Genomic DNA, 72,089 nt, shown 5'->3' on the forward strand with positions numbered 1-72,089 from the left:
CTCGAATTAAACGGGGCCTTATTGTCAGGTGTCTCACGAGCGGTTTCAAGTGTCCCTTTTCCTTCGGTGCCTTACTTTAAGTAAACCTCAAAAACTTACAACTGCATATGTTAAAAAATCTGTAACTTGTGATATTATTAAAAACTACAATTATTTTCATATATGTTATAAATAACTATAATTTTTACCGTATGCTCAGACCTATCATCCTCTGATAATAGACAGATATACGGTTAATTCTTCTGTTAGGATAATAAATAGGCTCACGATGAGAAATTTATAGTTTTTTATAACATATGTTAAAATAGTTGTATATTTTTTAAATAGATATAAAAAATTATAGTTTTTTAACATAGGTTAAAATAGTAGTAGATTTTTAAATTTTACTCAACTTTTTAAGGTGTGTATATTGTTCTTCTAGCACGCACGTTGTACCCACCATCCCATGCAATGAGCCCGCATGATTTTGCCGTAAAATAATTGCGCACCTGGCTACTTTTCACAAACTGTAATCACTCATCAGGAAAGCAAATTTGTAAGATCTTATTTAGAAAGACTCTCGTGAGATCTCAATCATAATATTTATCTTGTGATCTAATGACTAGGCTGAAGAGAAAAGAGTGAATATATATCATCCATTCCTTGATCCCATCCCGCAGCGGCTTCCTCTCCTCTAACACCGTTGTCCCAGCCCCTACTTCCATACCCTGACCATCGGATTTGCGAGCTCCACCGCAAAACCACCAGATTCGAAGGAGATGACACCAACAACCTTATCTCCCACCTCCACACCAACATATTCGAAAGAGATAGTAGCCGACGACCAAGCCCTCCTCGCATCATCCTCCAAGCCACCGAGGGAGACGGTAATGTCTCATCCAGGTAGGGTGACATTAGTTGAGGAGTCGATTTGGCAGCGTGAATGGCCTTGACCTCACTACTATAAAAAAAACCACTTCAATGTTGGCCCAAAAAGGTTTTCACTGTCGATTTTGGAGCCAGCAGTGGGCAACTGACACTCCGCAATCATTGCCGGTCCGGGGACCGACAGTAAAGGGGTTATCACTGCTGGCTGAAGGTTTCAGCCGGTAGTGATAGTCGGACGCCGAATCAATTTTTTGGGGTAGAAAAATTGAAAAAAATATATATTTTGCATACGGGAAAGTCATAAGTCACACGATTTTTCACGCGAAATACGCACACGTACGGTTCGTGGTACTCGAACTCGGAACCTCTCAGCTCGCGCGATACGTTATTACCATCCCATCACAAAAGTACTGGTGATACCATTAGCATATGCAATCCTTTTGACATCTTTTGTCTAAAAATTCAAACGATTATTTGGATATCTAAATGATACCAAATGAAAAGGTTCTCAACTACAAAGTTGTAGATCTCGTCGAGGGCTATAATTTTGATATAAAGTTTGTCGCCATCCAACTTCGTATGAAAAAATTATAAATTTTTTAAAATAAACTATCATTCATTATCACTGTCGACTCTAACCACGAGCCGATAATGATAGTGAATTTTCACTATTAGTTTTTTAAATGATCTTTTAGTGTCAGTCCATAATACGAACCGATAGTGATATTTCATCACTGCTGACTCGTAAGAGGCCGACAATAGTTGGCCAATATATAAATTTATTTCTATACTATGCCTTCACGCATGTGGATTTGAAGGAAGTGTGAACGGGGAATCCCGTGCTTGGGATCCATCTGCGCCTCTCCGACGCGTGGCTCCCATCAGCAGTAACCTCATCCTCCTCGTCAAGCTATTCCTTGCCTCCTACTTCACATCGTCAAGCCAAGGGAATCCATGATGGCAGTTCCACCTGCCGACTTGCTGCAGGAGCAGGTTGTTAGGCTCCGGCAAGTATATGCAAGAATTTGCTTATCCGATTATATGGATTTGCTTATGAGACCGCATCAAGTTGCTTGTAGTATTTCAACCGATTTGCTTTCTAATTTAGAATTTTGGCAAAACTTGTTCTTGAAAGTATACAAATTTTAAAACTTATTCTTGAAAGTATACAATTTTTTTTGCTATTTTGAATCAATTTGTTTTTCTGAAATTTTTTTGCAGCAAAATTGCTCCTGAGTATGAAACAATTTATTATTCCAAACAGTACATGTTTGTTTGCACATAGGAATATAATTGTCACTTAAATTTTTAAATGATTAATATTTTTCTTTGAGATTTGGTTTTCAAAATTTATTTATATTTTTATTAAAATAATGTAGCAGCAAGATGTGATATTACCTTTTGAATTATTCTAATTAGTTCGCAAATTATGTTGAACACCCGATTTGAATTGTCTTAACCTGTTTCTTAAATTACTCATGAATTCATTCTAATTTGCTTCCGATTTTTCGTAAAGTTGCATACATAACTGCATTTAAGTGGATGATGAATATATGTATTTTTTATCACATGCTTTCTCTATTTTTTGTCACGTGTTGAAATAGATCACATATATGTGTTATAAGTATAGATGTAAAAAAGTCTAAAAGTAGAATAAAATACTCATATTTAATTTTTTTCTACTAATATGTATACGTACCATAAGTCTAAAACATATAGATACAGTTTTCAGATATGTCCATATATATTTCCCAATCACAACCTCTTTTCCCCGACGCAGTAGGACGTGCACTATGCGTTCGTGGGCACGGACGGATATCAGCCGCTCGATCCGTATGGCACAAGGTGTCGTTCTATATCCGACCACGCGAATTCGTTCGCACGTAGTGGTCCGGTCTACCAGTTGCTCGTGGCCCAGAACTAACGGCTGTCTGCATGTCTAATCGATCACGTAGAGTCCTCGTGCACGCCAAAGCTGTTTGACACAAAACATGCATGATCAACATTAACTATCATTTGCAGTTATGATAACTATAATTAGCGGTTATCATGTATATTAGAGACATCCATTCAACAATATTAATTGTACCTGATATATATATACTAGTTTGTACTATCAGAGTACATAGTCCCTACTATAATATACCACATAAATAAACTGGATATACTTCTTTATCACTATAAGTATACTTATATCCTCATTATAAGATACTTTGATATGAACTACATGAAAAAAAAAATTAAAAAAAATCCATCAATTTTAGTAAATTTTGATAATAACTTTATATTTGTACATAAAATGTAATATACTAAAAAAAAAAATGCAAACCATTAAAAAATATACATACTACTTGGATGATCTTATATACTCGTATACTCCATATACATATCATTTATCACATAAGATATTCCCTATATTATGAGATACTCCCTATGAGAATACATACTCTGGAAGTACCAAACACGCTTCCCCCCCCTCTCTCTCTATTCTTAGCGCTGCGCTAAGAATACTAATTTAGCACCCAGGCCTTCCCCCGCCCCGATCGTAGCATCGCACTGGAGATCACCACGAAACCGTAAAAAGTAATCTCCGCAACCAGAAAAATTGTTTCAGCAACCGTAGAAAGAAAATTCGTGGTCCAGATTAGACACCTACAACCGTAAAACACGGTGTGAATAGTCCAGAACCGTATAAATAGTGTCCATAACAGTAAGATTGTTATCGGCAACCGTAAAACGAAGATGTTGGGTAAAATAATAAAAAATATAACGTCCAACCGTAAAATAAGAAAAAGATATACGGTTGCTGAAACAATTGAATTACGGTTGATTCGACACTTGCAACCGTAAAACACAGTTTGGAAAAATAAGAATTAGTGTCTTCTCGATTATATTATATGGTGATGAATCACCCTGCCATAAAAAAGAATCAATTATAACCGTAAAATGCTGTGAATAATACGGTATGGTGGTTCAGCCATTGCGGAGTGCGATGCGGGGTGGATCAAAAAAGGGCGCCATTCACGGAGTAACGAGTACGTGGTGCGGGAGGAGGTTATAGAAAATAGGAAGGCCTCAGGAAAAACCGGCCAAATCAAAGGGAATACTCACGGAATAGTGAAATAGAATTAGGGTTGGAGCGATCCTTCGTGCGGTGGATATGGGCCGCCACCATGAAAACAGTGTTTTACGTAAGCCGCGTCGGAGAGAGGCGATTTCTATGCAAAGCACTCTACTGACGTGCCCATCGCATGTTACGTCGCAGCAGTTTGTGAGAGCAGGGGAGGATCGCAGTGATTTCTGTGCTTGTACTGCGTCTGCATCACAACCAACACCAGAGAGGAGGATCAACCTAACAGTTCCATGCGAGGGTCATGTAGTGACTCCATTCTCATTATCTTCGCATGCATCGGATACAAGAACACCTCCATCAACATTAACGGCGGAGGAGATGGCAACGCCTGATGAGGGACTAACTTTTACTCACGTAAGTTCAGTGGATTTACGGCATTGTATTTCCTATGTCTGTCACATAATTTCCTAGGTATCTGTTAGATGAGATATTTCATATGTCTGTCACATTTTGATCGGAAAATCTTATCACCGACACCGTATAATCTTCTTACTATGATGGTCACAAAACCACGATAGTAAGATCACTCCGAACACTGTGAAAAACAATATTAGTTATTGATGTATATTACTATTGTGATATCTCATTGTAATTCTGTATACATAACCATGCCGTAAAAGATTCTATTAATTACTAGTTGACAAAAATTAGTGTACGATTATGCTAGATGGAATATATTGATATAATTACATTGTTGTTACTGTTTGATAATGAAGGGAGACAATGTGGATGAGTCCATCGTACCAAAGGTGGGCATGTTCTTTCTAGCAGAAGAGGAGGCATATGAGTTCTACAAACGGTATGCTAAGGAGGCTGGATTTGGAATAAGGTGGGACAGGAGCAAGAAAACAACTAGGGAAATATTATGCTCATTGGCAAGGAAGTGGGAGTAATTCAAGCCAGGGGAAACAAGGAAGAGGAACAAGTTCTCTAAAAAGACAGGGTGCAAAGCATACATGAAGCTGAAGGATGTGGAAAATGAGGGTGGAGAGTATGATGGCAAGGTTATGGTGGAAAATATAAGGCCGTTACACAACCATCCACTAGCGAAGACACCAACAGTAACAAACCAGATGGAGTATCACAAGCATAAGGATGAGACGGTGATGGAGCTTGTAGATGAACTAAATACAAGCAATGTGCCGATCAACTGTATGAGAAATGTGCTGAGCAAGATGCATGGGGGAGAGCAGAACGTCCCACTGACAGCACGGGACATAGGAAATAGGTAATAAATCGTTTTAATGTATTGGTTATGGTAACATGATATCAATATATACGGCTGTGTTTATTGAAAAATATTGTTTGAATGTAGGAAAGCAGCTAAGACGCGTGAGGAGAATGAGGATAACATAGTGAAATTGATTGATTTTTTTCGTTACTGTCATGAACAAAATCAACAGTTTTAATGGGACATTGATTGTGATAAAGATGGATACATCAAGAACATGTTTTGGAGCCATGCAAGCATGCAGGGGGACTACACGGACTTTGGTGTCAATGACGCAACGACCTTTGACACAACATATAAGACAAACTCATATGACATGCCTCTTGCAATATTTGTTGGATCGAACCATCACAACCAGAATGCTATATTCGGGTGCACACTTCTGCGACACGAAACAATTGATGCCTTCATATGGTTGTTTGGGACATTCAGGAGGTGCATGGGAGGGAAAACACCAAGATGCATCCTAACATGTATTTCTTATGAATCTGGCAACAAAATAAATATTATTTAAAAACTTTTATTCAATTTTTCACGAAATTTAACCGTAGATCATTTTGAAAAAATGCAGGTGAAGACCCATCAATGAAGGTGGCTATACCTGAGGTGTTCTCAGGGATAATACATCGGCTATGCAGATGGCATGTGATAAATAAGGTGCAGACTAAACTCAATGAACTGTACGAGCTGCATAAAGAACTCAAATATGTGCTCAATTCAACCATAAACCATCCTCTGACGCCAATAGAGTTTGAGAGTGCGTGGGCAGAGATGTTGTCAAAATTCAAACTACACGATGACCCAAAATTGAGAAGCCTGTACGATATACGGGAAAGGTGGGTAAAGGCACTCTTCAAGTAGAAATACTGTGGAAGGATGGCATCAACACAACGGAGAGAGAGCACAAACATGATGGTTAAAAACAACTTTGTGAACCACACAATGGTGCTCCACAAATTTGCCAAGCAGATGCTGAAGGTTATCCAAAGGCGGAGGGCAGCCGAGGCAGTAGAGGAATACGGTGGCATGGTGAGTGTGGGAGCAAATAGAAGTACTATCATGGTTACACAAAAAAAATTCTAACATTTTTTATTAATAAATTCAGTGCAGAACAGATGAGTGTGGCTGGGAATTTGTAGATTAGCTAAGACGGGTGTATACAAGGAGTGTGTTCGAGCAGGTAGAGAGAACAGTGACTGCAGCAACAAGATACCGAATTGATGATGACCATGTCGAGGGAAAAAACCACTACATGGTATCACACACTAGACGAACAAACAAAATAACATGGGGTCAACATCAATTCAAGGTGTGTGTCGATATTGAATGTCAGCAGTCTCGATATTGAATGTCAGCAGTTCACGTGCGAGTGTAGGACATGGGAACACACATGTAACATCAATTTCTGTTAGGATGGTAAAAGTAATGACTGATTACTACATCATTCCTCTTGATTTTGGGAATATACGTGAACATGATAGCTTTTACACATGTTTATTCTGCGAACATCTGCTTTGAGCATTCATGCAAGCACAGGTGGAGAGTGTACTAGGGAGTTTTATTCTTAGGAGGTACACCACAAATGCAAGGATGGAACTTCCATTTGACCGTCATGACGAGAGATTGGTTGGACCAGATGGGACAACACAGAAATACCGGCAAACAACGCTGCTCGTGGTAGCAATGTCAATTGTTCGTGCAGGAAGCATGTCCAGACCAGCATATGACAAGGCAATGAAAGATCTGAAGATTCTAAGAGGACAGATTGAGAACCTACCGGCAGACATTGGACATTCACAAGGAGATTCCAGTACAATAAACAAGACACTGGCCTGGGAGCAACCAGATAGTAGCCAGGCAGCAGATGACATAAACACAGAACAAAATCGAGAGGAAAACTTTGACAATACAACCGTAAATGGAATGATGGAGACAAGAGCACCACATATAATCAATATGGTCAACCGTGCTCCACCTCCAAAGGCCAAAACCAAGGGACGTAGGGTGGAGGAGGGAGAGAAGCGAACACTAGACGCAAGAGGGCCCAAGAAATGTAACTGAGCTTGCAAGATTTGTGGAATCGCAAATGGACATAACAGAGGCACCTGTCCAGAAAACCCGAAGAACAAGGAGAGGATTGCCAAGCTAAATCAAGGTCCAAGAAAGAGGGGGAGGCCAAAGGGTAGCAGGAAGTCAATGGTGTCAGGCAATAAAAGTAAGGTTCGCCGGTCACTGGATGAAGATCTGCATGTTCTTAGAGATGCTGAGAACTATTCTGAAGAAGAATATTCAGGTGGGGATGAGGAATATGCAACTATGATGGATGAAGAGACAGAATGAATTAAATTACTGTTAGCTTGATTACATTGTAATGGTTAGGAAAAGATTGTATTTACTGTTGTGACTGTTTCCTTTATGCACTTTAAAACTTGAAGTAATTAAATTATTTAAGATGGTACAAACATACATGAGAACTTAAATGTATGCTTCAATCATCGCATGATATAGATATTATTAGGGCAATAACATCAGAGTGTAATTAAGATTTTACGGGTGCAAGGTTAGGAGTTTACGGGTACAAGGGTAGGTTTATACGGTCAAAACTTGAACCAGAAAATAAGAGTCCATGACCGTAGAAGTAGTAACACTATTTTGGTTGGGTGGATAGGATTTTACGTCTAAAACTTGACTGTGATAGGAACTTAAAGGAATTTTGGTTTTACGGTTGTGTGGATAGGTTATTTTCATCAAAAAATATGACTGGGACATAATCAAATTGAGAACTAGCGAAGCTGTTGAAATGTTGATGAGATAAAAATGGAAACAATTTTATACTGTTTGATGCATACAGTAAGTACAACTGAGATACAATTGCACCGTACCAGAAGAACAAAGGTACTTGGATGCACATTCCTGGCAATATACATATAAGGATATAACCGTGATGGTAGTATGTCGCTAAGTGCATCGTCTATGCGATGCAACAACCTGATATCGCGAGTTAAGTTATGTACAAACAAAAAATTGGACATATTTCAAAGATGGGACTTAATACTAAATAATAATCAAGAGTTCGAACTAAAACGGAATTCTAGATAGACGAAACCGCTCAATCTCATGTGGGAATTTTTTTTTATCTCGTTAAGAGGGTGGAACAGTAGGTAATGGAGCATCTCTGACCGAAGCTCACCAGACTTCTCCTGCGTCAACAATATAAAAATAGTAAGAAACCAATGTAAACATAGGAAACCAATGCCCATCACAACAGAAAGGAAAATGTGCATATAATACTAACGGGCACAATTGTAGTACGAAGTGAAGACTCCTCTCCATCAAAGAACTCTATGAACTTCATAGAGAAGAAGGCATAGTCATTCTTGTTAACCATAACAGGAGCTTCAATGAAAGGGACTCGCCTCATATTTGCAAAAACCTTGAAATCTTTCTTAGAAATCCTCTGAAAAGAGTCACTCAGACGCTGCATCATGAGATCACAAAATTCCTTGTTGTGATGGGCATCCCATGCTGTTCCCACGGATTTGTAGTCAAGGGAGTCGAGTATATCAATACGAGTGTGATGGAAGTTTATGCAATAAACAGAGATGTGCTCACGGTGGCACATCGAGAGGAAAACCTATACGTACAAACGTTAAAAATATTGTAATTAAAAATGTTGTACGGTTTAGTGTGCATTGCAGTTACATAAAGTAATTAACAATTATTATGTCCAATAAACTCACCAGTTTTGCCTTTGCCCAATCGGTGGGAGGAAGGTTCTCCCTAACTAAATTGTCTAGCACGGTAGGGTCAAACACTTTAAGACTGCCTTGGTTGAGTTCCTCAGGATTCAGTACACACTACAGGGGAAGCAAATATCAATTAGGTAAAAAATGTTAACGAGTGGCAAGCAAAGATGACAAATGAGATACGGTACGCACACAAACTAAAGGCGGCATAAAAACCCTATAACCGTACGATTCTGTCCGGTGCAACCTGTCGTCTTCAGCCAAGCAGTGAACAAAATAATCGATTAAAAAGTAATCGGTCATGCGTCCATCTGAGAATGAGTCAGCAATATCCGAACCTATCCATGAAAATTGGCGGAATTGCATCAAGTAATCCCTGCAAGGAAAGAAATTAGTAAACAACATAAAGGATACATGTATAGGAATCAAATATTTATTACACGTTTGTAAATAATTGAATTGGAATAGATGTTACCTTTTGTATGGGGAATCTGGGGAGCATAAAGTGTCTCGTAGTGCCATTACACGCACAACTGCAGGGACAATCCTGCTCCTTTCTGCCTTGAATGGCGATGAGTATATGGAAGGTTTTCGTACAGCTCTCTTGACATGAGGAGGCAGCACATTGTCGGCTAACAAACTGGACATTTTCGTCCTGTGAGCTAGTGGTGGCAATGGGTTCACCTTAAACTTCTGATTTGGGTGCTTTTCCTGGAACATTACCTCAAGACACGATATATTTTCCTCCCTTGCAAAAACGTGCTGGGTTGGTGGCTGCTAGGGTCACAATAGCAACCAAAGCATAAAAAACTGTAAATTAGGTTATGCATATGTGTCCACCAGATCATAATTGGTTGTGTCCAGCCATTAATAAGAGTACGGTTGATTAGTGAATGGGTATACGGTCAACAAATGCTAGTGGAAAAAGAAAAATTCAAGATGTGCAAAATTACGCTAGTTTGTAAGTTTTATATGACCACAGAGAATGTTTGTGACCAATTCCTTACCAGAGAAGGTTGGCCTGTCTCGTCGTTCAAGTATGCATTGAAGTTGTCATGTAGTTGCAGTTTTGAAATAATATTGTCAACAACATCTACATTGCCATGCTTGCCTGTAGAAAAACAGAAATGGTATACAGTCCAGTCAATTAGTGATAATTGTTGTAATACATAAAAAATTGAGACAAAAAGTTGGAAATGATTGAAAACCTTCATCAGAGGCCGCTAATCGGGGATTTTCTGAGGTATTGGCATGGACCTCCTGGTTTGGTATAGTTGAAAGAAACCCCGCACGTTCGGATCCTGCAAATTTGGTGCGCATGTATTAAAAAAGTAAATTAAAAAAGGTTGCAGTATAAAATAAATGTGCTGGAAAATGAGAGAGCAACCTTGTTGAGGTGTGGATTTGTCTGCCAAATTTGATTGTTGCTGGGGTGGGGTTGGATCATTAAGAAAACTGAAAGCGCCATTAGGGTCAAAAGTATCTTCATTAACAATGGCCTCCAAGTGATCAGAATCAGGTGATGGAGATGTATGTGCATGGACATTGGGGACGACTTGAGGTGAGGAATCATTTGCTCCCGGTGATGAGTTAGCACCTGCTAGTGGTAACTGCTGCTCCTCAACAGCAGTAAAATGTACATGTCCCACGATGCCTCCGGTGACTACACAGTTAACATATGGTTTGGACGAATAAAATATTTATTATATGGTTATCAAGCATGCCAAATACATTATGTGAAGGTGTGTGGGGTTATTCTACATACCTAGGTCAGACTCTTTAGAAAGGTTAGGATTAACAATGGTGGATGTCGGATGGATGGCAGCTTCAACATTGCCTTCAGCTAGGACATTATGAGACAACTGATGACAATGATGTGGAGGTGGATGGGATTGCTGGCCCCCTACAGTCTCAGGAGGTTATGTAACGGTTCGGCCATCTGTGAAAAAAAAAGGAAAAATGCAAATGTTATGAATAAAATATTGGAAGTGTTCATGCAAATCAGAAAAGGAACATTATGGTCTCGACCTTCAAAAAGGCGACGCAATTCATCTGCTAAATGACGCTGACGAGACGCTATGTCCTGGTGAGCATCATCAATAACACACATCTGTTCGCTTATTTTGTGCTTAGCATTCGATACAATGGCCAACTTTGCGTTGATGTATGAGTCAAGTGAGGCAACCAGCATGGCAATTGTTTTTGCTCTGCGCCCAGTAAAATTAGAGGTGAGAGCAGACAGTAAATCACTCAGAGGTGGGACATCTGTAAACTCCTCTGATGTGCTGCGGTGGCTAGGGCCAGCCAAGAGAGCTGGATGCTGCAATTGGTAGCACGATCCCACTTGACTCTTGAACTGTGTAGAAAAATAAAAAGAGGAAGGTAGCTGTGAGGTTAAAAATAAGAAGAGGAAGGATGCCGTGAGATTACTCGGAAAATAAATTGTGCGATAATTAGGATTAAACTGGTAAAAGAGTACCTCAGTAGCACCATAGACCATTTTTCCATTTCTGTCGGTGAATCTATCATGCATTGTAAGGTGCTCAACCTTGTGTTTGTCGAATAATGTTGCACGAGGGATTGAAATCCTATCACCTTGGTTCAGCTCATGATTGAGATTATCCAAATAATATATCTATTACGCAAAGGACCAGCAATTAGATATAAAGCAGTAAACAAGAATGAAATAAATATTATGGAGTATTTTGAACTATGATTTTAGTATGGCTAAAGGGTTCAGAGGCTCACCAAAAGATATGGGGAACACCCAGATCTGGTTGGGTTAATAACCTTACTACCACGACGCTGCCATTGAGCAGCTGTTGCTCTAATGTCCTCAATAACAAGCTTGCACCAATCAACTTCACCAATCTTACTCAGATCCATATTAAGTCTGACATCATTGTTCGAAATATCATATGATGATGTCGGGAACAAAATCCTATTAAACACAATCATGAAGAAACACTTCAAGGACAACTCATCAGCACGGCCCTTGGAAACTTCAAGCTTGAGCCTTTCGATTGACAATTTTACACCAGAAACTCCAAGCAGATCAAACATTTTTTTTTTTTTTGCATTTGTAACCTCCTTGGTCTTGGTAAAGGGGAGTTCTCCACCACCAATTGGTAAACCAAGGACAATGTGGACTAATTGGGTAGATATTGGAAGTATTTTATCATGAGATAAATTCAGATTCATGTCAACTATATCAATATGATCCATAAGAAAGCAGTAAAGCTCGCGACTCTCGACAACATCAATTTGGATTTCCAAAAATTTATCCCATCCATGACGACGGATCTCTGCCTCTTGCTAACGAGAAAGTGATCTGATGGCTTCCAAGACATCTTTTGGATTGCATCTAGACATGAGCTTACCCTTTTTACCATCTTTCCCCTAATGTATGCACGACAACAGAATGAATAATGCCATTCAAATTTGGAACTGTATGGAATATGCGTGAATGGAAAACAAGTGCGAATGGATCATAAAAAATACCTCATGCACTGTGAGGTCATGCTGGAGGCGTCAGTTCACATTCCGTCGTGGTGAAGATGGTTCAGAAGACCTTTTCCTAGCCGGGGCCTTGATGGTGCATGAGTCATCAGGTACCTGTAATGGAAAGAATATTGTGACAGTAATTGTATGGTCACATGAAGAAAATATTGGAAAGAATATTGTGACAGTAATTGTATGGTCACGTGAAGGAAATAGTGGAAAGAATATTGTGAAAGTAACTTTCTTACATTGTTGTCCTGTGTCTCAGGACGGGCTAAACATGGTGAATGACGAGTCGCAGAAGCCATCTTCTTCTTCGTAGGGATTACTGGGGATGATTCAGAATCCTCAGCGCGACGATTGCGTGATATCGTTGCCTTACTGATAGTTGTCCTCTTTCTGGGTATTGGGTTTACAAAGTCGTCATCATCATCTGGTGGTCCCTGATCAGTATTGTGGGCGGTGCCAGTTTGGTCACGACCTGAACCAGCTTGATCAGATGGTCCAGATGTTCGTTCATGGGGTTGTTGCCCGCCAACAGGCATGTCGTAATAAACCTGGCTGTTCATGAAAGCGACGCGGGTTGTGCGTTCCGGTATGTGGTCAATGCGACGCATCTACGATTAAAAATAAATGAGATGTCAACCTGTAGCAAGTGGGTATTAAAGAAATACCATATGAAAAATATAAAATAGATAATTAATCCTGATGAAATGCTGCACATTGCATCGAATAGTTTAAAGTATGACTTCTGAGTACGAACACTGGTTGCAAAACAATGATGGGGTGGAGTAAAACTACCTAATTGGATAAAAAATAGTTGACAAGGAATGAAAATCCCGCAAAATTAATATCTCAATAAAACCCTAGATCTAAAAGTAGAGGCGGGTCAGGGTTCGATTTACCTGTGATGGATGATTGAAGAGAGACCCAGTGGGCGAACTGGGGCACCGCTTGGCGGAGGAGAAACAAGGTGAACGCCAGAGTCGGTGGCCTCAAATCCACAATAACACCTCACATGGAGCTCAAATTGCCGGAGGGAAATTTCTGCCGGAACCCTACGCCGGCAACTTGGAACTACCAACGGTGAAAGCACATTGACTAAAAAAAAATTAATAGTAACCGTATTGTGGAAATCCACCCCACAACGCATGCCACAAATGGTGCAGTTTCCAAAAAAAATCGAGAATCAATAACAATCCAAAAAATTAAGCTAATAATTAAAAAATATGCAATCACGTCCCATTCTGAGTAAAAGTTTTATGTTTAAAACATGTTTGATAAAAAAACGACAGGGCAACATTTTTTTTAAAAATGTTTTTGTCATAATATAATTACGGTCACAATAAACGAGCTTTAACCTGTAGAATTCGATGATCGTAATGCTAACATCCAGTCATAAAAAAATGCACATATATACGGTTACAATAACTAATACATTGCGGTTATACGGTCACAATAACTAATGGTGGGAATGTTACATATGTACGGTCGTAGTGATACGGACGATGCAATTAATGGTGAGATCTTGCCGTGTAAAAATAACATATATACGGTTACAATACCTAGTGTAATACGGTTATGTGTCGGGCTGGGGAGCAACATGACCGATGGAGGTAGGTCACATATGTATGGTCATAATAAATAATAATTTACTTATAGTAGACGATTCGATTAATGGTAACATCTAACTGTAAAATAAGAACATATATATGATTACAATAACTAATGCATTACGGTTAATGTGACTGTACGTAGAGCAACATGAATGATGATGGGAGGTTACATATGCACGGTTATAATGAATAAAAATCTACTTATGATTGTTCGAAATATCATATGATGATGTCGACGATGCGATAAATGGTAGCGACCAATCGTAAAATATGAAAAGATATACGATTGCAATAACAATTAAATTATGGTTGCGGGCTGGGTGCCTGATTGGCGGGGTGGTTCGGGGCTGGTCTGGGTCGGAGGGGCGGTGCGGCCGGTGTGTTGAATAACTATTTTTAGCGCAGGGAGTGTATATATATATATATATATATATATATGAAGCATATTTAGTACTTTCAAGAGCATGTACTTTAACATACGTATCTCATAACATAGGGAGTATCTTATGTGATAAATAGTATGTATACGGAGCATGTGAGTATATAAGATTATCAAAGTGGTATGTATACTTTTTTAGGTGGTTGTACATATTTTTTTAGTAGATTATATTTGATGTACAAATATAAATGTATTATCAAAATCTATAAAAATCGATGGACTTCTTTTCAATTTTTTCATGTAATTCACGTTAGAGTATCTTAGAATGAGTATATAAGTATACTCATAGTGATAAAGGAGTATATACAGTTTATTTATATGATATATTATAGTAGAGAGTATGTATTCCTGGAATTACAGACTAGTTTTACTCTCTCTCTATATATATCCACTTTGAATTTTTTAATTTTTTACTTCTATCATATAGCGAGCGGTAGGAGGCCAGTAGAAGATTTGGGCCTTGACCAGTGATGCCCAAAAATAAATGAACTAAAATGAATCATATTTGGGTTTGATTAGGCCCTGGATCTTTTAGACCCAGCACGGATCACGGCGTGACCCGACGAGGTTTGAATGGCTCTAGAGACGCCCTAATAAAATGAGGAGCTATGAGGCCCATACAGATTTGGGCCTGGTCTCATAAGACTGACAATTGAATAGGCCGAATACAGGCTCTATTTCATTATAAGAAATATAAAAGTATTGTAAAAAAAACTCATAAACAATCAGACCACTGAGCCACACGATAACACCCAAAATTTACATGCGAAATAACTTCACCTGATGGTCTCTTTGCTACTCGTTTGTTATGACGAAGTTAGGAAGACAAATGAGGCACAAAGCACTAGCGAAAAGACTATAATTGGTACCAAACAGGGCGAAGATATAGTAGTCCACTGAGTACGCTGGCATCAGTGAAAAAAAAAAATCTCAATTATTAGTAATTTAATATTAGCTCTTGTGCACCATGTAATTTTAAACATGTGCACTATATTGAAACGTGTACTAAGATCTTTAGAGCTGTAACTTCGTCTCTGGTACCAAACGTTGTTAATCATTGGTACTAGCATAGGTATTTAGGAGATAAACGTGAGCAGATCATGGCATAAAAATGAGCTGAAGCTTTTGCCAAACTTCTGCTATTCTCAGAAAAGCGTAGACATTTTAGTAAACTACCAATAGCACGCTGAAATAATTTTGCATATTTTTGGTTTTAAAAAAATGGCATATTTTCCCTCTGGTTCTCTGAACACTATAAAAAAACCACTAGAAGGATTTGAGAAAGGGCAGAGTAGCTTTTACGCTACAACAACATGAAACAAATAAAAACGAACATTTTTTTAGATAATGCTAAAGATATCGAAACAAATAAAAAAGAATACTTTGTCACTACTAAACTAAAAGTTAAAAAAGTTGGAAGTAGTAATATATAGGATAGACATCTATACAAGATGCTGGGGGAAAGGCAAAAACATTTCACCTTTGCTGTAGCTGCAAGCTGCTTTCTTCGAAAATAGGAATGGTATAACTTGCAATCTTGCATTGTACCTAACTTGCATTGCTGCAGAGTGCAGTTTTCTTCTGCCTTACGGATGAACTGCTTTAAGGTTGTTCATTCCTTTGATCGCATGCATTATATATCCTTCTCTTAATCAACTGAAAGTGCGATCTAACTTTTGCTGTCGTCTTGTTTGTGTCCTCTGGTAAACTGAATGGATGCATGATTGTACGTAACAGCTCTCTGCTAGAGACAGAACAATGTTTTTGGTGTTTGATGGTCAGGGGACTTGAATGTATATGACGGATGACTTCGGGCACACATTATATATATAACTACTCGATCGCGGGCCAATCATTGACGGTGCTGTTTGTTCAGAAAGACCAAAATGGATTTGGCGAGTCAGCTGCAATAGCATGACTTCACGAGGGACAGCGATCCTCCGCGGTGGATAAGCCAATATTTTTACTGTAGCAGATGAAATAGTAAAATATAAGTAGAGAAACAGTGATTTGCAGTGGTACTATAGACAAAATACTGTTGCTACAGTATTCTGTTATAATGTAGCGACGGTTTCCGCTGTTCATCGGTCACTGTAGTATTTGATCTGATCCGTTGCTTTTTATCTGATTGCTGAGAAAGGGTCCTAATGCATTTTACTATAGCCCTCTGCAGTTGCTAGTTGCAACTGCAGAGGATCCCGATCGCTGCACGAGGGCAGTGTCGACTGAGTAGGCATGCAACTAATGTTGGAGGACTAGAGATGGTTAAATAGGAGTCTTATCAATTTTTTAATATTCTATCTTAATCTTTCATCTGATGCTTCTCAAAATAAAATTATGGAAGCTAAATAAAATGAGAGAAACAAGTCACAATAAAATTCTTCAAAGAAAACATAGCTCATATGGATGGAATTGAACCTTAGGTTATATAGAACATCATTCAAAGAGACATCATGAGACTTGCAACTAGAATTGAAAACAAATCACGATACCTGATGAAGAGATTCTCCAAATTAATAGATCTAAAGATAAGAGATGATTCAAAATTAACTTGTATGAGATTCTTATGTCTCTACCAACAAGAAGAATAACTTCAACACAGTGAAATTTTTTAGCTCATCAACAAAAACGAAAAATCACAATAAAACCAAAGAACTCGTAAACAAAGTAAAGGAACTAATAGAAAGAAACTATAAGGAGATGAACACAAGCATAAGAGTAAACGACATTTTCATTACTTGTAGAGGAACACCCTAATTTTGACCGATTATAAAATATTTTGCTCACAATGCTCTCACCTAATACATAGGCTAAGCTCTTATATCTCTCACTTCTAAAACCCTAACATACACTCTCAAATGGCTGACTTAAAAGGGCTCAACCAGCCCTCAACTCTATTTATAGCCTAAGTTTCTTGACCCCTAAGTTCCCTACATTGTTTCTAAAATACCCCTCTCTTCCAATACACTTCTACCTACCACCGAGAGTATTTTCGTCCATCCTTTTCCTCCTCTATCGAATGGTTGTGGTACCTTCATGACTTAGCTTCATCTCGACATAAGTTTCACGATCATGTCACGTGTACTTCACACTTTCCTACGGTTTTAAGGTGTGAGTCACTGCCACTTGCTCACACCTTTAGCAAGCCACCTAATGTCGACATGTGTACTCCGTCTTTCGATCTTGACCGTCGGCAAGTCTCTTCCGCTCCTAATCCTTCGGACTGTAATGTCACTTGCACTGACACCCCTTTCGCTTGACTTTATCAACACACTGTCTTCATCCGTTTTTTCATACTTTGCTTGATCTCCACATGTGCAGCTAGGATCACCCTTGACTCCATCCGGCCTCCTTGATCATCTAGCACCAAGTACCTCACATAGTCCCCATCATCCCGCTGTCAACTGCCAAGTTACATCCATCATCTGCACAACATGAGACAAGAACACACGTTTCTCCAATTCTATCTCCAGTTAGTCAAACTCACAAATCTCTGTTAAAAATCTTATGCCAGAAAAATCATGAACACCGGGTGATCCGGTGTACACTCTTTTTTAGCACCGGACCATCCGGTGTATGTAATCCCATCTTCCGTTGTACAAATGCAAAAACTCTAGAAAACACTCCGGTGCAGCCTCCGGTGCACACACCAGACTATCCAGTGTGTACAAAAACTCTTTGTCCACTGAGCCGAGGGAAAATTTCTGGTAATGCTCTGGTGAAGCCTCCGGTATGCACACCAAACCATCTGGCGTGTACAAAAACCCTTTCTCCACTAAGCCGAGGGAAAACTTCTAAAAAATACTTCGGTGAAGCATCTGATGTACATAACTGCTCATCACTGGACCATCTAGCGTTCAATTTCATTCTGACACCAAGAAATACATCTCCTGGAAAATGGTTCGATGTTCACACCTCTTAAACACCGGACCCTTCGGTGAGGCCATCAATTTTCTATTCCGAGTCAAAATTCTCCGACGTGATTTTCTTTTGAACACCGGATCATAAAATGTGTACAATTTCTCCAACACAGGGTCATCCAGTATGTACATTTTTTCTTTCTCGAAAATAGAAAACGTCAACTCCCCTTTCTCTTCAAAACCTATTAGTCATAATTATAATCATGTATTATAATACATATACATGCTCATGAAAACCAAACTCAACTCAACGTAAACATTGTCAATGACTCATCGTAAGTAAACCAAGGCATATTTCTACTTGTTTTCTCAATCTTCACCTTGATAAGTCCATTGAAAATATACATGAAAACCAAGAAAAGAGTTGAAGCATAAAAGCCAATTGACATATCTAAGTGATAAAAAACTAAAGACAAACAAGAACAAAATCACTTAGCATAAGAATAATTTACAAAATCCTTAAGCCGAAGCCAAATTAACCGAAGCCAAATAAAAAAATCACTCTTCTCTCCCCTTGTGGCAATAGAGTCATCAACCATTTAAAATATACATTATATATATATATATATATATATATATATATATATATATATATATTATACTACTTAAAAAAAAGACGCAGAGTATCGTCGTTCCCGCTTGCACTACGTTTCGCTCCCGGTTTTTCCGTCGCTCCTCTCCCGTGTGCCCGCACTGATAGTGAGCACATAGGTCGATGGCAAAGTGGATGTTGAGTCTTGTTGCCGTCAGGTACAAGAGCAAGCCAATCATGCTCATGTGCTCTTCCTGGTCTACCACCTCACCATCTTCATCCGGATCAAGTGAAGTCGAGTTAGCCATTAGTGTCACCAAATGCTTCGCATCGCTCATGTTAAACTTCTTCAGCAGATCCTTTGTGTACTTCATCTGATGGACGAAAGTACCTTGCTTTCATTGCTTAATTGGAGCCAAGTAAAAAATTGAGCTCACCCATCATTGACATATCAAATTCTCTGCTCATAGTTTCTACAAACTTGACCACAAGAGCATGAGAGGAGCCATAAAAAATGATAACATCCACGTAAATCTGAACAAGTCAAAAATTATTGCCATGCTTGAAAGTGAATAAGGTTTTATCCACGAACCCTATCACATACCCATGCTTTAGCATGAAAGACTTAAGTCTATCATACCAAGCCCTAAACGTCTTCTTAAATCTATACAAAGCATTGTGAAGCTTGTATACTCTATGTGAGTATTTGGGGTGCTCAAAATCAAGGGGTTATTTGACATAGACCTCTTCACGTATAAACCCATTTATGAAGACACTTTTGACATCCATTTGATACAACTTAAAATCTTTAGATGCTGAAAATGTATGAAGGATCCTAATGGCTTCTAATCTAGCTTATGGTGCAAAGGTCTCTTTAAAATCTATCCCCTCTATCTAAGTAAAACCCTGGGCCGCGAGACGTGCTTTGTTTCTTACTACATAACCATCCTCCCCCTGCTTGTTTTTGACAATCAATTTTGTGCCTATTGTATGAATATTTGGAGGTGGATCTACAAGAACCTAAACTTAGTTTCTCTCAATGTTCTCAAGTTTTTAATTCATGTCATTGGCCCAATTTGAATCAGAAAGATCATGTCTAAAATCACGTGGCTCAAAAGAAGCAACAAATGCAGAATTGTTACCCTTTCATTGAGATCACTGATCATCATCTGTGGAGGGTGTCTCCGCTGAATGTATTGAGGGGCCTCTCGTTGTGAGTATATCTCCTTCTCAAACACTACTGGTGTAGACTCGAAAGCTGTTGAAGTAGAAGTAGAGGTTGTAGGACCTTCTGCTGGTGTCGTAGAAGCAGGAGCTAGCTCAGGAGCAGGTGTGATAGCATAAAGTAGTGGATCATCCTTATCACCACATAGAGCCGGAAGGTCGTCATCTATAAAGATGCTTTCACTCATTTCTTGATCACCTACACACACAAACATAGGGCTATCACAAGGAGTTGGTTCATCAAAGATCACATCACAGAAATCTATAATGGTGTTAGTGTCTAGATTATAAACTATGTAAGTATGACCATAAAGAGAATACCTTAAGAAAATCTCATCGAAAGAACGCGATTCGAACTTATCAAGGTTATCACACTTTACGATGAAGCAACGACAACGAAAGACTTTCAGATGAGAAACCTTAGGCTTCCTCCCAAAGCGCAACTCATAAGAAGTCAAATTCAAAATAGAGCGCAAGAAAATCTAGATATAACAAGTTGTGTTAATAGCCTCTGTCCAAAACTTACTATGAGTCCGATGCTCATCAAGCATCGTCCTAACCATATCAACCAAAGTTCTATGTTTTCCTTTCAACCATGTCATTCTGCTGAGGAACACGTGGAGCAGAAAATTGATGCTCAATGCCATGTTCAAGACAGAAAGTATCAAAGAGATAGTTCTTAAATTTGATACCATTATCACTGCGAATTGCCTTCAATGCACCAGGAAGTTCCTTGAACAATCTCAAAGCTAAGCTCCGAAAGTGTGAAAACATCTCATCCTTGCTCATAAGAAAGAACATCAAAGAATAGCGAGAATAGTCATGAACAATAACAAGTACTTACCACTTCCCACCCGTCGAACGAACTCGGGAAGGGCCAGCAGTGTCCATATAGAGAAGTTCCTCCGGTCATTCAGTCATCACCAGATTAACTGGTGGATGAGAGGCGGCAACCATCTTGTCATGCCGACAAGGAGCGCAAACAAGGTTCTTCTCAAACTTGAGCTTGGTCAATCCTCGAAAGCCAAGAGCACTCAAACACGAGAGCAAATCAAAATTTATGTGTCCTATCCTCTTATGACACATCCAAAGCTCAGAAGAAGTTTGAGCAATTAAATACCGAGAAAAACCATAAAACTTAGAAAAATGAGTTCTAAAAACTCTCCCAACTCGAGAAATCCGACAAACCAAAGCGTCCGAGGAATTAAGAACTCAAGAAACATTGCACTTGAAGTGCACTTCCAATTCCTCATCCACCAACTGAGATACAGAAAGCAAGTTGTATCCTAGATGCTCCACCAAAACTACATCTTTGAGAGTAAAACTCTCACTCACCTTTACCATACCCTTGACCTTCACTCTTCCCTTTCTGTCATCTCTGAATATGATGTACTTATGCCGATTCGTCGGGGTGAGGCTGGAGAACCATGATGCATCTCCGGTCATATAGCGCGAACAACCAGAGTCGATGAACCACTTGTTCTCTAGGCCTCTGCCTGCCACCTACACAAAGTAAGAAGAACCCGAGTACTTAGTACTGGGTAAGACAAAAACTTTGTGAGAATCCAGCACTGAGTTACTCGAGAAGGAGTGAAAGCAGGTGTGTGTAAATCCGACCTAGCACGCTGAGGACGAGAACCACGATGAGAAAAATGTGGGACGCCATAGCACTGTGACTCAATGCCTTTGACACGTGGATCAAAGTCATATGAGTCATGGTATGATCTATGCCAGACACCACCTCTAGAAGAGAACTGAAAGGAGTCAGAAACTCATGAGCGAGAGCGATGAAAAGACTCATGTACACCAAAAGAGGGGCGGTGCATGTCTCGAGTGTTCTACTCCCACTCACATCGTTCATCTCTCCGACGACGAAAACATAACTCAACTAGGTGACCCACTCTCTGCCAGTAGGTGCACACGTAGCGTCTCTCAAGAACTGGCCTGTTCGTCACTCTAGATTTTGTCGTAAGAGCTTTCATCTTAGGCTGAGGAGCTCTTGGGTTGTGTCTTTGATGCTGTCTCTTCTCAATTTGTGGTGTATGATTTTTGTTTTCTGGCACAAGCTGTGTGGCATTGATCTTGAATTTTTTAAACTTTAGGGTAGTGGATGTGATGAACACAGTCTTACTTGACCCATTATAAGCTACTCTCTCAAAACCCAACCCTAGAGCTAATCCTGCATTATCCGCACACATTTTTATCTTGAATAAGATCAAATCTATTTTACCCTTACCTTCTGAGCACTTCTGCATAAGAGGAAGGATATACTGATTCTCAGCCATGAGCTTCTGAACTTGTCCTCTAGCCCAGCTGAGTTTGTCCTTAAGGACGATGTAGGTGGAACAGTTTGGCTGCACATCCTTATAACTCTTAGCACTCTTCAATCTATATCTAGCTCCTTAAAAGAAATGATTACCGAGGACGCCCCATGGGATTTCATTAAGAGGATGCTGAGCCTCGAACCCAAACTGACTTAGTGAAACCATATTCTAGCTCCTTAATGCGCTCAACTTTCACTTCAACATCCTTTGTGAGCAAAACATAATTCTTGCAAGCACGTAAGAAAGTAAATCTAGACTCCTCCTCAAGGAGCTTTTTCTCAGCAGTCTCAAGCCGACAGACGACTTGAGCATTCAAAGTCTGAATGCTCAACAAGCTCACTCATACCATAATGCAACTATCACATTCCTCATCCTTGGCCCTAGACATAAGCAACTCAAGCTCAGATAAAAAATATTCTAGCCTAGACTTGAGTTCCCTAACCTCATAAATCGCTTTTTTGAGTAATCTATCCTGGCTAACAAGAGCATTATTCAAGTTATCAACTAGCAGAAAGCTAGTCATAGGAAGGTGATATCTCATTAGGATCAAGCTCGAGGTCGCTGTCGTCCACTATGGGGGGACCGTCCAAATAATATTCTAGTTAATCACCAAGTTGTAACACCCTAATCCTAGGTGGAAAACTTACTTTATAAATTAAATAATTAACTTAGGCTATATTAAAAGTTTGATGCATTCATGCTGGAGTAGATGCATTAGAGTTTTATTGTGTGAAAAATGATTTTTAAAAACCTCGAGGTGTGCCGTTTGATTTTTGGAAGAATTTGAAATGGATTTGCAAAAGAAAAATCAATTCCCTTCACCTTGGGCCTAATCTTTCCTGTCATTTCTTTTTCTCCTTTTTCTTTTGGCCCATTATCTTTTTTTTCCACCCGACCTAGCCCATTTCGCCCCTCCTTCTCCTCCCCGCCTAGGCCGTCGCTCGGCAGCCCTTCTCTGCGCCCGCCTCCCACCTGGGCCGACCGAAGGCTAGGCCCGGGAATCCCACGTCGTCGCTGCGTGAAGGCGCCCTGTTAAATCCCACCTCCTCCTCGCACGTCGCCACCAGGTGGGCCCGCGTGCGCCGTCTTCTTCCTCACGCCGCACCACCCGAGTCTGAGCCGGACACGAGACGACCGCGCCACCTCCTCACCCGAGCCCAAATCTCAGCAAAACTCACTGAATCCGTGCCGATCTCCGCGTTTATGTGTTCCTCGCCTATATAAGTCCGCACCCCCTCCTTTGATTTGTTTTTCCTCGAACCGAGCCACCTCTAGCTCCAGCCGTTGCTGCCATTGTTGTTGTCGCGCCAAGCTCCACCATCCGTCACGCTCACCGCTTCTCCACCCTAACTGAGCACAACTTCGGGACCGCGTGCTCGCGAGGAACCGATTTCGCCGCTCCCCTTCACGTCTCGATCACCAGAGCTCCTTCCCCAACGCATCCAGTGCACTGCCGCCTCCTCCACTGCCGTTGACTACCTTCCCAAACCGCGCCGTCCAAGGTAAGTCGTCAAACGGGTTTGCTGTTCACTCCTCTCTCTCCTCCGCCACTCGCCGTCGTCCCTTGTGCCCGGCGATGAGGTTTTCGCCCTCTCCAGCGAGTTCACTGCCGCTATTCCCCTCCCGCCGTTGTTTACTCTTTGCCACCGGTTGGTTAATCCCCTCCATCCTCTCTCACCACTCGATCTATAACCGACGGTCTAGATTAGATTCAGAATGCCCCTTCGCCCGAGTCAATCACATATCGCCACGTGTCATCTTCTTTAATCCAGTCAGCCGCCATTACCACCTCACCGCCCACGTCAGCCGGCCACCTCAGCCTCAGAGCCCATGTGTCATGCCACATCACCATAGCTTTACCCAGTCAGCTTTCTAAATTATTTTATTTCGGGAAAAGTTGCACTTTTCCACTTTAGCCCCTAGACTTTCATATATTTACCCTAAAGCCCCTTTCTTTTTACAGTTTAGCACCTAGACTTTCCAATATTTGCAAATAGGTCCCTCTATTTTTAAAAAGGCCCCTATCCTCTCTATTTTATTCAAAACAAGTCCTTTTCTTTTTTCAGATTTAGTCCAAAACTTGTTTTTAGCGTAACTTTCTCGTTTTAGCTCCGTTTTCGGCGATTTTTGCACTCTCGCGTTTGTAGAAGCGTGTATTATATTTTAATACCCCTTTAATAGATGTTAGATATTGTTTGGTGTAATGTTATTAGCCAGTTTTGTATGTGCTTTTTCGGTGTGTTCCGAGAGCAAGCGAAGAGCAGTTCGAGAATCTCCAGGACCAAGCCTTTGAAGAGTCTGAGCAGCAAGTTGGAAGAGGCGAGTGTCATTGAACATTTTGATCCAAGTTTTCAAATGCATTATTTATTTCAATCAAGAATGCTATTAATTTTGAATCCTATTTACTCATAGTACTATGTTCCATATATTCCTTATCGCCTAGCTATCAGTAGTGGTTTATGGGTAGTTTATGCTTAGCTTTGCACAAGGGTATAGATGGGTTATCAGTTAAACATGATTAATGAACTATGCAACTATGAGTTGAGAATTATGGTAACTTGTGTGGCAACATGGAACTTAGGGATGTTGAGCAGAAGGTTGGTTGATGATGGTCCATGAGGCACAAGTGTGTGAAACACTTTGGTGGGTGGTAGTGTTTGCTCGGTGTCCTAAGGACCGGTTCGTGGAGTGACAACCCAAGAATTATCATCCATCCATGAGGCTTATATGTGTACGGCCTAGCTTAGTAATTAGTGGATCATTAGCATAGAACTAGCCACTGGTGGTGTAGTGAAAGGAAAGAGTAATTCTTTCCGAAGCTACAAGGCGCATGAGGAGGCTTCTGGGTGGTGTGACTCCACTTTGATGGCGGTGAAATCTTAGTGGGCTTATTCTTCTTAGGAGGATGCTTTGTAACAGCCTTGTAGTGATCTCTGGGCGACACACCACTAACGCGTGTTAAGTGTTTGCGCAACACGGCAACAAGGAAATCACGACTCGTGGGGATAGCTGAACAACCTCTGTAGAGTGTATAATCTGATATATCAGCCATGCTCACGGTTATGAGAGACTTGGATCCTCACATGATTAGTTGGTTTGGTTTAGTTGTTTTGGTTGGTTACCTGTGAAGGGTAAATTTCAGTGGATGGTCTTGGTTACCTGTGATGGGTATCAAGTTGGTTAGTTTGGAAACTTGATGTGGAATTCAGGTAGTTGGGAAACATGTGGAGATATTTCTAGGATTTGAGAGTTTAGTGATGGTTCACATAGATACATAGGTTGCTTTTATAACTCTTTTTATGATAGCATAGTTGGTATTTATGCAAATTTACCTATTATATCCTATTCCTTTAATCAAGCTTGCATCTCATATATTTTCCACACTTGTGGAGTATGATATGTATTTACACTTGCTATTTCCATCCAAATATGCATCAAACCGCTGCTCAGAGAATAGAGACATTTAAGGAGAACCAGACTTCTACAACGATGAAGATGAATATTGCTAGGCTGGTGGATTCCCCTGGTCAATTGCCTGTGGAAGATGGGACCTTTGTTGTGTTTAGTTTATGTGCTATAGTTAAAGACGTTGAGGTCTATCTATTTGTTTAAGTTAAACGTTGTAATAATGGCACTGTCTGTGATACACTGATGAAGTTGCTGCATGTATGAAACTTGATCCTGTCATACATGTGGTTTGCATCTGATTTTGTCCCTTTATAAAACTGGGTGTGATATAAGTCGATCATTTACATAATTACGACTTCAACGATTAACCAAAATATCATCCCAGTAGTTCCGGCATGTGTTTTGTGTCCAAGATCGGAACATATACCTTTCCAACATAAACAATCATAACCAAGCTTAATAAAGAGCGAGCAATTAAATCATATTACTAGTTCTTAAGTATTTACAAGTTTAACAATTTATAGCAAAAGAGATCTAGGAGGATACTAAAACTGATCAACTCCTAGCCAAAAGAGAAACTATGCACCAAAAACAAAAGCTAAAGACATCAAAAGATGGGTGAAGCCATATGCCCTTAGACGACACGCCAAAAGCAAGACCCCTGAGTAGTTTCCTACTCATTCCCGCCGCTAGCATCGGTGGGCATAAAGTAGCCAAACACCGCCTCTTCCTCACCCACAAAACTTGTAGAGCAGCTAAGTACGAAGGTACTCGCAAGACTTAATCTATATATGGTACATATAATTACCTAACTCTAAGTATTATGCATTGGGCCATTAGCAAGGAAAAAGACCATAAGGTTGATTAAACATATGCGCCCGCAATCTAGACACATATATATGAGTATCTAAATGTAACCAACATACCCTTCTAAACCTATAACTACCACCCTACACATAAATGTAAATGGAACCATAGTAATACATCAATAGCCAGCCATCAACATTACCCAACATACCATCCATACCACCATCCTACATTCGTAACTCTATGACCGATGCAAATGAACAGAAGCATGCTCATGACCAAGAGCGCGGTAATTTGAATTGTTTTTACACCCTGCAGAGGGTACTACTTTACCTATATGACTCGAGGACCATACGGCTCATGTGTCCACACAGGCTCATGCGAGGGGTACTCGTGTCAATCTTTCCTAATAAGCTCTAACTGTTTGATCATGCACCATAGGTGCGAGGGTCATCGAGAACTACTTCCGAAGCAAACTGGATACCCCTACAAGCCCGCCCGCTCACACCATTGAGTTGTACGCCAAAAGGCCACAACTACAAAGGTATTCGGCTTATCGTTCCTATATGCGACATGTAGTAAGCACGAAAAGTGCTAAAGCCAACTGCACCAATGGACGGTGCTTAACCAATGCAAAACGGTCTATGATACCTGAGCTCCTATTCTGAACTACCCCAAGGAACTCCTACGGGGCAGAAGACACCCCTAACACCGCTGACATCTCGTCTCATCCTCACATCTCACCCAACCATCGACATCATAATCAATATACGTGAACAGTAAGTCCTAAGCTCGCAAACAATGGTTGCACCATCGCTCAACTTCTACTGAGGACCTATGCATTGTTAAGTATTTCGAATAACTTTCAAGTTAGATATAAACAATGTTATCAAGGCTACAAGGATATAGATCATTAAATAACCAAAGTAGGACAATGCATCACATAGGTTCTACCCATATAAGCCCGACATCGACTCATTGAACATGCAAACTTATATAAAGCATAATTTATCAATTTTAGACTCCACAATTCAAATCAAAGGGTGTAATATGCTTACATGTTTGTCTTGCTACTCTAGGGTTTGCCTGATACTTCCCGCACAACACTCGCAAAACTTCGGAAGATTGGCGTCGCCTTCACTTGCTTGGACCGGCGACACAACGCCCTCTAAACAACTCAAAATTCAATGCATAAACAAATGAACGACAGAAAAACACGCAAATGATGAATGCTTGAAGTATAACGGAGCGTCGAGCTTCAAAAACATTTGTAAAAGACCACTAAGTGATTAGGGTTTTGAAGTTTGAAACCCCGGACAAAGTAACCTAAGTATATCTAACTTTAACAGGCTGACAGTCAAACCGACGTAGAGATGGCAGTCTGACCGGTAGCCAACAGAGAGTTTTGGCCTCTGATGGTCTAACTATAAGCATGGTGGTGGTCAGACTTCCTACCAACGGTCAGATCGGCCCAAGTGGTGGTTAGACTCCTGTAAAAGTTTTCAACTCGAATTCTTGAGTCCCAACTGGCGATCAGACCAGCTCTAGCGGCGGTCAGACCGCTAGACCTTGCTGGCAGGGCCTTTATGGGGTCGCCAGAAAGGATTCTGATGGGACCTTCGACAACGAAGGGCACCAAAATACTCTGTGAAACTAGTGGAGTGTTTCTAAAGTGATTTGGACATCATTCACTGAGCTAAACTCAAAATACCCTATGGATTGGATCTAGGCTAGTTTGAACTTAGGCCTAAATGACACGAGGGTCGAATCAAGCTTGAAAACAATGGGAAAATGGTAGGGGATAGCTCACCTCAGCTTATAGAGCCTTTCTATTGGATTGGAATACTTCGGGGAGGCTCCAATTCATGGATTAGCTCTTGGAGTGGTGGTGAAGCTTGCAGTAGATGAATGGGTCTTCGGCGAGGGAGAAGAGGGGGGAACTTGGGGAAGTGCTCCGGGAAGCTCATGGGAGTTCTCACCTCCGATCTCCAGCCTTCGAACGTGGAGAGTAGAGCTCTCTTTCTCTCTCTAGGGTCGGGTGAAGAGAGGGAGAGTGAGAGAAAAGTGAGAGGGAGAGAGCAAAAGGAAGTAATCAATCCACTTAACTGCGAGCTCGGGTGGTCAGACCACGGGAAATCCACGTGGTAGTTCACCTAGCAGTCAGACCGCGAATGACACTGGTCAGATCGCGAGGGGGTTCTTTTGCTAAAGTTTTCCTAAGTCTCCCCTCATCATCATCCTTCTATGCTTTGCCTTCTCCAAGGCATGTAGGGATTCTCCAAAGTGCTCTAAACCATCTCTAAGGTGTTTGAGATATGTTTAACTGGTTTTTAATAGACAAACACGTGCAAGCACATACGATGACGATTATGCGTGCCCAACTACGTAATTAGCATTTTGGGACGTGACATCCACCATGAAGGAAAGGTCGGTGAAGTCCTTGTTCTTCTTCTTGTTCTTCATGAGTGGCTCCTTCTTCTCCGAGCTCTCATCCTCGCTTGAGGATGTGTCAACGTCGCTGAGCACTGCCACAAAAGCTCGTGAAACTGTCTTGGCCGTCTTTTTGGCCATCTTGTCGCAATTCTTAAAGAAGAGCTTTTTGTTCTTCTTGTGCTTGTTGCGGCCGTGGTTAGTATATTTCCTCTTCTTGAGTTTGTGGTAGCCTGCCTTGAAATAAGTGGTTTCACCACACTCATAACAAGCATGAGAACCACCTTCCTCTTCTCTGATCTCGTCAGTTGTTGCAGAAGTGGGTGAACTTGTTCATGATCAATGCCAAGTCTTCATCATCAAGTGCATCCATTTGCTCTTCTACTATAGAGACCAAGGAAGACGAAGCAAATCCACCAGGTGAGAAAAATTAACTCCTGCCAGAGTGCCACTACTAGATGCTTAAATCAATGCTATGTTCTGAGACAGGGGATTTCCTAGATCTATCCTAGCCGCTCTGGCTATCTCTATGGACTTCAGCTTACTGAAGAGTTCATCAAAAGTTAATATATCATAACCAGATGACCTCTCAATGCTAGAGATATTTACTTCCCAAATGCTATAGTCAAGATCATAGAGAAGCTTGATCATCCTTTCATGATTAGAATAAGGCAAAACTCTAGTGGATCTAAGATTGCTAATAATCTCATCAAATCCTACAAAAATAGCATCTAAAGACTCTCTGGGTCCTTGTATAAACATTTGATATTCCTGATTGTAAGTGCTCTGACATATAGCCTTAATTTTGTTAGCACCCTCAAGAAAGATACTAAGAGTGGACCAAATCTCTAGCAGTACGAAGAAGCTGAACCCTATCAAACTTATTATAACTCAGACTGGTGAACAATATATTTCTAACTTTGTTGTTGTCTTCTTATTATACAGTTTGGGCCTGAGAAGTACGAGCAAGAGGGATCTCATAGTTAGAGTCAATAATCTCCCATATAGCATTTCCTTAACTTAAGAGATAAGTATCCATGCTCACCTACCCATTGGAGTAATCACGACCCTTAAAGAACAAATTTTTTCTATTTCTCTCTATTGTCTCCTACGGATCACAAAGCCAATTAAGGTTAACTAGTGATCACACAAGGTTGTGATACCAATAGGACCGAGATAGGTGACTGGATGGAGATGAATAGGAGCCTCACCAATTTTCTTGGATGGCCTATGTCATGTCTAATTTTTTAAAAGAATAACCAAGTTCATTCCATATGTATGCCAGAATCTATTTAATCATACATGTGGTGACATTATAAGTGATATATAATTCTACATCGAATAGAATAAATTTATTGAAATAAATACCATAGTCTACAAGACAGCGGCAAAAGAATAGTAGAGGACTCCTATGGATGTTTTGGGCACATCACATGCAATTGACTGGGGGCAACGTGACCTAGAACGCTCCATCTCCTTATAGTCTTCTCCAATTGAGCATCATTAATTATTGAAAATAGCAAGTGTGAGTGGATAATGCACTCTGCAAGTGTAGAAAAGCATGACATGAGGCTTAAGTCAAGAAAAAGTTAGATACTAGTTTACTGCACTAAGCAACTTTAACTTATAACTCCAACAACAGATATCATAATTACTAAGTGTGAAGATACTACTTAAACAAGAAGAACAGCTCATCGGATACCATTCGACTACCAAGACTCACCAGGTAATTTTGTTACCTAGCTACCCGACCATCCAAATCAGATCCCTAATCCCAACTAATCAAGAAGAAGTCCAAGTCGCTCTTGACCGTGAGCACGACTGATCGATCAATTATATACTCTGCAGCGTTTGCACAGCTTTCTCCACGAGTTGTGATCAACTCTTTTGCCATACCCATCGGTACCTTACATATTTCCGAGGTGTGAGCCGAGAGATCACTACAAGGCCTTTATAAAGCTACCACCGACCCATAAGCACCCACTGAGGTTTCACCATAACAGCGATTCCATCACTGCAGAAGCCCCCTCTTGTGCCGCTTAACCGACCACTGGTGCTCACAGAATCGGAGGGGTAGTTAATTAATTGGTCAGGCCGTACCCATATAAACCTCGTGAGTTGTGCAGTATAGCCTAGTTACATGTTCAGTATAGCCTGGTTACATGTTCAAGAACTGGTCCTTAGGATCTCACACAGGAACAACCACAAACCAACTGTACATTTCCTGCACACATGCATTCCCGCACCATCATCACACATCCATCATGTTAGGATCCCTATACCATGTTGCTACCAAAGATTACCATCTCCGGTTCATGTTGCATAATCATTAGTCAAGTTTAACTCATAACCCAATCCTGACAGCGACTAACATATCTACCCTTCATTTTCCATGACTCATTCAACGACGACAAGTATAATCATACAAATGCTAGTAAACCATAATCATATGTTCCAATTTAGACAAGCATGCATGAAGGATAAACAACTAATATATAAATCCTAAATAGGTGCAAGATGTTCAAGGACACTTTCCTTCATGATGTTACTATGTTATCTAAAATGGTTGCTCCTGGAGATCCTCGTACTGCTTCGGAACATAATTGTCTACTCGTAGGAACAACCGACAAAAGAAAAAATACAAATAACTAAGAACATTACATTAAACAAAGACATCACATCATAAAAAAACTCTATGGTTGGATAGGATACGAGATTAGACGGATTCATGGAGTGCTGCTTGGATTTGAATAAAATTCGCTGAATAAGATTTGAAAAGATGAATTCTATTTGAATTATAAGGGTTGGAATAGAACTATCTATAGAAGGCAAGGACTAATAATCAAAGATCCTAAATAGGAAAGTAAAGATTTATAAAGGATTTTTGGAAGGGTTGTTTGGGATTCTTACCAAGAGAGAGAGAGTTAGAGAGCAGAGCAGGGGAGTTCGGCGTGGAGGAGTCAGCCGACGGTGGGCTCTCGGTGCCATCGGTGGGGGATAGGTCTGGGGTTGATGAAGATGGTGCAAACAGGGTCGCTGCGCAGCCATGAACTCATGGAGGGCTCAGCTTGACCTAGGGTATAGAAGGACACACACATCGGCGAGCTGAAGGCGATGAAGTGCACGATTAGATGGCGACGATGACTACTGATGTTGACGTTGGGTAGCTATGGTGTTTCAACAAATCAAGGATAGCACAGATGTAGAACGCGATAAGACAAGCTCGGTTTTATGATTGGTCTTGTCAGAGAAGTTCTGAGGTAGCGGCAAAACAGAGATGAACGTTCTCAGCTTCGATGGTGACCGCGAACAGACATAGCAAAGAAGACGCACGTGTTTCCATAGATTGGTTGAGAACTTTGAGAAACCAACTAAATAGAAATGTTCATATTTCTTGGGAACACAATGATATTGCATAGGTTTGCACAAAACATCTCCAGAGAAGGAGATCGGTCAGCAGAGATGAGATAGATGACAGATGCGGCACACTGCGGTCGGCAACCATGTTCCGGCTGCCTCCCTGCACGAATGGAGAAGTGGACTTAGGGCCAGATATAGGGATTTATGGGACACCATGACATGGTCAGTGCACCCATACGGTCGCTAGATCAATAGGGAACGCAGACTAAACCTACAGTAAACGCACAGAACTCATCCAGACAGGGGCAGTGGCAATGCTGACGTGGATTCCGGTAGCATCGGGACTTTAATAGCCGATCTGGTTGTGAGGGCATGTGGAACATCTAGGGGCACATGCTGCTCAAAGTGCATGGTGGTTCGACCTATGATCGGCCGGGGAACGCCGATGCTATTCACGACGGCGTGCCTGTCCACAACCGCGAAGATCGTGGCGGCGTGACGATGGATCCGTGGGGATGGGGGTTTGGCTATGGATCACATGGGATGACAACACAGGGGAAAGGAGGAGGGGAAGGGGCTGGTCCTCACCTTGCTGCGATGGTCAGGGAAGTGGTCGTCGGGGTGCCGAACGGCAACATCAGCGGCAACTACGACGTTGGAGGTCCGTCTTGTGTTCCCATTGCATCTATGATGATCTGAGTGAGCCCTCCAATGGTGGCCTAGAAGAGACAATGGGACACATCATGACATAAGTGGCGCAGCTAGATCTTCGCTAAAACATCAGGAATGATGATAGATTCTTCGATTTGCGCCCTGGACGTGAGCAGACGCAGAGCAACGCAGACGACGACGTAGATCCCGACGTCATATGTCCTCCTCTGGATAAAATGTCTTGGGACATGGTGGGGACAACTTGGGGCTTATCTTGGCAAAAGATCAAGGCATTTGGCTGGACTAATCGCCAGGAATGCAGATGCCAACCGTAACGACATGGCTGTCCGCGATGGCGAACGGCGTCCGGTATGTCAGCGACGGCCACTAGTGTCACATCCCAAATTCATAATCGTATGATTAAGTCTAATTATGATTAATTCATTTTTATTTTTGAGGCAATTTATTTTGAAACACTAGTGCAATTCATTTAAAGTCAATCGGGCAAGGGAAAGGATTTTGAGGGAGAAAAGAATGGAATTCACAGGTAAAATGAACCCTTTTCTTTAACACATGGGCCCACCTGGCCGGCCCCACCACCTCTCCCTTCACTTGGGCAGCACCCACTTGCTCCCCCTCTCTCTCCCTCACTCCACTCCCGTGCTCCCTCTCTCCTCAACTGACCAAGCCAAGGAGATCTCTCTCACCCTCCCTCTCAAGCTCCCTCTCTCCCTCTCCCCCGAAATCCCACCTCATGAGAAGGAATCGAGGTATGCATGTGATACTCACATGATCATGAGCTCATGAGCTACCAATCCATCCAATTCATTTTTATTTTCCCGAAGGATTCGAGCCGGTTTTGATGTCTTTTGGTGTTCTTGGTTGAAGCATAAGGAGCACTGGTGTTTTTCCTCTTTTCGAGCTTTTCCTCCTTCAACCGATGGTTCCCAAGCTCGGCAAAGCATCTTGTGGCTCCCATGGCATAAATGCATATTTTGGTTGGATGAATCCTGAATTTGAAGCTTCAGTTACAAAGTTCTTGAGTTCTTGAGCTTTGGAGCTAACATGAGGATTTGGGTGAGTTTTGAGTTAGGAACCATGTTGCTAGGTTGGTGAGTGAGTTCTAGACTCTATAAACTCTCTCAAACATGTTTCCCTTTGATTTGGAGAAGCTCACAAATGAAATTGATCGAGATTGCCCCCTTGAAGCAGCCTCTCTGGACAACCCGGACAATTCGGATTGACCCGGATACTCCGAGTAAACCTGGATAAAATTCATAGAATTGTCCTCAGGAACTATAGTGATTTAGGGTGTAATTCGAGTCAAGAACCCTTTGTGTAGTGTATATCCATGTTTTGGTGGAATAGAAATTAGCATGTGAGTTGAATCGGCTAAGGAAAAACACTTTAGAACTCAACTCGGCCAGAACCCGGATAGTTCGGATCAACCCGGAGTGTTCGGCCCAATCTGGAGTATCCGGACATGACCTGGAGGGTCCGGGTAAATAGCCGAGAGCCCCACTCGGAGACTCGTTCGAAGTGTCCAGTTCAATTCGCAGTATCTCGACTCACCCTGAGGTTCTGAGTTATTTCAAAAATGGCTAACCGAGAGCCCTCACCCAGAGGTTCACCCGAAGGTTCCGGAACCCGGACACTCCAAGTTCAACCCGGAGTCTCCAGCATCCTGTTACTTTTCCTGCGTTGTTTAGATCGCAAGTTTCATTATTCCTCCATATGCCTTACACCTTTATCTTTTTGTTATGCATATTGTAGCATACATTGTGTATTTCATTCATGCTCAACATTGCACCCGTTCTTCTTTAGTGAACAAAGAACTAGAGCATGTTGCGACCGTGGTTGAAGGAGACGTCATTCTGCTAGAGTTTTGTGAGTGTTGCGCAGGTAGCATAAGGCAAACACCTGAGCAACAAGGAAAACATCTAAGCATATTTCCCCCAATACTTTGGATCTCGTATGATATGATGTGATACATATGCTTTATGTATGTTATGCATGAGTTCGAGTTGATATCGGGTTTATGATAGGTAGAACCTATGTTGATACACTAATTCTCCTATATTGAATAATTATTGATCTGTATCCTTGTAGCCTAGGTTCAGTATGATGTTGTCTAACTTAAAATTTTATTCGTGATTCTTAGCAAGTGCTTAGGTGCTCAGTAAAAGTCGAGCAGTGAAATGTTTCATCATTCGCGAGCATAACCTTTAAGTACTTGTACAATTATCATAATGATGGGTTGATGGTGTTGGTTGGATGAGTGGGGTGGATGAGGCGAGATGTGAGCGGTGTTAGGGGTGTTTGTCCTATCCAGATGTGGAGCTCCCCTAGGTAGGTCGGGTGAGGGACTCGAACTCCGTAGACCGCTTGTATCGTTTAAGCATTGATCGTTGTTGAAGTTGGTTTTAGCACTTTTTGTGCTTACTACACGTCATGTATGGGAACGATAAGCCGATTATCTTTGTAGCTGTGACTTTTTGGTGTGTAGGTTGATGGTGTTGGGTATGATGCTGATTGGGGTATCCAGTTTGCTTCATGAGTAGTTCTGGATGACTCCCGTACCTATCGGCTCATGATCAAACGATTAGAGCTTATTGAAAAAGATTAACATGAGTACCCCCTTATATGGACCTATGTGTTCATGCAAGTCGTATGGTCCTCAAGTCTTGTAGGTAAAGGAGTACCTCCTGCAGGGTGTGAAAACATTTTGAAATACCGCATTTTCAGTCATGAGCATGCTTTTACCTATTTGCAGTAGTCGTAGAGTTATGAATGTTGTTTAGTATGGTTGAGATATTGAGATGGTTCGTTATAGATGTTACTACTATGATTCCTTTTTCATTATATTCAGTTAATGTTTATGGGCTAGTTTGTTACTTTGGCCAAGTATAGATGCTCACACATGTTTATGATAGATTTACTTTCGCATATGAATTTACTTAACCATGTGGCCGTATTCTTGCTAACATCCAAATACATAATCCTTGGAGTCAGGCTATTCATAAGTGCCTATTATAGTTTAAGTCTTGCGAGTACCTTTATACTCAACTGCTCTACAAGTTTTGCAGGTGAGAAGGAGTTGATTTTTGGCTACTTCACACTCGATGATATGAGTGACGGGAATGAGTAGTGCATCTTACTCTTAGAGGTCACACATTTTGGGTGAAGCCTAAGGGCATATGGCTTCACCCTTCTTTTGTTGTCTTTAGCTTTTGTTTCTGTTGCGTAGTTTCTTTTGTTGGTTAGGAGTTGAGCAGGTTTTAGTCTCCTCCTAGCTCTCTTTTGTTGTAAACTGTATTAACTTGGTGCATTCTTTAAGAAATTATAATATAATATTAATTACTCACTCTTTCTTAAGGTTTGTTATGATGTTCCATATTGGAAAGGTATGTGTTCCGATCTTGTGCACAAAACACGTGCTAGGACTACCAGAGCGGTATTCTGATTAATCGTTGAAGTCGTGATTAAGAAAATGATTGCCTTAATGATTAATTAGAATACTGTTTGGAAGGTTCCCCACAACTAGGTTTGGAGGAGCGTGAGTCATGGGAGGGTGTGCTGATTCTTTTATAGTGCTAGGGGTGGCTAGCCACAAAGTGGGGAGAGGAAACGACTGGAGTTGGAAGACAAAAAGATAGGGTGGAAGATGAAACAGACAACTCAATTTTGAGGATGATATTTTCACTGTCAGGACTCCAAATTTGACGTTGTTTGACTCTATCTTGTAGTACTAAAAAAAATCTACAACTTTCGTATTCGTTGGACTTCTGAAAATGTCATCTTGATTTCCAAAAATGTGTCACAAGATAAATTATTTGAATTCAGCCTTATCTGAGCAACACTGATCTTGGGGGTAATAACTCCTAGATCCATTTATCCAAATGCAAACTTCCATAGGTGCAAATCGAAGCTCTTGACAAGACCTATAACTTTGGTATTGTCAAGATTTGCATTTGAGGTCGTCTTGATCACTGAAACTGCGCACGAAGATAAGGCTGAGAGATGGCACCAACTGAGCACTGCCGACTGCGCTGACACATAAGCTAAATGGGTGATGTGGCAGCCACATGTAGAGAGAGAGAAAGAGAGAGAGGAGAAGTGAATTGGCGCTGGTGGCTTGGGTTCACGGTGGGGCATCTTCGGAAGGAGAAGGCGAGCACAACTTTTGTGGCCATTAGGGCCATTAGAGCGGCGGTTTTCATTCTGAATTGCTGGAAATTAAAAGAGTATGGAGTGGCCACTGGTTTTGCTTACTTGATGGATATCAAAGTGTTTTGATTGTGCACTTACTCGAGCTTAGTTGGTCGGCCAAATGTGAAAAAAAAAATTAGAGAGGAATTGGAGCCACAGGCTAGAGAGAAAAATAATGAGGAAATGCGGTGCACGTTGGGTTGGATCAAAAGCACGTGAGATGAGATTGTCCATGGAGGATTTTTTAGGATGATATCGAGAAAAAGGAATAAGGATTTATCCAACCTTGAAATTCCTTAACCTATTCTAATATTTGATAAATACATTTTTCAACAAGGTTATTTTATTGTTTTAAAAAACTCACAACCAAAAATCAAAATTTTGGGGTGTGATAGCCTATCCCAATCTTTCACCCGACGCTCCTCAAAATAAATTGCGGAAGCGAAACAAAATGAGAGAAACAAGTCACAATGAAATTCTTCAAAGAAAACATGACTCCTATGGATGAAATTGAACCATAGGTTTCATAGAACATCATTCCAAGAGGCATAGCCATGACATTTGCAACTAAAACCAGAAACACACAAATCAAGGCACCTGATGAAGAGATTCTCTAAGTTGATAGATCTAGAGGCAATGGATGGTTCAAGACCAACTTGTGTGAGATTCTTATGCCTCTAGCAATAAGAAGAATAACTTTAATGTGGTGGAAAATTTCAGCTCATCAACAAAAACAAAAATCACAATAAAACCGAAGAACTCGCAAACAAAGCAAGGGAGCAAATAGAGAAAAACTAGAAGGAGATAAACATAAACATAAGAATAAACAATATCTTCATTACTTGTAGAGAATGTCCCAATTTTAAAGAATTACAAAATATTTTGCTCACAAAGCTCTTACATAATACATAGGCTAAGCACTCATCTCTCTCACTTCTAAAACCCTAGCACACTCTCAAATGGCTGGCTCAAAAGGGCTCAACCAACACTCCCCTCTATTTATAGTCTAGGTTCCTTGATCTATAAGTTTCCTACATTGTTCTCAAAATACATCTCTCTTCCAATACACTCCTATCTACCACTGAAGATATTTTCGTCCATCTTTTTCCTCATCCATCAAATGGTCTTGGCACCTTCATGACTTAGCTTCATCTTTATGCAAGGTTCGCGATGATGGCACATGTACTTCACACTTTCCCATGGTTTTGAGGCCAAACCGCTAAACCGCCATGCATGTTTTTCAAAGCGTGACTCACTGCCACTTGCTTACACCATAAGCAAGCCACTGATATCAACATGTGTACTCTATCTTGTGATCTTGACCACCGGTAAGTCTCTCTCGCTCTCGACCTGTCAGGCCGCCTTGTCACTTGCACCGACATCCCTTTTGCTTGACTTTGTCAACACGTCGTCTTCATCTGCCTTTTCACGCTTTGCTTGATCTCCACATGTACAGCTAGGATCACTCTTGACTTTGTCTAGCCTCCTTGATCGTCTAGCACAAAGCACCCCGCTTAGTCCCCATCATCCTGCCGTCGATCGTCAAGTTACATCATGAAAAAAGAACACATATTCCTCCAATTCTATCTCCAGTTGGACAAACTCAGAAATCTCTATTGAAAATCTCATCATAGAAAAATCATGAACACCGGATAATCCGGTGTACACTTCTTTTGAGCACTAGACCATCTAGTGCGTAGTCCCATCTTTCATTGTACAAATGCAAAAACTATATATAGAAAATACTCTGGTGAAGTCTCCGGTGTACACACCGAACCATCCGGCATGTACAAAAACTCTTTCTCCACTAAACCAAGGGAAAACTTATAGAAAATGCTCCGATGAAGCCTCCAGTGTGTACACCGAACCATTCGGCGTGTTAAAAAACTCTTTCTCCACTGAGCCGAGGGAAAACTTCTGGAAAATGCTTTGGTGAAGCATTCGGTGTACATAACTGCTCATCACCGGACCATATGGCGTTCAACTTCATTCTGGCACCAAGAAACACATCTGGTGGAAAATGGTCCGGTGTTCACACCTTTTTAACACAGGACCATCCGATGAGGTCATCGATTTTCTCTTTTGAGTCAATATCCTCTGGGTGATTTTCTTCTGAACACTGGATCATCCAGTATGTACAATTTCTCTAACACAGGATCATCCGGTTTGTACATTTTTTCTGGCTCAGAAACAGAAAACGTCAACTCCCATTTCTTTCCAAAACCGGTTAGTTATAATTATAATCATGCATTGTAATACATAGACATACTCATAAAAACCAAACTTTACTCAATATAAACATTATCAATGATCCATCACAAGTAAAACAATACATATTTTCACTTAGTTTCTCACATGTTTTCTACCATATTGTTCTACCAACGTGTAGTGAAGCAACTTCACTGACGAAGTTGCTAATATATGCTTCTAAATTCTGGTGTGATCTAAATTTAAGAACAAAGGCATTTGTATACAGGACTAGAGCAAATCAGCAAAGCAAAGACATCTGTCAAACAGGATCGCCTTTTTTTAAGCCCTACCTACATCTCAGTCTTACGAGATGTTCTGTCCATATCATGAATCAAAAGCATGGTTCCCATTTGAAAATTCTAGTATATTCTGGGATCAACTTCCCTCTTACTCTTTTACCTCGATGATAGTATCAATTTTACATTTTCTACTGCTGCGAGTCTCACAACTGCCAGCTGCGCAGCTTCCATTTACTACTGTCAATTTGAAGGGATTTCGCATATTGATGTAGCTGCTTACCAAATTGGAACAACGTAGATTAACCATCCCATTTTTTGCATGTCACTGTCAGAAACTGTTGCTCCATAACATCACAACTAGCTAGCACTTGGTGCGCCAGTCGTGCTATGATTTAATTTCGCTACGGATCCTAGCTCCCATGCCTTTGAGAATGATCGATATGCGCACGGTTGCATGCAGGCTTCTCTCAGTCTCTCGGCACATCATGTGCGAATTCAATCGTCGCGATAGTGTTGATTTACTTGGCGCAATGCAAGTTGATATATATGCTACTTTCTCTTTCTCTCCCTTACTGGAGTAGTACGTATACGTAGTACAATAACACAACGCTGCTTCCTCGAGAGCACACCTCGCCTCCTTCCTCTCTCGCACTTGAAGAAGTATCTTCATCGATGTACACATGGTAGCCTCCAATTTCCAATCGGGCAAAACCGGTGGCGTCCGGTCCATGCATGGATCCATACCAGCCCCGGCCCTGGCTGCAGATGCATGCATGTGCACGCACGCACGCACGCATGGTCCAGCAGCTCAGAACGTACGTCAAGCTAGCGTGCGTACGCACGCACGTACAGTCAGTACTAGTCATGATCGCACGTCTTGCCGGCGATCACTTCATCATCAACTACGTACATGCATACATGGCTAAGTAGATCAAGATGATCAGTTACGTACGTACACATGGCTGATGGCGCTTGGTAGGTGCACATGGGGCACCACGTCCAGCTAAGGCGCACAGCAACGCATACCATCAATCGCGCTCATCCGTTCGACCCGGCTGTGGACTATGGTGACCATTAACGCATCCCTCTCTCTCTCTCTCTCTCTCTCTCTCTCTCTCTCTCTCTCTCTCTCTCTCTCTCTGTGTAAGAAGTTTCAAGATGGAGAGGGCCCGGTCTGCTTCATCGATCTAGGCCGGGCTCAGATGAGCTCGACCTCCATGGCTCCATCTATCCATCTCACACCGTCCCATTCGTAGACAGGGAGCGCACGGGCAGGGTGGGGGCTTGTCCGCCGAGTCGCACCGCGGGAGTGCACGTGCATGGGGTTCAACGCTGTCCACGCGCGCGGGGCGAGGGCGACGCGCACATGCGCCCTGCCCAGCTCCTGCCGCGCCACATGCGTGCGCGGCCGCGCCATGCACCTCCTCCCATGCATGCATCCATCCGCCCGGCCGGGACCGGGTCCCTCCGCCGCTGCCCCGCCCGCGCGACGACGTCCGTCCCTCCGCAGTGCCAATCCAAAGCTTGATCGATTAGTGTCCGGAACACAGGCGATTTACACGAATCAACGAGGAAAGCTGTCATGTACCCGGCCTAACGAGGATCGTGACAAAAGCATCCATTTGAGATGGGCCCTATACTAGCTTGAGGAGCACAAACAACAGACCCTTGGCTCACGTAGCTAGCTAGTGAGAGCGAGCTACCCAGTGATACACGTACGTACGTGACACAGGGGCCAGCCGGGTGCATGTTCGATGCCTGGCTGCTTGGTTCTTAGCTGGCGGTTTTCAGAGCTCTGTGCCGCAGGGGCACGGCGAAAGCTGCCCTGCTGGGGCCTCTCGGCCCGGCGATAGGCTCGTTTGACGTACGTGCTCCTCCCCGCTGCCATCGTCGTCGCGTCCACACCACGTCGGCACGCGTATGGCTCCGCGCCTCCGCCTGCATGCGCTCAGTACGTACGTATATACGTACACTGACCCAGCTCGCATGATTTCACCTTTGGTTCTATTCGATCAATCATACCAAGAACCTGGTGTGTGGATGTAATTTTACAACATATCTTATTAAATGCACGTGACAAAGCTTGCTGGGCAGATGAATCCAAAAAAAGAATACCACAGCATTGGATAACCGAGAAAATAGCGCACCAAGGCATCAAACACAACAGGTAACTGTTTATAGTGTTTGTCATACTAGCAGGGGCGGATCCAAGGGAGCTCCTGCCCCTACCGCTTCGCTTCTAATGGAAGCTTCCCTAACAATTTTTCGTTTTGTCATGGACGAGGGAGAGGAGGAAGAAAAGAGAAAAAAAGAAGAAAAAGAAAATAAAGAAAAAGAGGGAGTGAGCTGGATAAGTCCTCCTATCTGGCTTCTCCATATGCGCCAAGTTCTTCGGATGGAAAATCACCAAAGTTTGTGAAGCAAGATTCATATAGTGTGTGATTGGTTGCATGCATGGATGGATTGTGACTTGGTGGATACATATAATCTTAGAAAAAAACTTGTTTAGTCCGTGTATATCGTTCCAGTCTGGTCCGGTAGATGCAAATATACGCTCACAGTCTGACTCAATAGATATAGGCTCATGTATATACTCATACAGGTAAACCTACTTGTTTATATCACAAAATCACTTGTATACGAGTAATCAGTCATAATCTCAACTTTTACATCTACTTATACGATGTTAGATTAAGTTAACTAAATATAAACTCAACTTAATCTATATACAGATAGATACAATCAATCAAATACTCTTCTTTTTTAATAGATATGACTTCAACTAATCTAGTTTGATTTCCATATTGTGGCTTTAGGTCAATGTAGCAAGTTTTGATAGCTCGGCGAGGCTACAGGCTACACGCCGGCCGGGCAGCCAGCTGCGGTCTGCGCGCGCCCTGTCAACTGCATCGTGGAGCTGTCTGGCCAAATTGCGAGTGGACGGCTAGAGTGACGGCAGCACAGTACCCGGGCATGCTATATTGAGAGGAATGGATCCTCTGACTTGATGACTTCACTCTACCGTAAAATCAGCTAGATTCGATGTTAGGCTATTGTTTACCACTCATGAATTATTGTTTGGATCCACGTTGAGAACCCAGTTCCCTACTCCCGCTGTTGTTATATGTTTCGTGTAGCAACGCCAAATGCAAGGATGCCGACCTGCGGAGGAGGATATTTGTCTGATTTTGAATATTTTTGTTTAAATGAGCCGTGTATGATCCATATCCCCAACCACAAATTAAGCGACCATTAAGTTCGGGTCGGCCAATCTCACTTTCCCGGGCAAGTTGCCTTGCTCCCACGCCCTGCGAGACGGCTATTGCATCGTCTTCCAAATCTGGCCCTGGAAACAAATTGTTTCAAATGAGTACTACGCACTACGGATTAAATTTGGTGTGAAAAAACAGATGAAACAACAGTTTGGTTGCAGTACAGAACACGGTCATCGTCTTCTAACGGCATGCTGTTTAATCATCGTTGTTATCACCTTTGACATGTCACACTTCATGCATATTCTCGGGTTGCGCAAGATTTCAAGAACCAGCTAAGAACTCGTTCGTCAGGAGAACATAGCATGCCTGCTCTGTTACTGGCCTCGTACAGATGAAATGGCTCTTCAGGTCTTGGAGAAGATCGATAATATCTGAAGAAACTGGAGGTGCATGCGATTTCCACACTGCTCCCAACTGCTTGCCTGTAACTTGTTTCGAGAGGAGGAGCGATCAACGTCGGTCTTGCTCTTGCTCCTGCAAAAACATCGAGTTGCAAACTCACATGCTCCAGCTCCACCAATGCTTGAATGGATCACAGGTATTGTACCACCAACCGGTTTGGATTATTGATTTCCTTTTAACTGAAACAGGATTGCAGTAGCAACATGAGCACTCGCGTTATTTAATCAAAGATCAGCCATCTGAATGAATTGAGGTGCATAAAAAAGAAGTGTCATCCTAATGAGGGTCCAAGAGAAACTCTGCATCCATTAATATCTCTTTTAGGCAGATCACAAATTTTGTTTCCTTCCAGACCACTCGATATTGACACCCAACACGTGCCATTTGTACTGAGAGGTGAATGAGGGATAAGAATCCCTTGATCTGGTCGATCTACCATCCTATTCTCCTCGTGATTTCATCAATCAATTAATAAAATTAATTAGCTGGGAAACCGAACAACTGGACAGGTCACTCCAGTCTTTCTATATTACTATCATTTTCTAGTGAAATCTATATACAACTATATTGATTCTTGATAATTCTATGTCAGATTTTTGAACCAGCGCCCCTACAATTTTACTTAACTCAAGGCCCAAGTTGGCCATGTGTGTGCAGGCGGGGGAGATGCTGCTACTTGGGCACTTGCTCACGTGAAAAGATTGCCACGGGATGCTATGGCTTCGCCGACGTTCGTGCCACAACCAGACAAAGATCGATCACGGTCCATCTGGACCGTCTAATTACATTAAGATTTATATTAGAGAGTTAGGTAAAAAAAAACATAAAGTGGATGAAAAGACTTAATGAATCGATAAAAAATGGTAGATGATCAAAATAGACTATGCATACACAATTATTGCGGAGTTGCATTTTCTCAAAAATCACATGAAACTTCCCAATAATTGCTTGCAGGCACTAACCATCCGGTGATGATGATTTGCGCAACAGTATTTGCACTAGTTAACAATGCAGCTAAGCCCTATAAGAATGAGTCACCAACATTTGGATATAAAATTTTGGAACTTTTTTAAAAATAATATTATTTTATTAAAAAATTATAAAAAATAAATACTTAAAATCCGATACTTGTAGAAATAAATATCTATCGTCATGCTTACATGACAGTGGGCTCCAATATGTGTTGACACTACATGTATCAAAAATAACAAAAATAGCATAAAACCTTTTTTTCTTACGAATACACAGGACAGCTGCAAGATACCAACTAAGAAAGACCGGTACATCAGTTTGGACAACGCAAATCCTTTTGCCGGTGAGCTGATTAGAAATTATGTTTAACGGTTAGCTCTCAAAGTGCTGATCAGCTATTTGCGCAGTACCTACTTTGGCATCAGGTTGTATTGAGATAGACTGCACGCGAGGACAGAACCCCATGACAAGGAAGAAACATGTGCACGAGACGTGGAGACGTCAAGCAATTATTACCCAATTTATCGAGCTGTCGTCTGGCCACAACAACTGCACGCCCCCCAGCCGGCCATGCCACTGTTCGCCACTCAGAAGACCAGCAGCTGCTTGCTAGCTTGCTCTGAGGCAGGAAAATTTATAGTGTGTAATCGTTACACAAATAAATTTGTATAACCAATCAATTTATGTTAAGAATTAAAAAAATTTAATAAAAAAGTGGAGCATGCTATTATCTACCATTTTATGAAATTTGAGTTCAAACAACAACTTGTATAAGAGGGAAAAAGAGAAATCTTATACAAGTTGTTGTTCGAGCTCAAAATTTATGAGATAATAGGTGTGTGATAGTATTGCTCTACACTATCATTTCTTTTTTCAATTTTTTTACAACTTCTAACATTATATTGTGTAACAGTTACACAAACTGATTTGTGTAGCAGTTATATAGTAGAATTTTCACAAAAGAACACATTTGTAACATTTATTCATAACACTGAAATTTGATCAGAACGAGAACACACAGTCTCTGTTACACATGAACCTTTGTCATTCGCGTTTTTGTGCTCGACTTATTTATTCATCACAGCAATCAGCTAAAGTCTAGCTAAGTACAGAAGTACACAATTTGACCTAGGTCAAAAGGGTACAACTTGCTGACATGACCAAATGAGAAACCAAAACAGGAGCAATTAATGATCTGTTTGGTAGAACTTTCAAAGTAGCTTTTTGGTTGGAATTAAAGGAGCTCTGCTAAATAGCAGCTTTCAGTTTTTAGTTTCTTAACTAGAATCTTTAGGAGTGATTCTGAAATAAAGTAGAAGCTAGGGAGCTGAAAAAAAATAGCTTTTTCTAATTCACTTCGAATACAAAATCAGTTTCTTCATATAGTTTATTTTAATAATTACTTTTAACCATAGAATCACTTTCTCTAAAAAAAAATCACTCTCCACAAATAATTTAAATAAAAAGAACTTTACCAAACAGGTCTTAACTGTACCAAGAGTGACATCAAACAAAAACACGACAGGCAGAAAGCTATACTAGGCAATATATGGCTATGAGGGGTTGGGAGAGGTTTTTATAGGTTATCCTCTTTGGATTAAACTATAAGCAAGGAGCCACCCTAATCATAGACAATAATAGTTGCAGAGAGTAATAAGATATGGGCAAGCTCACAAAAACTGATGGTCTGTGATGGCTCCAAGGATACCTCCTTACAGCTCAGTCTACAGCTTAGAACCTAGTTCTTACCCACAAGGCCAAAAGGAAATCTCTCGCCTAAATCTCTCGCCTTTGCTCGCAGCCTCTCGCCTATAAATACGCATCCCCTCTAACTACACCCTCGCACTACACCAGAAGCTTAACAGAACTCAAAACCTTCTACAACCAGAGAGAGAGAGAGAGAGAGAGAGAGAGAGAGAGAGAGAGAGAGAGAGAGAGAGAGAGAGAGAGAGAGAGAGAGAGAGAGAGAGACTTCATGGTGACACTTGGGAAGAGCAGCAAAATCAGTAGAGGAATGGTATCACTGAGGAGGAGGAGGCCGTTCCAGATCATGGTGCTGAGGCGGCTCCGGGAGCTCAAGAAGATAGTGCCCTTGGGTGCTCCTCGCGAGGCCGACGTGGACGCGCTGCTCCGGCAGACCGCCGAGTACATTTGCACGCTAGAGTTGAAGGTAGCCGTCCTCCGGAGGCTCTCCGCCATCTACGGCGTGTAGCGAGCTCCCATGGTGGCAGCCCATTGTTTGCATGCCAGTTGCCACTGCACACATGTAAGAGGGAAGAGAGAGCCCAGCTACATTTCTTGCCCTGGCCATCTCTCTTCAACTCCTCCCTACCACCCACCAAGTAGTAGCATATTGTGCATCCTCTATGTGATTGGTTGGTCGCATAAGGAAGTATGTTGATTGCTTAAATCTGGCTGGACAAGTCCGCCATTTCTTCAGCTGATTGCAAGAAAACGCTTGGACTAGTTGTCAATAGGCTAGGAGAAGTAAGAACTCTGCATGCATGGTTCGTATTTGTTTGTATGTGTCTACGTATGTACAATGAATTCTTGCCTAGCTCTTCAATTCTTTTCAAACCTTCACACTAAGATTTGGTTTCTTGCCTCCAGGAAATGTCATGACCTATTAGAGTACATGTAAAAACACATGTTCCCTCTGAAGTCGGAGGGAACAGTATCTTATAAGATGTACTACAGTGGTCTACAGCCGAATGATGCAGCAATGGTACTAAGTATGAAAATACTGTACTAATTTTACTGTATATATGATAGTGTACCAATGATGTAGTGCTAGATTTTGTCCTTCCATTTACCATCCCAAGGTCGCGTGAAGTGGGGGGATTCCCGTCCCGTCCCGTCCACTCGGCAAGGAACTGCTACGGACACAGGATCATTAGGATAGCAGCAACTGTCGCATTATGAATAATGGAGCCACTAGTGCATATTGATTGAGTGATTGTACTACTCATTAGAAGGATCGTATTTGTGTGTGCATAACAAATAAAGAACTAGAACAATGGCAAAATATTTGAGAAACAATCCTCCTTTCTGTGTTCATTACTAATCAGTCCATTGATCAAAGTAGGATACTCACAGGGCTGGATCTTGTAAAGATCGTGAGGTAAGTACAGGAAGCACAAGAAACTCCCCCATCCAGAATCATATCATAGGAGCGAAGATCCTTCAAACTTGCTGCATCACATGGTCTCCCTACGGATAAGAATATAAGATGAAATATTAATTAAAATGCAAAATATTAATCCCCAAGAATATTTATGAAATGGGGTGTTGCAACTGAAAAGGAAGGTCTTTTTGTCAAGTCCATTTCTTCAGGTACATGGACAGATAGATGAGTGATATTGTAGGATTGGATCCGTTTTACCCATGGAGAATATATGCTAACATGTCACATCAACAGGTGATCTACAATCCTACATGAAAAGGATGCTACGAGTGCATCTTGGAGATAGCTGATAAAATACACTTCTCAATATTGTAACCAGTATGATTCTTCATATTTCATAGAGAAAAAAGAAGAGCATGTATTAGATCTTGAAGAAAAGTGATAAAAAGCTAGTATTTGCAAGTCATATCATCATCCTCTTCTATATTAGGTATAAAGAATTATGAATGATGGAACCCGTATAAATTTTAAAAGTATATTCTCTCAACTAAAAAATAGTAGTTATTTATAATTATTGAAGAGACCCTAATGAAGATAGAGCACATAATACGTGCGGGGATTTAATTCATGCGTAAATCTACTGCTGACCAGATAGATAGCAGCTGGGATACCAGAGGAAGCGCCCAAGAACGGCATGTGCATCCCAAGACTGTCCTGCTTCTGGCCTTTTGCCCCGCATCATTGGAAAGCCCTGTTCCCTTTACTTGATTGATTAAGAGCCAATGTTTACTTGATTAATTTGTCATTTGCTTAAGACCATTTCTAACCATATTCCTTTCATTTCGTTCCCTTCTCCGTTCCTATTTCATTTATTTTCTCTCATCTTCAACAGCTTCCCTTCGAGGGGAGTCGCGAAGGGAAATGAGAGATAATCCTGTCCTGAAGGGAATGACTTTGAGAATTCCATTGTAAAAGGAACTGTGAAGCAAAACCGTTGAAACGCTGAAGGAAATGAAAATCCCTTTACTAAGGGAATTTCATCCCCGAAGGAAATCCCATGAGCGTGGCCTAACAGGAAATACATATGTTCATTAACACCAAACGGCACATTTTGTTCGTCTTCCACCTTTCTTGTCCAAGTTCAGATTGTCTTGAAGAAAAAAAAAAGATTAACCTCGTGGCCATCTTCCTTTTTCAGCAGGAGTATTGATTCCCAACCAGATGGCTTGAACATAATGCTACCTCTCAACTTCAAGAAGCTAGCGAGTGTCTCTCGGTGGGTGACATTTAATTCAACCTTGAGAGCGAAGAGTCGTACCCTCCACTCAACCCAGGCTTCCTGTCGGGAGGCACTGGGGGGGAAAACACTGGAACAGCGTGCTAAGCTGAAGCCTGAAGGCGACAGTAAGATTCTGTATTTTACAGCACAGCCATGTGGGATATTCCTTGAGATTATTGTTCACAGCCAGGCCACAGCTATGAGCTATTGCCATAGCATTTCAGCTACAGCCTGCATGTTGCCAACGCATCTATGCTTGCTTGGCGGCTTTCCAGACGTGGCATTTTATATTGGACCTGATTACTGTGCGAGGTTAGATGATGTATGGATAGAGAAGATGTCTATACGAGTCGTGTCTATTGGACCGTCTCGAAGCACGACACTGTAGATACGGTGTAAGCACGGTTCGGTCCAAGATTAGATGGGTTGGGCTAGCACGGGACGAGGCACTGGGTCGTGCCTGTACCGAGCGCACGGTACGACGGGTCGGCACGGTCCAGTTCGTATTTTTTGGGTCGGCACTGGCACGGTGCAACCCGAGCAGGCACAAGCACAGCCCGAACCGGCCCTAGCACATGGCGGCCCAGGAGGCACGGTCAGCCTGACACGGCACGCGACGTCCTAGGCAGCACGGCCGGCCCAGGTGGCATGCGGCGGCACGACCGACTCGGCACGACACGGTCCAACGGGCACGCCTGGGCTGGCTGTAATTGTTGTGCGTGGGCCTAGCACGCGGAGGTACGTGAGGGCACAGACGGCACGCAGGGGCACGCGAGTTTAACAGGTTAAACGGGCTTGGAACGACCCGTTTAACCCGTTAATCCGATACTTTTGAATTTTATAACCGTTTTGTGACCATTTGAACTCCAAAAAATTCAAAAAATTACAAAAATCACTATTTTCACATAAAAATAGAGGATCGCCCTGCCCTTCTATTGCACACTAGTAACACTATTTGCCCTCTTATTTCCTCCTCTCATTCTTGTCTCAAAGTTATTGAGAATTAGCGATAATTTGGCAAAAATAGTTTGAATTATTGCCAAAAATCCAAGCAATTCCAAAACTGTAATCTTACTGGCTTGACGTTGAAGAAATCTTGGTGATTTTTTTCATCGTTGTTCATTTGTTTTTTATTATTAGTTTTATTAATTGATTATTTCTAACTCTGAATATTTGCTTTTTTTTAATTCCATTTGACATTGATCATGGATGCCGGTGATCATGATCATAATGCATCCATCGATCATGATTTTTTTTCTCCAAGGACTCACAGGGAATTACAACCCCTTTGACACCAGTGCTGTAGGTGATGATGGACTCGACGGTGAACCTCCGGTTGGTTCACATGCAGGTGATGCAGCAGCACCTCCATCGTCAGGCTCTACAAGTGCATACGTATCAGCAAGCACCGGTTCTAAAAGATCAAGAGCTAGTACTTCTGAAGATTTGCAAGACTTTGAAAGGTTCTACAGAGAGGAAGATGTAGTAAGTGTCAGGTATGCTAGGTGTTATATTTGCAAACATGAATTATCTGCAAAGCCCTCAGGTGAAACAGGACATTTGAAGAGGCACGCCACAACTTGCAAGTGAAAGAGTGGAGCAGCCAAGAAGTAGACGGTGTTGCAGTACAACCCTGATGGCTCTGTTCGTCACTGGGAGTATGACTCTACCAATGCTCGAAAAAAGCTATGTCGCTTCATTGCAAGAGCGGATCTACCACTCAACATCAATGAGTCTCCTGCATTTGAAAATTACATTAAGCAAACTCATAATCCTAGGTTTACGCATGTTTCTAGACAGACAACAAGTAGGGATATGGTAAAAAACTATAATAAGTGTCGTAGCAAGCTTAAAGAAATGTTACAAATATGTACATTTTCAGTTGCTTTGACCTCGGACATTTTCAGTTGCTTATCTTAGTGTTGTTGCTCATTTTATTAATAATGATTGGGAATTAGAAAAGAGAATAATAAGTTTCAGGTTGATTGAAAACGCGCATACGGGTGAAAATAATGCTGAAAAAAATATCTCAAATAGTTGAAGACTTTGGTCTAACAAATAAAATATTTTCTATCACTTTAGATAATACTGGTAAAAACTCTAGAGCCATGGATATTCTTACTCCGTTGTTTAGTACATATGCCGAATCTTTCTTGTTACATCAACGATGTACTTGTCATATTATCAATCTTATAGTAAAATTCGGTTTGAAGAGGTTGTCGTAATATCTAGATGATTTCCGTACTGCAATATCTTTTGTAAACTTCTCTAACCATCGAATTGCAGTATATAAGCAATATTGTGTTGCAAAGGGTGTGCGTCCGTGTAAGTTTGCTATGGACATGCCGGTAAGATGGAACTCTACTTTCATGATGATAAAAAATATTATACCATATAAGAGCATATTTGGTGCGTTTATTCATACACAATATCATCAGCATGGGGTCAAACTTTACTTATAGAAACGCATTGGTATGTTGCTGAAAGTATACTAGAGTTTCTTGAATTTTTTTATGATTCAATTGTAAGTTTATCATGAGTTTATTATCAACCATCTTGTTTAATAGTGCATAATATTGTTGAAATTGCTACTCATTTAAACATATATGAAAATGACAATCTTCTAAGAGATTGTGTAGTTCCTATGAAATCTAAATTTTTAAAATAGTAGAAAGAAATTCCTTTATTGTATGCATTTGCCTTTATTTTAGATCCTAGAGCTAAAATCGCAAGTTTTTTTAAGAGTTCTCACAATTCTAGATGATGCTCTTGACCATGATTATTCTACTAATTATACTAATATTTGTTCTAAGTTATTCGATGTTTATAGTAAATATGAAACAAAGTGTGCTAGAGTTTGCTTGCAACGACCTCCACTAGCACCCACAACCAGTAAGAAGATGACAACGTGGGGAAAAATATTTGGTGGAGGTTCTTCATCAAGAACTTTAGAATCTTCATCACGATCGTCTACGACTACAAGTGCTGAAATTCCAACATCTGGAGGGGAGCTAACTACCTTCATCGACAGTGACGTTATCAGCCATGAACAAGAAAATTTTAACATACTGCAATGGTAGCATGACACAACACGAATTATCCCGTGCTTTCACTGTTAGCACAAGATTTGCTAATGGTTCCAGTATCTACTGTTTCTTCTACGGCTGCCTTTAGTCTTACTGGAAGGATAATCGAAGAGAGAAGAACAAATCTCATAAGTGAGATGGTGGAAATACTCACCATAGTAAAAGACTAGGAGCAAGCTGAAGCGTGAATGCAACACACTGCAGAGAACACTGAGCTTAAAGCTTCATTTGAAAATTTGTATCTGGATGTTGTTGACACTTGAGAACGTGTAATTTCCAATTTTTTGAGCTAGGTTGTGCTCTTTTTTCCTTTGCTAGAAATGTTTTAATGAGGCAACCTATCAATAAAGTTTATTTTTAGAATTAATTATGTCCTTCTATTATTTCTGATTTTTTTATGATTTTTCTTTTTTTATTTTTTTCCTATTTTTGAAGTGCTGGTGGGCCGGTGTAGCCCAACCGTGCCGTTCGGGCCGCCCGTGCCTTCGGGCCCTTCAGGCTGGTCGTGCCACCAAGCTGCAATCGTGCCCGAGCTGGCCCGACACGGCACGGTGACCGTCGGGCTATTCAAGCCATGCCGTAGCCAGGTCATGCCGAACTGGACCCGTGTTAGGCCGGCTCGAACGATCCAATTGGCCATCTCTAGATATAGCGATTTTATTAACATCCGACTCATGCAAAAGTCGAGTAATCTAGCCTCTTTGTATGGACTTCTCCACAGCTTCTAGCCTTCAATAAATAGCTAGCTTCTCAACTCAAGCCAAGGCTTTTGCGGGCTGAGAAAATAAGAGTACCTTAGGTTCATGAGAAATTACCTACATTTACCATCAATAAATACACAGACCATTATTCATTCTCTGTCCCACCAGCCATTTGAATGACCTCCTCTGAACAGTTTCCTCCTTAGTGTGACATATTGATTAGGGTTTTTAACCTGCTACCGTTGCCATTGCCCGCAACAGCCTCATTCCCCTCCGCCCTGCACTCTCGGTCACCTCCTTCCCTAACGCACTAGTTCCCCTCCGTCTCCAATACCCTCATACCTCGACACCAGTCAGTCGTCACCCTGAGCATCACCAGGTCATCGAGACCCCCACATTGGCCTTAATCTATAGTTATTACGGCGATGCGATGAGGCACAACGATCCACACCTTCACATCTTTATATCTCTTATGATGCGTGGTGTGATGATGCCATTCATTTTTTTCCATAATTAATAACTTTCATTTTTTATACGTAATTCTTAACTTTCCTATGCTTCATCTATCCAATAATTGTTCTTTTGAAGACCGGGTATACCCATTTCTCGACAGCCCTCCAACTGCCCAAGGCCGAAGGAGCAAAGCCCAAAGCCCATAGCCCGCTCAACTAGCAAGCGAACCTACCCATTGTCGATCCATCCCAAGCCATGAGTCCACTACCGCACGACGGCTTCACACAAGCACTACCCATAGACATGAAGCAGTGGCAACTAGAACCGAGGAGCTCGATGACATGTAGCGGCTCTACGACTGGTGAAAGACAACGAGGCGGATGGGAGACGGGGAGGCGAGAGGAGGGCGACCGTCTCGGTGGCAATGGTGAAGGTGGCTCAGTGTAGGGTTCGAAGGCAACTCGAGCAAGGATGTATGCTGTGGCCCCCTCGTGCTCCACTCAATTAAATAGATATTCACTCGCCTATTGCGCCCACCACTTTTTTTTTTTGGTCGCCACATGATTCCAAAAAGGCAGCACAAGGACGCCGCAATGCTATGGCGGACATCATACACGCTGGAGCCATGGTGACGCCGTGGTCTCCCGTGATTTTCCCACCATGGTGATATAGAGCCACCATAGAGACACTTTAGCGACTCCCTAATAACTATGCCTCAATCGCTCGAGCTCGGCGAAGAAGCACGGTAAGCTACCGAGACACCCTGTTGGCCGACTCTGCTCATGCCTCCCATGAAATACATGCCGCAAGGAAAAGATTGAGTTAAGATAGTTCTGATTTGGCATGGTAGTTCATCACTTCAGTTCTGATTTGTGGTACCTTTCGATTTGTCTCACTATATTGGATTTGAGCTGTGTCAGCTAGTGGGATGCTGTATGAACTTTTTTCGTAGGCTCAAACATGAATGAACTGCAAAGTAAACCTTTTATTGTTATTGTTTAGGATCTAAAGAGCAAACAAATTTCAGCATCATTTCAGACAACTTACATGAGATGGTCCAATTTGCTGAAATTTGAAATTTTTGTGAAGGGTAAATTTGTGCGGTTTGGGTTTCTCAAAAATTGTGCAGTGTGGATCTAACATTTACATTCACAGGTTCATCTCATTGATCATGTGATTTGATTGTCTCGGAACAATCCAGCAACTTCATCTCATTGATCTCTCGTGCTAATATTTTTGCTACAATTTAAGTTTCTCAACTACCTAGAAGGTCAAAATGATATATATGGACAATATAAATGTCTATTTTCTTAACAAAATATGGCAAACAATCATTAAAATATTTACTAAGGACAAAAAGATACACTCCAAACAGGTGCATTACAGACATTGCACACTTTATTCAGCTCAAAAGTCATCAGTCAAGTCATCCAAAAGCAGAGTTACACTACCAAAAAAAAAGGTTCAATAGTGTGTGTTGAAAATTGCTATCAATGGTGGTTGCACCACTTTATAGTCGGCACTAATTATCGAGAGACTACCAGTGCTGGCTTAACAACTGGCACTGTTTAGGTTTTCCAAAAAAAAAAGAAGGGCCAGCAAATGAGCTGGCTCCATGCATCAAGCCGGAGCTCACCGCCGGCCCCACATCGGAACCCGCCACCCCTGCCATCCGATGCCAGCAAGGAAGAGGCATGCGATGTCGCCGTGCTCCGTGAGCCACTCGTCCTACCCTGATGAGACCCACTGGAGCGCGGCCTAGGTGTCCTCGTAGGCAGTGGGAACCAAGTGCTCGAGCGTCGGAGACAACGAGGACACCGATCAATGCTAGGGAGTGAAGGGATCAGTGACGTCCTAAGAAGGGGGATTGAATAAGGACACTTAGAACTATTTTGGCTCCAAAAATAACACAAGATAAACATATATCATGATCTATCTAGATGTATTCTAGGTTTATCTAGTGTGTCTACTTTACCGATCAAAACGCTTACAACCTATCTAAGTAGGTAAATTACAAGAATGTAAATGCGAAAACGTAAATAAGGTAGAGAGAGCAAACTTGATACATGGATTTTTTTCCTGTGGTATCGATGGTATAAATACCACCTCTAATCCACATTGGAGCTCCACCAAGGATATGCTCCTGGTTAGCACCCAGTTTTGGCTCTTGAGCCACTAAGTCACAAAGACAAGGCCTCCATCCAGATGAGCCACCAAGGCAAAATCTCACCACTAGGCTCTCTTCTGGTTTCTTGCCGTCGGGATCACTTCGGAGATTGAGGTACCAAGGCAAAGGTCTTTGCGTCCTCGCACAATCGCCTTGCCGTCGCTCCACACCAAGTTGGAGGGTCAACAAGCTTGCCGGCGAGTCATCAAGACTCCAAAGTATCAACATACCACTTGGTACAAGGTTGGATCACTCCTTGATCCACTATCTAGGTAGCAATCACCTAGCAACACTCTCTCTAGGCTTATAAGCACTAATCACTTACTAATCTTGTGCTTAATTATCTTGGATGTCTTCTTAGTGATACATGAACCTCTCTGGACTCCAGCAGCATACCACACCTTCAAATGACTGAGTGAAGAGGTATTTATAGCCTCAAACCCGTGTACTAGCCTTTAACCCAACGACTCAGAAAAGTTGTTAACACCGAATGATCCGGTGAGAATAATAGTACAAACACCAGATCATCTGGTGATTACACTCTCACAAACAAGCCGTTGGAACCCCACTCAAGCTTCTGTGAACATCGGACACTCTGGTGTATACTTCATCTCTATCACTGAACTATCCGGTGAGTTATCATGAGTCATCCAAGCATTTCCTCCTTCTTTGTGTAAATTGCTTCAGTGAAAGCATCTAGTGCACATCACTTCATCACCGGACTATCCGATGAGTTGATTTCAGCCAACTGAGCCAATACAACCCTCTCTGAAAATAATGCTCTGGTGTGCATAGCTTTCATCACCGGACCATCTGATGTGTTGAACTTCGTTCTGCCTCTTTGCACTATTTATTGTCCAGTGTGTATAACACATTGATCACCAGGCCATCCAGTGCTTCGATCTTTAACTTCAATGGTTGCAACTTTCTCTGGATAAAATGCTCCAGTGTATATCTTCTCTGATCACCAGACCTTCTAATGAGATCTTCAGGCCTCTTTTCCCTTTACCAAACATGCTCCAATGAGTTCAATAGCTAGAGCACCAGACCATCCAGTGAGACAAATCTTCTTGTGACTTCTCAAATTCAGTCTAACTTTGTCCCAGCTGCGGTAGCTTCTTCATGTATTACATCCATGAGAGCTACTAACATATATTTTTGACAAACATGCTAGTCCCATTGACTATGGTATCATTAATCATCAAAATCATGATCATAGCCTAATAGGGTCATTTTCGCTAGAATCTTCTCCTTTTTGGGATGGATGACAACACAACTAAAACAAGTGGTAAATAATAAATGATACCATATTTCTTGGATGCATGTTTTTACCACTTAGTCCCCTTTGTTGTGCCTCTCCCTTTTTCTATTGCCACTATCTCCCTTGAACGACCTATGCAAAAGCTTCTCTTTTATCAATCTAGGTACCTAGCATCTTTTCTTCTCTACCTTTATCGACTTCAGTATTCCTAGACATCTTACTAGTTGCTACAATCTTCTCCACGTTGTTCATCTTGCAAACTTGCATCTTGCTTTGGTCATCAAATTCTCCCCCAACAATCTCCAAAAATGGCTATAAACACATGTTGAACTCAAGAAAAAAATATTAGAGCACAGGAGAGACCTTCACAAATCATGATTCAATAAAAGGATATCAATTATATAGATACCACTACAAATAAATAATACCAATTGTAGGCTATGAAAGCATATGAATCATAATTTATGAAACTCACATAATATAGTCTAAATTCCTCCTGTATGTCAGCATATATATGATGAGAAAGAAATATATGCACAACTAGATAATATATCAAGACAGAAAGTTATATTATGCCTGGAGGTAGCTTAAATGAATAAAAGAATTAATAATGATACCAATTGAAAAATTTAAGCATCGCATACCTCCATAGACATGTTGATTGCTTCATGTGACTATAAAAGATGTCACTAGAAACACATGTTAGTCTCAAAATTACAACCTATAGGATATACTTCTCCTAAATATGTGCATACAGGTTTTGAATACTTGTGAGATGTATATGCACTTTTTATTGATAACAATGGAGATTTATCCTATAGATTGGATCATGACATATGAAAGATACAAATTGTAAAAACTAGTGCTAAGAAAAGAACCTACAACTAATAAACCATGTAGGTTGCTCATGAGTTACAGATAAACACAAGCAACCCACCATATGAAAACCTGCACTAGGTATTGCAATAAATTAAAATAAGCATATGTAATCCTAGACGAGGCAAATAAGCTGAAGCTAAAAAAAATACATAAACATAAGTCTAGCTAATATTTACAACTTTTACCGGAAGGGGATTTGGGTATGTGATAATTATAATCTTCATCAATGCACCCATCTTGTACACTTGGATTCTTTGCTTGAACCTTTACTTCATCTTGTGAGCCAAGTCTCCAAATCCCCATAGCCACTTCGGGCTTCAAATCTTCTTTGAAACTTAAATCGATTTGGGCTCCTTCATGTTGGTGATGACTTCCTTGGGTACCCAAATGGGTTGGTTCCACCTCCAATCCTTTCTTCCAACCATATGTACAACTATCTTGCTATTGTCTTTCTTTTTGAGCTTGTAGTGGTTGCTCTTGATCTTGATCTTGTAGTTGGGCTTGGTGAAAAGGTTGGAGGTATTGTTGGAGAGGTTCCCTATATTATTCTTCTCCTTGGTCTCTTTCTTCACTTGTTTACATTGGAATGACTTGTAGCCTTCTTGATGGCATTTGAAGCATATCACGGTGGACCCCTTCATAAGCTTCTTCACCATGAGAGCACGGTTATCTTGAGGAGGTTGGGCATATCCTTTACCCTTTAAACTTTTCAAGTCCTTTTTGAGCTTTTTCACTTCTTGTTTAAGCTCATCATTCTCTTGTGCAATGAGGTTGTCAGATGATTCTACAAAAATATTCTCAATGCATTTCTCATTGCAAAGGGGTGAGCATGATATATCAATTAAATCATTATAAGAAGTAGAAAGATCTACCTTATGATTGAAATTAAATAGAGAGTTAGATTGCTTCAAAAGAACCTTAGTTTGAGATTCAATGCATTCAAATTTAGCTTTAAGCTCATCATACTCCTTGTTTAAGAAATTAATTTTTCTCAAATAATTGTTCATAATTATAAACAAAGGTAGCATAATTGTCATTAAATGTATTGAATTTCTCAAGCTCTTTTGATTGTTTCTTAAGGGCCCTTTGTTACTCATTTATTAAATGAAGAAGTTCATCATAGAAAGGAGAATCCGCATCGGATTCATCATCACTTACATCGCTATCCATACCTTTGACCATAAGATACTTATGAGATGACTTGTGTGATGACGACTTGTGTGATGATGACCTTGAGGAAGAGCTTATCTTAAAGGAATGGATGGTGATGCTCTCATCACTTGATCTTGAATCTTCATCATCACTCACCCATCTTCCTATGCTAACAAGTGCCTTAGCTCTCTTCTTTGTCTCCCTCTTCTTAATCTTGATCTTTTTCTCCTTCTTGATGTGATCAATTGTTTTGACCAAGTCCTTCATGAAGATTGTGTGATCAATCTTGTTATTAATCTTCTTGATGTTCTTCTCCACTTGTGAGATGAGCTTGGCAATTTTGGGATCCATCTCTTCATAGCTTAAGGTGCTTTGCCCATCTTCTTCATAGCTCTCTTCATCTTCATCTCCATCATCTTCACTTGAGCTTGACTCTTGCTCTTGTCTCCTCATTCTTGCCTTCATGTCATTGAGTTTTCTTGCTTGGAAGAGTAAGGTACTTAATGTCGGATGAGGAAGAAGCTTACACCTCCATGTTCATTGTCATCTCATAGGCGGGTGATCTTACTGAATACTTGATTTGGAGTCATCTTCTTGATGTCATTGTTGTCATAGATTATGAAGACTATCAACTTGTATTTCAGAAGAAAAATTTGAAGTATTCTTCTCACCACTTGATCATCTTCAATTGACATCAAACCTAATCACGAGAATACATATCATTAGCACTTTAATGGAGTTGTTGCTTAATGCCATTGAGTTTAGTAACAAGCACATGGTATTTCTTATTGCGCACATCCTTTGTGCCTTCATTTATTTTAATGAGACTAATCCAAATATCATGTTTATTAGAGAGAGAATAAACACGATTAAATGCATCAAACACATATAGATGATAAAAGGATACTTTTGGCCAGTGTATGTAATTGCCTCTCCTTGTTGGTGATGTGTTGCCTCATCCCTTCCGTGGTGACTATCCAAACACCTAACCCTCGGGCTTGTAAATACCAAGTCATTAGAATTTTTCACCGGGAGAAGTTTGTGCTATCAAAAAGTGAAGCACTATAGGAATCCATCTTAACCCCAAGCGTCACAACTCACTAGACGGTGAATCCTAACCGATCATAATAAGACTAAGGCTCAAATACCATTTAAATTGGCAAAATATTATGAAAGATGTGAAGCTCTAACACAAATTGAAGAACTAGATGTGAGCCCAAGCTCTGATACCAATTGAACTGATCAGTGATGTCCTAAGAGGGGGTGAATTAGGACACTTAGAACTATTTTGACTCAACAAATAACACAAGATAAATCTAAATTAAGTTCTATCTATATGTGCTCTAGGTTTATCTACTGCGTCTAAGAAAGTAAATTGCAAGAATGTAAATACAAAAACGTAAATTAGATAGAGAGAGCAAACTCGTCACAAGGATTTTTTTCTGTGGTATCGATGGCATGAAAGTCACCCCTAGTCCACTTGGAGCTCCACCAAACATATGCTTCCAGTCGGCTCCCAATCACGACTCTTGAGCCACTAAGTCATAAAGACAAGACCTCCATTCAAATGAGTCACCAAGACACCAAGGCAAGGTCTCACCACTAGTCTTTCTTCCGGTTCCTTGTCGCTGTGATCACTTCGGAGCTTGAGCCACCAAGGCAAGAGTGTCTGCGTCCCCGCACAATCGCCTTGCCGCAGCTCCACACCAAGTTGGAGGGTCAAAATGCTTGCTGGCGAGTTACCAAGACTCCAAGGTACTGACATACCACTTGGTATAAGGTTGGATCATGCCTTGATTCACTCTCTAGGCAGCAATCAACTAGCAATACTCTCTCTAGGCCTATAAGAACTAATCGCTCACTAATGTTGTGCTTAATCGCATTGGATAATCACATTAAGCACTTTAATAGCTTGGATGTCTTCTTAGGTATACATAAACTTCTCTGGACTCCAGCAGCATGCCACACATTCAAATGACTAAGCAGATGGGTATTTATAGCCTCAAACCCGTGCACTAGCCGTTAACCCAATGGCTCAAAAAAGTTATTAACACCGGATGATCCGATGAGAATACTAGTACTAACACCGGATCATCTGGTTAGTACACTCTCACAAACTAACTGTTAGAACCCCACTCAAGCCTCTGTGAACTTCGGACACTCCAGTGTATACTTCATCTTCATCATCGGACTATCCAGTGAGTTATCTTGAGCTATCCGAGCCTTTCCTTCTTCTCTATGTAAATTGCTTCGGTGAAAGTATCCGGTGCACATCACTTCATCACCGGATTATCCGATGAGTTGACTTCAGCCAACCGAGCCAATGCATCCCTCTCTAGAAATAATGCTCCGATGTGCACAGCCTTCATCACCGAACCATCCGATCCGTTGAACTTTGTTCTACCTCTTTGCACTGTTAATTGTCCAGTGTGTGCAACACATTGATCACCAGACCATTTGGTGCTTTGATCTTCAACTTCAATGGCTGCACCCTTTTTTAGACAAAATGCTCTGGTGTGTATCTTTTCTAATCACCAGACCTTCCGGTGAGGTCTTCAGGCCTCTTTTCCCTTTGCCAAATATGCTCTGGTGAGTTCACACCTAGAGCACCGGACCATCCGATGAGGCAAATCTTCCTGGGACTTCTCCAGTTCAGTCCAACTTTGCCTCGACTGCGGTGGTTTCTTCATGTATTGCATCTGTGAGACCTACTATCATATATTCTTGACAAACATGTTAGTCTTATTGATAAAGTTGTCATTAATCACGAAAATCACAATTATGATCTAATAGAGCCATTTTCGCTATAGGTAGGAAGAGCCGAGCGGAGATGCCAGTGTTGGCGAGCGGAGAGGCAAGATGAAGGAGGGGTGGTCGGGTCGAGGCCCACAGGCACATGGACTGGTGAGGGGGGGGAGATGGAGCGTGTACTGAGGATGTCGAAGCCGAAGCAGATCTTGCCATCGATGGACGTCACATACTGCAACTTGAGCTTGTCAAGGTAGGCTGCGGGAAAGTCGAACACGGTGTACTCGAGGGCTAGCACCGGTAGCTCGAAAACCCACCCTGTGCCTTGCAGCCCTAGCAAGATCCATGGCCGGATCCCCGTTGGATCCTACTATGGATCTCACGAGGGGACAAGGCCGGTGGGGAGGGGGAGGGGTAGGGGAGGAGGCCGGTAGTGGGAGGGAGAAGGGGACGATTAGATTGGCTCACTGGGGTGAAAGGGATAAGGCCATACCGAAGAGATAAGGGAGAGAAAAACAAAAGAGAGATCGAGCCGTGGAGATGAGGGCACGAGCTAAAGTCAGAGCATATTAAAATTTTGGGTCCGTTTTGAGATTCAGCATCAGTTGGAATTATAAACCGCTACTGATAGTATCAGAGCCGGTTATTGTTCCAAATCGGCACTGATAATTGTTATGAACTGGTACGGATAATTGTTCAGTCGTGGGAGGTTATGAACCGGCAATGATATTTCATCAGTGCTGTTTCTATCCTAGCCAGCATTGATGACCCGGCTCGGATGATCTTTTTTTTTTAAGTGTCAAATGCCAAAAACAACTTTTGAAAAAGAAAACACCAGCCCAAACAAAGAGGCCAGGCCCTTACTGGAATATCTAAACACTCAAGAAGCACGCATATATACCAGGGACATCAAACCGCGCAGTTGCCTGAAGACAGCCAAGCCGGGCAAAAATCATGAACGGCCACCGCACTGCTCCCAGCTTTTGCAAGCTCACTAAACAATCTTCTAAACAACCAAAAGTGTCTCAGAAAGTAATATGAGATCAATGCACAACTTATTGCGCATACAATGATATGCACATGATATTATACTGGTGCCAAGCTTGGTACCTTTACCTTAATTAATGATACAGAGCCGAAGGGTTGCGTGGCTTTATTGCAGCACCTGGAGCCCATCCATGTGTGAGCATGTGTCTCTGCGATGCCATGATTTGGACTATCCACCATAGAGAAGTCGCAGCCCAAGTAGCATGTGCTTCGCATTAGCCTGTAATGAGACAGGCACACACAATGGAAACAGTGCTGGATCAGGGTAATGAAAACAATGGGAACCAGAGATGACATGGCTGTGATCCATAGTCACATAATTTCCAGATCGCTGGGATCAAGGAACCGGAATACGGGATCGAGTAACACATACGCTACTTGTGAAAGATTTTGACAAGGCAAGGACCGAATTGTTCTCACGTTCACGGAACAGGGACAACGTTCCTGAGACGAGGAACACGGTATGGTTCCTATGCTGTGATCCATTGAGCCAGAGATGACAAAAAGTAATAACACATGTTACATTAACGTAATAATTATAGCACATGTTAGAGCATGAACATACCAAACATGACAAGGCTGTATGCAACTAGGACACCCCATAAGTTGTCTTTATGAAAAGTAGAATGGCACTGTTAGAAATATAGAAACCTTTATGTATTTAGAAATATAGAACCATTTACGTGTTCATTATATACTTCTTTTCCTTTTCCTAATCTCATTCATGTACTCTCTATATTACCCGTATGCCACTATTATTCAATATAAACTTTATTCATAACATGGTACTAAAACCTAGTTAGGGACTTAGGGTTAGGGTTTTCTCTCTCTATGCGTCGCACTTGCACACACCACCACCATAATTGCCGTTGCTGTTCTTTGTCCCGAGCAGCCACGACTCATCATCCATTGCCTGACCGCGTCTTCATTCTGACACTCTACCATCATCGCTGTTGGGTTGCTCTTATCCTGAGCACCTTGTCATTGTTGTGTTGCTCTTCCTCCTGAGCAACTCGTCGTCTCTGTTGATCTCTTCGCTTGTGAGCACTAACTATCAAGATATGCACGGGAGGATCTTCATCGCCGGCTGGCTTCTTTGTTGCCGCTCTTCATCCTATCCATTTCTCTCATTGCGTTCTTCCTGATTGGGTCATGTTGCAACACGTCAACTGCCAGCTCGATTGGATAGCACAGCTTGGCCGTCTTCTTCGTCGGGCTGCACTACACCACCACCAGGGGTCGATTTGGCCACCATCCCCATCGGGTGCAACTATCTAAGTGGTGAATCACCAGATTTGGAAGGGAGGAGCTGTTAGTTCTTGTTCCACCGCCTAGGCCTCACCAAGTGTCGGTGTTGTCGTCGGATCCCGCCGCCATGGCTTCATCTAGCGCCGCCACCGCCGACCGGATCGAACTGAACAAAGCATGGGGAGCATTCACGTCTTCCGCTGCTATCAGATCTTCGTCGACAGCAGCTCGATGCTAGTGGCGGACCCAACAAAAGATTTTAGATGGGGCGAACTCGAGCAACAAACTAAACCAAAAGCAAAAACAAATTGCAATCGCACAAATTAGAGTGTAAACGGTGAATGAACGACATAGAAGAAGATTTAAGATGGTACTTTTAACATGAAGAATAAGTAACATTTTTTACACCATATAATTCAAAATACATAACACTAGTAAAGCACTAAGCACCTAGGTTTCATTGGCAAGTTCATTTTTCATTCTTTCATGATTTGAAATATTTTCTTAATTTTATCACAATCAAGTGTTCTTTAAAAGTCCACTTCTCAATGTAGCACAACGTTAAGTAATTGAGCCAATCATCGGACATCTTACTGCTAACTGCTAAATTGCTAAAAATTTCAATCAAACAGTGACAAAATATACTATTTGTTTTCTTCTTGCCCACCCTTTTTATCAAGCAGCCGAGCTCCTGGAGAATGAGATAGGAAAAAGTGAGAGAGCGAGAGGAAGCTAGGAAGTGCATCGATTTTGGGCTCACGTGTGCTTAGTTTTGGGCTCTAGGTCCATTGCTCCATTTACTAGTTGTTGCTACGGCCCACTAAGCCTATACCACCTTCAATTTCGTTCCACTCGCCAATTTTTGTCATCCTCAGCCAGATAGCGCGTCTCACCCGTTCAGTGGACAAGACCCCACTGGATGGGCAAGCGACACGTCCGTGTGTGAAGAACAGTGATGTCCTAAGAGGGAGGGGATAAATTATGACACTTAGAAATTAATGGCTTCACACACTTCATAAAATAAACCTATCTTAATTCTATCTAAATACGCTCTAGATTTATCTAGTGTGTCTACTCTACCACTCAAGATAGATTGCAATCTACTCTAGCAAGGTAAATTGCAAGTATACAAATGCAAAAACGTAAATAAGGTAAAGAGAAAAATTCGGTATAAGAGATTTTTCTCCCCTGATATCAGTGGCACACAAAGTCACCTCTAGTCCACATTGGAGCTCCACAAAGGATATATTCAAAGTCGTCAAGACTCTACCGGTCACAGCTCTTGAGATACCAAGTTACCAAGATAAGACCTCAAGCATGATGAGTCACCAAGCCACCAAGGCGAGGTCTCACCACTAACCCCTCTTCTGGTCACTTGTGCACCATCTTCACTTCAAAACTTTAGTCACAAAGACAAGAGCCTCCGTGTCCCCGCATAATCTTTTTGTTGCTGCTCCACATCTAATCGAAGGGTCAACAAGTACGACGAGTCACCAAGACTCCAAGGCGTCGACGTATCTCTCAGTACATGGTTGGATCACTCCTTGATCCACTCTCTAGGCTTCAACAACTCAACTTTACTGTGAATACCAGATGATCCGGTGACAACAGTAATACAAGCAACGGACCATCCGGTGTGTACATCAATGGATATTAGCCGTTGAAACTCCACTCAAATACATTCTGAACACCGAATATTCTGGTGTAACTGCAACTCCATCACCAGACTATCCGGTGAGTAGGCTTGAGCCTGACCAAGCCAATCTCTTCACTTCTGAAAAAAACTCCTGTGTTATCAATCCTTCATCGCCGGACCATCCGGTACCTTAATCTTCTGTCTTCAACAGTTGCAACCCTCTCTGCAACAAATGCTCTAGCGCAATACTCTGGTGAGTACATCTCCAATCACCAGACCTTCTGGTGTCTGGTGTTGATCTTCAACTACCTTCTTTTGGAAATGCTCCAGTGTGTACTGTTTTATTGAGCACCGTATCATCTGGTGAGGTTATCCTCACCCTTTGTCAGAAATGCACGGGTGTGTTCAATGGTTCATTACCGAATCTTCCGATGAGTGTAACTTCCTTGAACTCTATTGAAAGAAATACTCTGGTGTGCACTCAGGCCTAACATTAGACTATCCGGTGAGGCTAATAACCTCTGGACATAATGCTCCGATGAGTGTAAACTTCTTTGCACTGGATCACCTAGTGAGGCAAATCTTACTGAGACTTTTTCAATTTAATCAAACTTTGTCCCGGCTTCGATGACCTCTTCATGTATTGCATCTATGAGACCTACTAATATATATTGTTGGTAAACATATTAGTCTCAATGAATATGTTGTCGTTAATGACTAAAATCACAATCATAGCCTAATAGTCATTTTCGCTACAATCTTTCTCATTTTGGTGATTAATAACAACACAACCAAAGTAAGAGGCAAATGATACTAATTAAGAAAATACATGATTTCAAAAATTCAGAAGACCATACTTGTTTGCTTGGATGTACAGTAAGAACAAATTATGATACTAATTGTAAGGACAACCATATTCTTACCAACATTATATCTCCTTCAATATTATATCCCTTTTTAGTTGTGGCTACCATATAGATAGTTCTTACTTTTTCTCAATTGCCACTTTCTCCTTCAATCGACCCATGCAAGAGTTTCTTCACATTTATCAACCCGAGGTGCATCCCCCTTTACCAACATTCTACTTGAGATAATTCTTGCATCTTGTGTCTTGCTTTGGTCTCAAAATTCTTCCCTTTTGTCAACAATCTCAAAAATACTACAAGCAGATGCTAAACTCAAGAAAAAACATTAGAGCACTTAGGAGAAAGCTTCATAAAATATGATCTATATGAATGATACTACTTATGAAGAATTATGAAGAATTGATACCAACTAAAAAGATATATCAATTGAAAAGTATACGAGGTATTGATATGAATTGAAAAATACAAATAAGGATCATAATTTATGAAACTCACATGATATAATCTAAACTCCCCTTGCATACATATAATAAGACCTATTTGTGAACACCACTTATAAGAAAGTAGCAATACATGCACAATTGGATAATATAGGTAGGAAGTTTAAATCATATCATGTATGGAGGTAGCTTAAAAGAACAAATGGACTGACGATGATACCAATTGAAGCATTTAAGTATTTTATACCTGCAGAGACTTATTGATCACTCCACGAGACTATAAAAGATATTATTTAAAACACATGTTAGTCCTAAAATCATAAGCCATAGGATATACTCCTACTAAATGTGTATATACAAGTATTGAATACTTATGAGAAATATGCACTTGTTATTGATAACAATTGGGAGAGTAACCTATAGAGTTGTTCATAGCACATGAAGAATACTAATTGTAAAACTAGTATCATGTAAGAAACCTACAACTAATAAACTATGTAGATTGCACATAAGAAAAAGAGAAACATAAGCAATCTACCATATGACAAAACTACATTACGTATTGAAATAAATTAAATTGAAAGCATGCAATCCTAGAAAAGGCAAGTGAATTCATTAATTTAGAGGATTTAACATAAAGTACTTTTGCCTTGTTTACCTTTGAATGAAAATTTAAGTATATGATGATCATAATCTTCATCAATACACCTAATCTTGTATGTTGGGCCTTTTAGCTTGAATATTCACTTTATCTTATGAGCCAAGTCTCTAAATCCCCGAGCTGACTTGTGGACTTTAAGTTTTCTTTGAAATCCAAACCGATTGAGATCCCTTCATGTTGGTGATGACTTCCTTAGGCACCCAAATAGGTTGGTTCCACGCTCGATCCTTTCTTTCAAGGATGTAAACAACCCGTTTGCCATTATTATTCTTCTTAAGCTTGTAGTGATTGCTCTTGTTTTTGTAGTTGGGCTTGGTGTATATGTTGAAGATTTTTTTGAGAGATTTATCATCTTCTTCTTCTCATTGGTCTCCTTCTTGACTTGCTTTCATTGGAAGAACTTGTAGCTTTCTTGATGGCATTTGAAACATGTCACAGTGGACCCCTCCGCAAGCTTATTTACCATGATATCATGGTTATCTTGAGGAGGTTATAAATGTCCTTTGCATTTCAATCTTGCAGAGTCTTCTTTGTGGTTCTTCATTTCTTGCTTGAGCTCATCATTCTTTGAGGTTCTTTATTTCTTGCTTGAGCTCATCATTCTATTATGTAATGAGTTCATTAGATGGTTCTACAATAATATACTCAATACATGTCTCATTGCAAAAGGATGAGGTAGATAAATAAATCAAACCATCACAAGAAGTGAAAACATCTACCTTAAGATTGAAATTAAAGAGAGGTATATTACTTTAAAAGGACCTTAGATTGATATTCAATACTTAAGCTCTTCATGCTTCTTGTTAAGCAAATTGAATTTGTTCAATAATTGTTCATAATTAGAAACAAAGTAGCATGAATGTCATTAAGTGCATTGAATTTCTTAAACTCTTTTAATTGTTTCTTTAAGACATTTTGTTGCTCATTGACCAAATCAAGAAGTTATTCATGGGAAGAAGAATTCTCATCGAATTCATTATCACTAACATCACTTTTCATACCTTTGACCATAAGATACTTGTGAGATGATGGCTTATATGATGACTTGTATGATGATGACCTTGAGGAAGAGCTTCTCTTAGAGGAGTGGATGGTGAGGCTCTCATTACTTGAGCTCGACTCTTCATCTTTTCTCATCCATCATTCTATGCTTGCGAATGCTTTGCTTCTTCCTCTTGTTCTTGATCTTCTTCTCTTTCTTGATATGACCAATTGTTTTGATCAAGTCTTTCAATGAGATTAGATAATCAATCTTGATATTGATCCTCTTCCTCTTGATGTTCTTCTCTATTTGTGAGAAGAGTTTGGTCATCTTGGGACCAATTTCTTCATCACTTGACGTACTTTGATCATCTTCTTTATCATCATCTTCACTTGAGCTTGACTCTTGCTCGTCTCCTCACTCTAGCCTTCATGTGTTGAGATTGAGTTTACTTGCTTTTGAGAGCAATATTCTTAGTGTTGGATAAGATAGAAACTTTAACCCCTATGTTCATGATCACCTCATGGGTGGTGATCTTGCTGAGAACTTAGCTTGGAGTCATCTTGTTCATGTCATGGTTGTCATTGATGATGGAGACAATTAGCCTGTACTTCGAAAGAAGAGCTTAAAGTATTCTTCTCACCATTTGATCATCTCTAATTTATGCCAAACTAGCCTATTGATCTCATTATTCAAACGAGAATACGTATCATTAGCATTTTAATGAGGTAGTTGTTTGATGACATTGGACTTAGTAACTAGCACATGGTATTTCTCATTGCATACATCCTTTATACCTTCATATATTTCAATAGGACTAGTCTAAATATCGTGTGTATTAGTGAGAGAATAAACACAATTAAATACAGCAACGCATAAAGATGATAAAATGATACTTTTTGCCAATACATCTAATTATCTTTCTTTGTTTGTAAGGTGTTGCCTCATCCCTTCCTCAGTGAATATTCAAACATTTCAACCTTTAGCTTGCAAATAAAAAATCATTAGAATTTTCCATCAGAGAAAATTAGTATCATCAAAATATGAAGCGCTATGGGTATACATCCCAACCTCGGACGTCATAACTCTAGGATGTGAAGCCTATCAAAAGCACGAGACTCGATACCAATTGTGAGGAATGATGACATCCTAGAGAGGGGTTTGAATTATGACACTTAGAAACTAATGGCTCCAAAAAACTTCACAAGATAAATCTATCTTAATTTTTATCTAAATGTGCTCTAGATTTATCTAGCGTATCTACTCTACTACTCAAGATAGATTGCAACCTACTCTAGTAAAGTAATTGTAAATATGTAAATGTATAAACGTAAATAAGGTAGAGAGACAAACTCAGCAAAAAGAATTTTTATCCCATGATATCAGTGGCATACAAGCCACCCTAGTTCACGTTGGAGCTCCACAAAGGATATTGTCAGTGACACAGGAACCAGGGGTCCCCGAGTCCCGAGACCAGATCAGAAGTTTGCCACGTGGTGCCCTCCCGCGGGGATCATCTCCGCGAGGTACGAGAAGACTAAGTCCCGGGAGAGGGTGCTCGGGGCCATGAACAGTGGTCCCCGAGTACCCGAGTCTCCCGATGATCCGAGAAGACCAAGCACCGGGAAGAGAGTGCTCGGGGCCGTGAACAGTGGCCCCCGAGCACTCAAGTCCCCCGACGACCAGAAAAGCTGAGTACCGGGAAGGGTGTGCTCGGGGCTGCGAGCAGTGGCCCCTGAGCACCCGAGTACCCCAAGGACCCAAGGAAGTTAGTTCCGGGAGAGAGTGCTCGGGGCCGTGAACAGTGGCCCCTGAGCACTTGGTTCCTCGAGGACCAAGAAAGGGCATATCCGGGAGAGAGTGCTCGGGGCTGTGAACAGTAACCCCCCGAGCACTCGGTTCACCGATGACCTAAGGAGTCCTTCGCCGGCAGCCCTCACAGAGGTCCAACGGTGAGGTGTCAACCAGCGAAAGGCCCGATGCCGCATTTAAGAGGGCACATGGCCTGTCGCTTCCAACTGTTCCTACCACGCTCGGTATCAGTCCCTGCCACGGCCTGGCAGGGAAGCGTGGGGACATTTAATGCACGGGTCCCATCGCGGGACATCCGGTGAGCCTCGGGATAGCATCGCGAAGCCCAAGGCGCCCGGCCTGCCACCCTGCTGTGCCAGGTGTACAAGACCAAGCGGGCACGCCGAGTCGTTCAGTGGCTGCCCGGTGGGCCCTCTCCGTGGCGCCCGTTGCAGAACGGCATCATGACGAACAAGACCAGACGGGGGCGCGTTTTCAACCCTCCCCGTCACTTCGCGCAACAGCCCATGATGGTTTTTTTCCATTTGTGGCGCCTTGGAGCTCGTGCCCTTCCTTTTTGGGCACGCTACCGCCGGCGAGTATTTAAGGAGGGACCGGTCGACACAGAAAAGGGAGTAAGAAAAAGAAAGAGAGAGACAAGAAGGAAGCTGAGGAAGAAGACAGAGGTCCAGAACAAGTTGGAGCACAGAAGCTGAGATCACCGAAGAACAAGGAGCCCGAAGCTCTAGGCTAGACAAATATTCTTGTAACCAGCAACATCTCTGAGAGACATTCTCAGAGCATTTATAGCATACACACAGGAGTAGGGTGTTACGCTTAGTGTGGCCCGAACCTGTCTAAAAATCTCCGAAGCATTTACTGCATTCTGCATTCGATCCTTCCATCCCACCTGCATCGCATTTACACCCATTAATTTCACCCGCAAAACAGATTCAGAATCATCCCCCGGCCGAATCTCAAAGGGGGTCCCTCCGGATCCCTGCTTGAGGAGTTCACCCTCCGACAGCTGACGCGCCAGGTAGGGGGTTGCATCCTTGAATTTGTTTTGTTTTCTTGCAGAAAAGATGGCAGGTGGCCATCGTCTCCGACGGACCGGCTCCAGCTCCTGTGAAGAAATGGAGCCCCTCGCACAGGAGGCCCCAGTCGCTGCTGCTCCTCAGCAGCAGCCACGGTCCACCCGCACGGCGCTCCCCTCTCATGGGGGCCATGGCGCTGGGCCCAGCAGGGCCGTCGCCGCTGTTGCAAGCGCACCGCCTAACCCCTAGCAAGCGGCAGAAACTCCTGCCACAAGGTCCACGTCTGGACAGCGCCGGGCGCCGTTACGATGCAGGCTAGCCTTCGGCGATTCCAGTCCTGAGAGCGCGCTGCTTGCAGCGCAAGCTCTCCTCAGGCACCCGCCAGTCCAGGCGGGGGGGGAAACCGCGGAGGGCCGCTGGCTCCAGGAGGTGGCCGCCTTGGTGGGCACGGCTAACCGTCAGGTGTTGGCCGAAAGCTCCCAGGCTACCTCCCACCGCGGCGCAACCAAGGCCGGTCCATCCTCAGGTGGCGGCCGAACTGGCCGGGGGGCCTCCAAGCGGAGTGCTGCCCCCCTGGCCACTACCGGAGCTCAGGACCTCCGCTTGCATCTCAACGAGCGGAGGGCCGTCGAAGATGCGTGCGTCACCCTTGAGCGCCAACGGGAGTCCCGGCATGAGGCCGAAGCTGAGGACCAGGCCTCCTCCATGCCGGCCCGTGACCGCCGGGGCTCCTCGGCTTGCCAGCGTTCACCGCCCAAGGCTGCCCGCGCAGCAGGGTACGGCACAGGCTGCCGTGCCTTCACCAGCGAGCTCCTCCGGGTCAACTGGCCCACCAAGTTTCGGCCAGAACTGCCAGAGAAGTACGACGGGTCCATCAACCCCGTCGAGTTCCTCCAAATCTACACCACCGTCGTCCAAGTGGCCAGCGGCAGTGAAAAGGTGATGGCCAATTATTTCCATGTAGCCTTTAAGGGACTCTGCCCGTTCTTAGCTTA

General features: G+C 41.8%; 1 protein-coding gene across 1 annotated transcript; it reads left to right on the forward strand.

The window, feature by feature from the left end:
* The first annotated feature begins 46,371 nt into the window (after nt 1-46,371).
* LOC133895970 (uncharacterized) lies at nt 46,372-47,125 on the forward strand. The gene has a single exon (XM_062336493.1). The coding sequence runs from the start codon at nt 46,512-46,514 to the stop codon at nt 46,746-46,748; it is 237 nt and encodes a 78-aa protein (XP_062192477.1). The 5' UTR covers nt 46,372-46,511; the 3' UTR covers nt 46,749-47,125.
* The last annotated feature ends 24,964 nt before the right edge of the window (nt 47,126-72,089 follow it).

Source organism: Phragmites australis, chromosome 16 (assembly GCF_958298935.1).
Source record: "Phragmites australis chromosome 16, lpPhrAust1.1, whole genome shotgun sequence".
Classification (NCBI taxonomy): domain Eukaryota; kingdom Viridiplantae; phylum Streptophyta; class Magnoliopsida; order Poales; family Poaceae; genus Phragmites; species Phragmites australis.

Coding starts and splice junctions, on each gene's coding strand:
- LOC133895970 (XM_062336493.1), top strand. CDS start 46,512: ATGGTGACACTTGGGAAGAGCAGCAAAATCAGTAGAGGAATGGTATCA.